Below are 67,147 nucleotides of genomic sequence, written 5' to 3' on the forward strand. Positions count from 1 at the left end.
CAGTTGCAACTCCTACTGCAGCAAAAGTACAAGACTCTCACAAAAAGGGCTCTAAAGCCAAGCTGAAAGAGAGATTTCTCAGTCAGGCACTTTCCTAAGGCACTTTCCATGATTTGTGACCTTATTGAATTGTCTGAACATGGATATTTCAGTCAAACTTAAGACCTGCAAGTCTGTCAGGCCTAAACTTAATACTGATACTGTGAGTAAATGTGAGGTGCCATTGAACAAAGATTCCATCACCAAAATTTGCAGAAGTACTTAACATTAGGAATTCCTGAACTTTAAAGGGGAGAAAATATTTTGATATCCTTAAGTGCAGTGTTACATACATATGATTCTTGACAGGCAGAATGAGGCCAAGGGACACATATCCAAAACCCAACACACAGAAAATCAGATTTTCTGATGCATGTCCATATTCACACTTTCATGCCATAATCAAAGAACAAAGACCCTTAAAAGAAGCCATGCAATTTCCGTTTATTGAAATTATAAATGAGGAGTCTTTCAAGGAGTCAAACATTCTGAGGGGTTGAAGAAATTTATTACAAGGTAACTCCTGCAGCAGCATTCTAAGGAATTTTAGGGTATCAAGGTACTATAGTTTTGGTAACTGGTAGAGGTTTCTCTGAGCCATAAGGAAACACACCTGTAAATTCCTATACACCTTCATTTCAATTGCCTTAGACTCTCTTAATGCTTGCCTGGATTTAAAAATAACAGAAAATGAAAAAAAAATGTGATCAGTGACAGCAGGAAACTTTTTACCAGGGAGTTCACATGTTTTATATCAACCCCAAACTTCATTACAGCCCTGCATCCATCACTGCTAAAACAAGGAGAAGCTGAACAGCCTAAATATTGACAGCAAAGCTGTTCTGATTGTGAGAACTTGCTCTGCAGGCTACAAAAGCACCCAGGGACAGGGAGGTAAAGAAGGCTGTCCGCACACGCGTGGAGCTCCAGCTCCACGTCCCTACAAACAGGATCGGTGGGAGCACTCTGCAGTGTCCTGCAGAGCAAATGAGTGTGTGGCTGACAGAAACTGCCAGTGGAACTTGGATCATAAAAAACCCCGAACTCCTGACAGGACATTCAGAAAAGGGGTCTCATTTCATTCATTCTTTACCTAAAAAGCTAATGATGCTTTTCTGAGAAGCAAACAAGGAGTTATAAAGCTCATACTCTTCAGTACCTACTGCAGCCCTGTTCCCTCTGTATCCAGCACCAGAGCATTTACCAAGCACAGTGAGAAACGTCCCCAACATTCCTGGTAACAAGTAGATCTTACTGCTGTAAAGTGGGTTTAGCTCTCGTTTGGACTACATGACTACATGACCACAATCCTCCTCCTAGTCCCCATCCAGCCCCACGGAATGATATCCTCCGCACAGCCAGATAATGCCGTCCATCCCCGTGGGTTTACTCCAGGCAGTCCCTCCCTTTCAGCCGAAGTGCTGGGCTGGACTCGGCTTTCCGGAGCCGCTATCCGCCTACAGCTCCTCATGCAGGCAGCGAATCCCCGCAGCAGCCCCGGCAGCGCCGCTCGCCGCTGCCGCAGGAGGGATGAGCGGCGGGGTCAGCCCCGGCATGTGCGGCCCCGGGCCCCCCCGCGCTGCCCCCGGCATGTGCGGCCCTGCCCGCGGGGCGGGGGTCACCCGCCCCCCTGCCCCCAGCCCGGGGCCGCCGGCTCCGGCCCGGCCCCGCTCCGGCCCCGCGCACGGCAGCAGGCGGCGGGGCCCCGCCGGCCCCCGGGGAGCCGCGGCGGGGGCGGATGGAGACAGCGGGCACGGCGGCGGGCTGGGGTAAGGCAGGGCAGGGCGGCATGGGGGAAGGTAGGGGCTGGAGCGGGCTGGGGGAAGACAGGGGCTGGAGCGGGCTGGGGGAAGACAGGGGCTGGAGCGGGCTGAGGAGAGGCAGGGACTGAGATGGGGTAGGGCAGAGGCTGGGGAAAGGCAGAGCCTCAGCCGGGATAAGACCGGCTGAACCGAGCCGCGGAAAGGCAAGAGCTGAGCCGAGCCGGGGTAAGGAAGGAATCAAGCTGGGGAAAGGAGCAAGCCGTGCCGGGGTACAAGGCAGGGGCCGAGCCGTGCCGCGTGGGGCAGGCTCTGAGGGACCATCCGTGCCGGCTGAGGCAGGCGGTGAGGAGCCGATCCCGGTCCGATGGGGCAGGTTCTGAGGGGCCGATCCCGGTCCGATGGGGCAGGTTCTGAGGGGCCGATCCCGGTCCGATGGGGCAGGTTCTGAGGGGCCGATCCCGGTCCGATGGGGCAGGTTCTGAGGGGCCGATCCCGGTCCTATGGGGCAGGTTCTGAGGGGCCGATCCCGGTCCGATGGGGCAGGCTGTGAGGGGCCGATCCCGCCCGGGTGGTGAGGGGGGCCGTGGGTTACCGCCCTGCCGCGGGTGCGAGGATCCCACAGCCCAAAGCACCGTGCCCGAAACTTTGTGTGGGCCGGGCCCCCTTCCGAAAAGGGAGCAGCCCGTTCCCGGCCGTGCCCGCGGTGGGAGCGCAGCGGGCCGGGCAGGGCAGCGCCAAGACCCCGAGCCCAAGTCTGTGACACAGCGAGCGACTCTCGGGGATCGGGCTTAAAATCCGTCTGCAGTCGCAAACGAGCTCATCTTTTAAGAAATCTAAAGATTTGGTTATTTAGGGCACGTTTTCCTCGTGTGCATTTTGTTGCCTGTAAATATAAATCTTTGAAGAGCAAGTTATAAATATTAATGCCTAAGTGCATAGGGGGAGTATGTGTATCAAATTTTAGACAAAATTTATTCCAACGCAGTTTGGCACACACACGCCTGATGTATTCAAGCTGCACTCACACAAATCAAGTTGTGTGGTTATTCGGTTTACAGTGGTAGGTGCCTATTTCAGAGACTGGTGAATGACTTAACAATAATTAGCATATTTATGTAACACATTGTTGTTTATACGTGGGGTTTGGAATCTGAGAGGCATTAATCTAATTTCCTGAACAGGAGGGATTCCTGGAAGTATGAAGCAATGGCTTGTTTGGTGTTTCCCCCCATTTAAGCTACATCTCTGTGTGCATTCAGGGTCTGAGATGTGCAATCCTGCCCAGAGAGAGGAGGTGAACCTTAACTCAGCGTGTTTTGAGCTCACATCTGGTACTAAACAAAACTAAACTGCTATTAAGACCTTTCTCTTCATTTTTCCCTTTTTAGTTATTTTCTTCTATCTTCCTCTCATCTCTGGAAGCTCCATCAATATTGGGATAGGCAGCAATTATTCCAATCTTCGTAAGTAATCTCTTTTTCTTTCTTTTTTTTTTTAAACTGCATTATTGGCATGCTTTGCAGTCATGTACAGCTGCAGGAATATTATATTTAAAGTTCTCTAGCAGATAAACATCAATCCAGTAAAAAGCAAATAGCTTCCTGACTGAGAAAAAACTGAGTTAAAAGAAATGTCTTTAACCTTGTCATCTTTAGGCAGACCAAACTCACAGAAATTACAGAGTTGTCTGAAATGAAGGACCATAAAATTTAGTGTCAGGTACAAATACTTAAGTATTTTGTTTTAAAAAAAAGAAAAAAATCCTCCTTTCCGCATTTTCTCCCACAACAACAAACTAGCAAATTGACAAATGGAGCACACTGACATCAGTCAAAATTTATATCATTTTGGCACTCACTAGTGAAACAAATGTGGCTAAAAATTACTTCCAGTCATTGAAATAAAACAATTCCTGACGTTTGACTTCCTTCTGCTCTCCTCTTTATGACTGCCTTTTGTAGTCATTACATGAAGGTTTTTTGGAAAGGAAATGCAGCATTATAGGAGCCAATTATCCTCGTGTCAGTGGTCCTATTTTGGCAGAAAACCACGTGCATGCAGAGAAGCAGGGCAGCATGTCCAGTGTCTTGTATGCAAGAGTGCCTAATGAGAAAAATATACTCACAACAATTAAACCCACCGAGAGTCCTCTTGGAGCAAGGGCTGCAGCTCAAGAAAAGCTGTGCTATAATGTTATAATTAATGAGACTGTGACTTTGTAACACTGTTCATTCCCATCATGGCTGAGAAATCATACAATTAAAGCGCAGTTTAAAGGAAGAGCAGACAAGAAGTTCCCCTAATTTACTTCGGAACATACATGGAAGAACTCAAAGTCAATCAGTCATTCACAGACCAGAAATCATACCCATTTTAATGTTTGCTGTCACAATAGGTTGTGACAGCAATACAGTCAGAACCCAGAAGCTGGCCACAGTAGGGATTTTTAGAATCTATCCCTAAGATAGCTTTGGTAACTGAGAGCAGAGTTTGGTCGGTAAAGGTGAAGACAGTGCAAAAACCAAGTCAATGCCAAGTGCTGTCTTTCAGATTGCCTAGAAATCCCTTACACTCCTCCAAAACACCACATTAAAGCTGGGCTGAAGAGCAACTGCAAAATTCTTAGCTGCTGCCTAATAGATGCCCAGTTGGCATCACCCAAGTCACAGAAAATACGTGATAGCAGTACGGAAATGTGGACATTGGTATTAGCTGCATTGGCAGTCTCCTCATTTGTTAGTGAACTGCCTGTGGGCTTGGCAAGAAAATCACTGTGTTGTGCTGGTGTTGTTACAGGTCAATATTGCAAAAAGAATGCTGAGATTATTTTCCCCTGGAAATGTTTGGTTTATATAATGCACAGAGTGATGTTTCCCAGCACTTCATTGCAGGACAGCTTTGTATTGCAATGGGTTTAGATAGCAGAGTTCTGTAGTAGCACAATTGCAGCAAACAGTTCGGAGGAGTCTGAGGACTGCTCTCACTTCCACTCAGGTGCCTACAAAATTAAGTGTTTAGACCATGGTTTTCCTTCAGCCTCAACTCAGGCAGGCCTGACACTCTGGCCCTCTCCACAAGGGCTCCCAGCTTTAATTCCTGTAATGCCTGGGCTCTGAAGTGTTCCATCAACAGGAACAGGTGATATTAACACAGTACCAGGTGGGCATTATCCAGAAACCAAACCGCTGCTCATGGGATGATTTTACAGCAAATGTGGACAACTGGAGTTACCCCAGGCTGTTTGGAGTGCCACAGGAAGGAGACTCCACAGTGGCCTCTACAGCTCTACAGCACTCATGTAGGCCAGGTACCAAAACTGTTTGCTCTCCAAACACTGAATTTCTTAAGCAAGGGCAAAGGCCCAGGAGCAGGACTGCTCTCTGCCCATACACAGTCAGCTGTGCCTGGGGAATCCTGCTCTTGTCCAGGACAAAGGGAAAAAGTCCCACGAGCAAAGTCCAGGAAAGAGAACACTCAGGGATGGAGCCCAGTGACTTCAACCACACAGAGCCAAGGTGGGCTGACAGGGTCAGCATTTAACAGAACTTCCTAGTCAGACGTAGAATTTGTTTCGACTTTCCTGCTTTATATGTTTCTTTCTGAGAGAAACATTGTCTTTTCTTTGCAAATTGTTTCTAGGTTTTTGTCAGCTGTTTTTGGATGGTTGGTTGGTTTTCAGAATAAAAAGTCAGATTTATCTGTAGAAAATAATTAATATAAATTATTAATCAGCAGTCATGAACCTCAGTCTGTGTTTCAAATGCTTAATTGAAGGGGTGCAAAAACTGTCAGAGAACTAAAAATGCAGAAAAATTATTCTATGCAAACTACCTTCCTTTTCTGCATGTGCCTGCCTCCTCCACCTCCTTCCCTGCACTTCAGAGATTTATCTGAGGAAAGTTGTTGTAGACACAAGTAAAACCAAACAAACCAACTCATCATTCAATCAATTACCCAGATCATACCAGTACATATGTATTATTGGAAAAAGATAGTTATTTCCAGCTCTTTAGTGACTCTATAGTTATGTATTCAAACTTTAAGTATTTATGATAGTCCCATTCAACTACATCCCTGCTTTTATATCTAAGAGCATAAGAAATGTCCAGAGATATGTAATATATTCATTTGCATGCATGAATGACAAAAAATAAAGCTTTAAAATATATAGACAGCATTTTAAAATCCAGCACTAAGATTCCTTTCTTAGAATCTTTAGAGAGTCTACAAACTTATTCTAACTAAACAAAATTCTCTCACCAAATCAAGGAGGAACAGAAGCATTCCTACTGGGGCTCTCTGCACACAAAACCCCACCTAAGACAGGCACAGGAACACCTCCCACAAGGGAAAAGGGCAAGAAAATCCTCGTGCTGGAATCCACAGAGCCACCTTGGAGGCTGTCCCTCAGTACCTTGCTTGGGGACAAGAAGAGCACAGCTGGCTGCCAGCTGTGCTGCCACAGACTCCAGCAATGAGAGCTGCACCCTAAGACCCCAGGACAGCAGTGAAAGGATGAATAAACTTCTACTTATTAACAAGGAGCTCTTTCTGCACACAGCAAGAATAAAATGCTCTCTCCACTGCTGAATACTGGGGACTCTGCAGCTCCTGATGGCAAATCCTGTCTTTTTCCCACTCCCAACTCAGCCAGTTTAGTGCAGTTGTCTGAGGCACAGACACAGTTCCCAATGACAGGGAGCACAACGTCAGCAGGGACATAACTTCATATTCCTTGGCATGGGTGGAGCCCAGTGCCTCAGTCCAAACTGGGGAAAGACTGGGTGATTTGGGGTCTGTGCAAGCACCTTCAGGAGTTCTTCTGGCTGTCCCAGACTTGAGATATGCAGAAAGACAGGAGACTGCTTCCAGCTTTGGTGGGTGCTGCTGGCCTGGAGAGGTACAGAATGCCAGGAGTTTCAGAGAAGGCCTGACAAATCTGCAGCAAGACTTGTGTGCAGCACAGCAGGACATCCCCTTGCACTTATGGGATGCCTTAAGAAGTGCCAGTGATCAAAGCACCAACATCCACCACCCATTATCAGTCTCTCTATCAAAAATGCCAGATACCACGTAGGTCTGCCGTGCCTGACAGTGAGGGACATGCACTGCAGTTGCCCCCCTCTTCTCTTAAGTGCACAGCAAAATTTAATCCCCAGAATAGTCTGCTCTTTTCTTCCCTCACTCTATTTCTTCTCCAAATGTGGATGTTTTTCTGAAGGTGCTGAAGAGGTTCCCATCTCCTTTTCCTTAAGGGCATACCCCATATCTCCCTACAGTTTTCCACATTGCACTTCATGTTTTAATGACTCCAGTTGTGCAGGAGGGAAGGATGCTTAAATACCTACAGAACCACACCTTGGAATCCTTTGTTCCTCTCTCCTACTAAGTAATAGCCACCTTTCTGACATCAGTTCATATTATGATGGCTTGAAATCATCTGTTAGATGAAGAATAATTTCTTCACCTTTTAATTTTTTATTAGGCTGGAATCTGCACTAGGAAGGGATCCATTTCTCTCCAAGCCTGACAGTTTCTCATCCTCCTGTATGAGGATGTAAGCTGACAAATCCCAAGTCATTAATTTACATTGTACCTACTGACTTAATGCTTTCATTTCAAGGAGCTTCTCCCAACTCACACTTCTCCACTTGAAATAATAGATTAGGAAATAATAGATGCATAGTCCCCATGCACCTGCATTGCAAACACACAGAGTCTAGTCCTAACCTGCTCCCTAGCAAATAAATAAAATGATGCTTCAGTTTTTGGAGGGGCTCTCATCAAGCTGCTACAAGCAGCCCAATAAAGAAACCTCTGAGAGGAGAGTAGGGGGAGGTTTGGTTTAGATCTTGTTTGAGCTATGTGTTCAGGCACACACCCAGATACCTTTATGCAGAGCATCTCTCCAGGAGAGGTGGACTCCTCTGTAAAGCTTCCCTACAGTTTGTCCTCAGATGCTTTGAAGTCTTGGCCTCCAGTTCAGAGCTAGCAGAAGCAATTGAGCTGACTTTGACAGCATTTATGCAAACAGGGATTTTAGCTCCAAGACTTAATACATTTCTTGCTGGAACTTCCTGAGATACCTCTGACTTTTTGTTTTTGAATGACATTATATGACATAGGGAAGCCTACAGTCCTCAAGAACCTGTGGAAATAATTCACTAAAGGACATTGCAGCCAAAGGCCCATGACCTCTACTCTTAATACAAATAGTTCTTTTATGACATTTTGTTTCTGTGGGCTCTTTAATTCTAAGTTTCTTATCTTTTAATTGCTCTTTTTAGTTGCAAGCATGTTAATCCCTCTGTTTCTGTCTTTAAAATGAGGATTTGTCTTTCACCAATTGTTTATCCCTTCATTGACAAGTAATCTTTATTAATTTTATGGTTTAAGAAAAGCAGCTCTATAAGGATCTGATCTTTACAGGTTTTCAGCATCCTAGCTTTATTTTGATTTAGCTGCAAAATTGCTACAAGATTACTTCTACTTAAAAGGCCCAACTAAAACTGAAACTCAATCACTCTAGGTTCTGCACTAAACAACTGGCCTTGTCCTTTCAGATAACAGGTATCTAGAAAACACAAAAGGTGAGCAGGGAAGGCTGGCAAAAAAAAAATTAATAGCTGGAAATTACACAGGAACTTAAGGAGAAAGTCAGGCTCTCCTGGCTGCTGGGTTGCTGTCTGTCTGTTACCTGGCACTGACTCTTGCTAACAAGAGAATAATTCTCTGAATTCAGTTTCCACTTACTGAGAACCTGTAATGGTTTTTTTATGGCTAGATGACAAATGCAGGCAGGTCTCCATTCCAGTGGGGAAGCTGTTTCTACAGCAAGGCCTCAGGATTTAAAAAGATGAGCTTTACACAAGAGATCCCAGATACTCTTAGGGAGAGAGTAATTGTGAGTTCTTAAGTCCCAGCTGGAAGACCAGTTCTTACTGGGACCCCCTCATATTGAATTTTGCTTCTAATCCACACTTTAACATTTCTTCTTATTAGCAGAGATCAGTATTTTTGTTTATTTCCAAGCTAAACTACTGAGGTATAGACTGGCTGCTTTCACTCTCTAAACACACAAGCCCTTGGCCCAAACAATTGGCAAGAAGTACCAGGCTTTTTTAAAGAAGTTGGTCACAGAAAGCCCAGCACAGAAGACCAGAGCTTCTAGAAATTTGCAAACCAGGTTTCCTTGTTGTCACCTCAATGTATTGCCCTGAAACTTGCTCCAAGGGCAATGGTTACACAGGGAACCATAGAATCCTCACTCCCTGGGCAGCAGAGAAAGGGTAAAGCCCTGCTGCCTTGGCAAGACAATAAAAGCTCTGACAGGTAGATTAACTGGGGGTTATATTTTATTTTATTTTATTACTAATTGCTGCTTTATTGCAGCAGCCATTTTGACAAGTAGCCTGACAATACCTAGTCACTGGATATTGTGATTCCAACTCTGCCTCAGAGACACATCCAGAGAGGAATGTGAATCCAAAGTGATTTCTGGTTTGGCCTGGAACTTGGGGCCAAGGGAAGAACACACACTCTGCAAAGAGGAGCAAAAAGGAGGAGCTATTTGGGGTGATTTTTGTACGTCATCTGAAGAGTACATCAAACTGCACTAATGATCACTCTCCTCACAGCAAACACATTTGTGGAATCAGATGTTCCTTTACAAAGAATGTGGGACATTCAGTAGTAGACTGAAAACAGTTCCAATGCATCCTGCTGAGTGCTGTGGCTGTACTGCACATCTCTGAACAGCAATCCCAACCAGAAATGCCCAGGTATTTATGGAGAGCACAGAATCAGAATATCACCAGTGCTTTTTAACTACATAGACAATTTTATAAAATCCTCTTAGAACAGCACAATCCTACATGGAAACACAAGTGGAAACTGCACTTTTGCCACTTGATCCTATTAATCAATCTGAAAGATATCTAAAAACCTGATAGATAGCTAAAAATAGAAAAAAAATCCCTACATTCAGAGCTTTAGTTCCATGCTTCTGATTAAAAAAAAATAATCAAACAAAACACCATGTTTCTACTGAATAAAGCAAGCTGTAAATTGGAAATTTTCCTAAATTGGAGACATAAGATCTCCAACTCTTCGGGAGAGCTGCAGCATCCGTAGAAGTTAAAACAAGAACTTTTCCTCAGATTTTCAAATTATGATTCCCAAATAGAGGCAAGGACAACATGGTAAAATGCAGGGATAAGAGTGATACCAAGGTACTGTAGTAGTACAGAAATGACATCCTGTGTCTGTCCTCTGGTTTAAGGGTATTGTACATTTCTTTAGTTGCCATCAGTACAAAAATACTGAGGAACTGGTGGGCACAGGAAGTCACCAGAGAGATAAGAATTGTGTTCCTTATTTTGTGTTTGGCACAGGTTTCTGTGTCATGCTCCTCTAGATCATAGATACAGAGCATTAAACTCAGCCTGGGCCATGAGTGGTTCATTCATTATCACTCAGTGGCTGAGGTGACAACTGTGTACCCACTTCAACAGAGACACAATTCAGGGGTCATATGGCTAAAAAAATGTTATTAATAACACGGGAAAATTAGCTGCAAAATATTACCTTTTATTACTGTATTTTAATATTGATGCTGATTAGTTTTCAACTTGTGGGTCAACTTTTTGCATCACATTTATATAATACTGCCTCTTAGCCGAAATTGGACATGTCCATTTTGATGTTCTTAAGTTTCCAGTTTCCACTTGATAAATCCATGAACATTTGCTGATTTAGAATCTAAACTCTGCACCCCATTGCTTGGCCCTCTCTGATGGGAACAGGTGAAGAAGCAGAAAGGGTTTCTCTGAGCGAGGCTCCTTACATCCCTATCATCCATAGGAAAAACGGGTTTCAAATCCATTTTAGTTTTAAAACATACTTTGAAGACAAAATATCCTGTGGCAGCATGTACTGGGACAGAAGGATCACCTTGGGAAGGAATGCACTTTTTCAGCAGTGAAACACTGTCTTGGTTTGAAAGACAGGTATCTGCTAGGAAGGGGGCAGGACCTCCCTAGAGATGGAGAATTCAAATCCCCTCCCTCCAAATCAGTCTCAAAAGAATTTTCATTGCAAAGAACTGAAAGCTCATTATTTGCTCAGTCAGTTTGTGATGCCTCTTTTCCTGCCTGCTGGCTGTGCCTCCCTCTCTTCCTCAAAAGAACACTGACGTATTTTTAGTCTTCATCGTTTTGGGGATAATTTTACAGCTCCCTTTGAGAACAGATGGGAGATTTGTATCATCTGGACTCACAAAACACATAATTTACACTTGCTACAGCTGGGATAGGTTTGCACATCCATTTTTTTAACCATCATTGTACCCACTGCTTCTCAGTCCAAAGGAAATTGGATCTGCCCATGTAATGTTTTACAGTTTACAATCTGAATGGTTCTCCCTGAGGATAACAAAACATCACTGTGTGTTTGTGGTGTTCTCATAAAGGCCAGATCCCAAAGTGACTTCCCCAGTTCCACAACAGCTGGCAGAACACAAAGCACAGCATTTCCTCATGGGAGATGGGGTATTTGGTCTTGGTTTGGAAACACAGGTATCTATCAGGGAAAACCGGAGTTTCTCTTGGAATGGAGAATGCAAAAAACCCCTCCCTCCAAATTATTACAATTTTTTGCAATTAGGAGCTTTCAGGCAAAAAAAATTAGGGGAATAGGAATAACATTATAAACAATAATAATGTTAATATTATATAATATAATGTTTATAATATTATAAACATTATTATTAAACAATAATAGTTGTTTACTAGGAATATTTAAAAAAATACAAATGCAGTAGTACAAAAAACAAACAAGCCAACAAACAAAAGTCCTAGAAAACCCTGCCAGAGTCAGAGATACGACCTGACACTCTGTTGTCAGGGTGTTGGAACCAGTCCAAATAAATCTTCCTGGAGTGACAGATGTGGTTCTGTGGAGTAGAGATGATCCTGTAGAAAAAGGGTCCAGTGCTGGCAAGATGGGTCCGGTCTTCCTCCAAGAATTCAGTAGAAAACAGGTTCCCTTGGTGTTTGGGATTGCTGGTTTTATGCCCGTGGAAAGGCTTTGGCTCCTCCCACTGGGTGGAGCATCTCACAATGGAATGAGGTGATGTTATCAGTCATGTGAGAGGCCTTCAATGGCCCATTCACAGGGGATGTCCCTCAGAGGAGGATGGGTGCAGGAGGAGAGAATAATATCTCCCAAGAGGTTTCAACAGATGAAAATAGAATACACTTTTTTGGTTACATTTTTCAACCCAAGACAAAAGTGGAGCCAGTAAAGTGGTGATAGGTAAAACAGGAATTTTGTGTTGCAGGAACTGTAGAGAACTTTCCTATGTCCAAAAAGTGGTGACATCACAGCCAGTGGTGGAGGAGAATTGTGTTGAACTGTTAAAAAAAGGCACACTGAACAAGATACAAAAGGGAGCAACAACTGGAGCAAGTTCATAGAGGTTTAAAATAATTAGGGCAACTTTGAACTAGATTAAGAATTAAACAGATTTATGGAAGATATGAGATATTACCAGGACCAATTACTCCAATAAGTTTCCTAATAAATTATTTTCCCTTTGCATCATTTTCCTCTTTGACATTTGCAATGACTGTGCAACCAGTCCACCACCGATAAAAGTTGTTCCCATTTACATAAGGACTACCCTTGGCACCAAGAAGTATTATTGCTTAGCTGCTGCTTCTCTCATTTTTTTAAACTGTAAAAAAAACCAAAACCCAACAAAACCACAATGCCCTTGTCACAGAGGACACAGAAAGAACCACACAAGGACACGCTGGTGAGTGAAGCAGGAAAAGGGACGAATTTATTTACAAAACTCAGTTTTATACATTTCCTATGGGGCCTGTGGATTGGAGGATGGAATTCCACCTCTCAATTCACATTGGTCAAGCCAACTGTCAATCACCTTTCTCCTCCCACCTAGAAATCTGTAAACAATGAAAGACAGCAAAACACGGCCATTGTTTATAGTAGAAAGTGTGATAAAGTAAAATTTGTCACTCCAATATGAAGAACATTACAGAAGGCTTAGAAAAGTCTTCAAAACCAGGGTGACATGCCCTCAAAAACCCCACAAATCAACAAACAAAACAACCCAGGGAAGTCCATGCCATTTTACCTGAAATTGCCTGAGATGCCTGCCAGAAATGCAGAGGCCATTTGGGAGGTCCCACAATGTTCTGAAGGTACACAATGATCCTGGGAGGTGGCAGAGCTGCCAGGTGCAAGGGCCCGTGCTGAGATGTGCTGTGGCAGTGTTTTGTCAGTGCTGGTTATGTTTATGAATTGGGGACACTGCCATCCTACCCTGGAGCAGCTGTGCAGGAGGGGAAATCAAGAGTAATTACCCTAACTGCAGGGTTTTGCAGCTGTAAAGGGTGACAAAAGGTTCCAAATTAAAAATACTGGAGAGCTAACAAACCTCGTGGCAGCAGTGCCTGTGCTCTGCTGGGTGCCAACGTGCACCTCTGACCCTGTGTGCCTGAGAGCTCAAGCTCTTCAAGCAGGGCCTGAACCTTTGTTTGCCTCTGGAATGTTTTAGATTGCCCATATAAAGTGGCCTGGATACAACCTGAATTCATAATACTCTGCTGAAAATTAAAGCTGATTTCCAAAGAATCTTTCGGCACAAACTTCTTCCTTGCCAAACTTAAAAATATTTAATTTGGCCATTAATGAACTATTTTCTGTCTATTTTACTTCTCTTTCTCTTTACTGGAAGACTCTGCAAGTGTCAGTGCACACTCAGATGCACTTTTCAGACGATTATTTGCTTTTATGTACCATCCAAACAAGGTCCATTTCAATAGCTCTTCTGGCGAAATGGGAAAAAATTATAAAACAATATAGTCTTTGAATAATGTAGGAAGTTCTTACCTCTCTTTTCTTGGTGAATTTTCTGACTTCCTGATGTCCATAATTTTGTTTGTTCCTTATAGTATGTTAATAGATTCATAACCTAAGAAGCTGACGTATATTTACATGACAAGTTCTGTGTTCAATTATTTACTCAGTGGCTCAGTGGTTTAGATGGTTCAGTTGCACACTGAAATTCCATGGGATATTTTGTATTGTGAAGTGTAAAACACACAAGAAAATCTCACATACTTCCTTTCGCAGAGATGGCCCGATTCCTTTTTAAACTTTGTGTCATGCAGCTGCTGTTTGAATGTTGATGGGCATGAAAAGCCAAACTGCTGCTGGCAAACCCTCAGAGCTTTTGCCTGGGAAGGGGTGGCCCTGCTCAGATGTGACAAGTGACACCAGTCCCTCCCACACTCCCATTTGTCATGCAAATATATTTTGTACAGGTGAATATTAGCATGACCTGAAACTGCTTTTCTGGCTGTTACCATCTTTCCTTTGAGACAAGGAAATGTCTGTTCATTGCTGTCTGTGTGTGTAAAAATAAAAGGAACCCCAGTGCCCTATCAAAGGACAAGAGAAAAATACTTCTTTCCACTCTCTAGGCAGAGAGGGGTGATTCAGTTTTCTGCTCAGCCCCCCCAGATGAACAGTAGCCCTGGGACACGTCTTCAGTCATTTAACTGAGGAGCCAGTAAAACATTTGGCTTCAGGCAGAGCTGCAGATCCTGAATGGGATTTCATGTCTCTGCAAACCAACCCAGAGTTTATGTCTCCATAAATTCACCCAAGGCTTTATTAAGAGTACTGAAAAAATCCTTCCCCATGCTGTCAGACTCAGTTCCTACCCTTAATTGTCAAACTGGAAAGAGACCATGACAGAGTTGTACTTACAGCTAAAGCAGTCTTAATCCAGTCCCTCAGGTTTATGCAAGATAACAGATCTCTTTTTTTTCCATTTAACCATTTTGTGTGTTCTACTGTGGCGAAGATGCATTGCTTTGGTTTGGATGTTCAAGCATGTCAGGCAGCCAGAAGGCTCAGAAACACCCCAGCCTTGGGATTTCCCTGGTGTGCTTCACCTAGAGCTCACCTGGCTCAATCCTAAGTGAAATGCCCGAACAGGACAGGATGTGTTTGTTTCAGTCTGAGACCCTTCTCAGGTCTGACAAAGCAGAGAGTGCTTTCATCCAGCCAGGCCTTTCAAAAGCAGCAAGGTTCACTTTCAGAAGGAATTGCTTGTTACACAATCATCTATTGTTTCTCCTTTCAGATGAACTGAGCCTGCTGCTGAGTAAAAAAGAACCACACTGTGGTGACAGACTCTGCCTCTTACACTGGCTGGGCTGTCACTAGAAGAAGGACTGTGGCAGTCTCCACATGTCCTTGAAACTCTGCTCAAGTGAGTTACCCTTCACTTTCCTGACTCATGCCCCCACATTCTGTGAATGTGAATCCATCTGCTCACCAATTCAGCATCTGCAGCAATAGGCTGCTCTGAACAATAGGTTTGATCTGGTTTTGCTGTTGCAAGGACATGGATATTTAGAGGCTTATTTATTCATCGTTCTAAATCATTTGTACTGGATGCTGAGTTCAAGGACCGTGTGTGGTTCAGGCAGCAGTGGGAGTGGAAGATGTGGTCAAGCTCAGAGTGCATTAAGCTAATGTATTATGAAAGCTACTGCTCTGAAATGCCAGTTGAGGAGGGAGAAGGAAGAAAAAAGGCCGAAGAAAGGCAGTTGCCATTGCCAGAAACAATTAGGCACTGGCAGCTCTGCAGAGCAGTGGCTGCTGGCTGGGCCTCTGAGTGGAATGTGAATAACCAAACCACCTCACAGCTGATTCAAGTAATGCTCGGCCAGAGGAGAGGGAAGAATTACTGCCAGGTCAGAAATATCCAGTGTATTTAAAGGAGTCCTGGGGTACATTTTATACAGAGTGCAGACAGTTTTAGCCATTTGTTTTAAAACCAGATTTGTTGCAAAGGAGTTGAAGGAGGTGTTGGCAGCTACGAACACAAGGGTGCTGCAGTCTCAGCAGCTGCTGTTTACAAGCAAATCTGGAGATGTAACCACTCAGCTTCTTCAGCTCCTGCCTTGTTATGTTTACATGTTAATGTCAAGCTACAGTTTTAACACTGAACCCTTCCTTTTGGCATACCCACTTTGTGACTAGCAACATCTAAAAGACAAACTACTTTTAGACCTCTATTCCACACTCTACAAATAGCATTGATCACATGCTGGCACTAATTAGAAGAAGTACTTGGAGACTTGTGGATTTCAGTTACCATGACATTTTACACAGAAGAACGTGGCCTTAATTGTGCAGGAGGACCAGATGCTACAATGGCAGAGTGGACTGTAAAGACACTTCAGATGAAAGTAATCCAAAAAATGAGATTCAGGAGTGAGCATAGTACACCCCATCCTCGAATGGGCATGAGATACATGGAGGAAAAATGCAAAGTAAAACTCTCTGGACATGCGGAGTGACCTCACCAGCATCCCTGCTCAGCACCACCCACTCCCAGGCTGCCCAGAGCAGTTCCAGCCCCACACCACACTCTGACAATAGAGCAGCATCCTGGTCAGATCCATGGAGCACAAAATATTATGACTTTGTATTGAAAATTCCTAAGGTTTACAGTTAATGTGCATGAGAGGCAGATAAGACCTGAATTTAGGTGAGATCTCAGGTTCTTACACTCTGAATTTGTAACCTAATCAGGAGAGATTACAGCTACACATGGGGTTGTGGTTTTTCCTCTGAGAAAACATATTGGGTGTGGCTGTGGAAGGTTTAATGGAACACACCAGTTTGGATGATCTTGCATTTTGCTGGGATCCCATGATAACCTTCAAACAATTTACACTGCACATAAGAATGTGTTATTTTCTGCCCTTCTATAAAGGTGTGCATAAAGTAGTGACTGGCAACAATCTTCTTAATATATGTAAATATATTTTTTTCTAAATGCAAAGCTGTCATTTCAGTGCTAATAAAAAACTACAGGACTGACAGCTGACAAAATACGAATCAAGTACTCCCAGGTTTGCTCTGAACACATTACAGTCATCAAGACTCCAAACCAACAGAGCATTTGCAATAGTTACAGATGTGCACAGAACTCAGAAACTGCCTGTAGGAAAATTCATTATTTGTTAGTGCAAGGATTGATGATCCTCAGTCTTCACACACTGTTCACAAGTGGCCCTGTGAGCAGTGTCACCACTGAGGCACCAACAGCTGTCACCCCACAGACACAAACACGCCAGACAAGGCGGCTGCCAAAGCAGCTGTGCAAGGCCTGTCAGCAGAGCAGCAGCCACAGCCAAGCTCCCCAGGAGGAGTGAATTGCCCCTGGTGCAGCATCCCCTCAGTGCTAGCCTGCCCAGAGCAGCACTGCTGCCCAGGAGTGCAGGACAGAGCCCAATGGAGCCCAAAGGCTGCCAGGCAGATTTCCATCGGAGCTGTGTCCCCATCAGGAAGTCATAATGAACATGTTGCTGAATCAGCACATGAAAAAGTCCTTGAGTATAAAACCCTCACCTTTGTGACTAGTGTATAGGTAACATTATGGAAGGTATATAATTATATAACTAACATCTCGGGGATGAGTATATATCTAAATATATATCATCTGTATGTATCATATTTATTACTTTTCCTCCTATCCATGTGCAGGACAGAGGCACTCCACTTAAATCATTCACTGTTCTTATTTCTAACTTTCTGGTTTTCTAATACTGACGTCTAAACATTTAGCCCATGGGGTAGAAAACACCTTGGTTCCTTCAATAGATTTGGTATTTGGTGTATTCAAATACACCTGTTTCATCCTAATATATTTTAGGACATTTAGGACTTCCTGGCATGATCCAAGACCCTTGTGTTGCCCTCTGAAGGCAACTGTAGCTTGTCATTTAAAAACTACATCCTTGAGCCATAAAGCATGAATGAAAACACCTGACTTTTACATGTTAGTTATCGTTATTCTTTCTCATCTTAGATTTGTTACATTTACTTTACAGTTAATGGTACCTCAATTCAGAAATTTAATTTTCTTTTTATTTTGGCCAACAAAAAATTCATCTACTTCATATGAAACCCAAAAATAATAAGAACCAGGTACCAAGAAGGGAGTATAATTCCCTTATAGCAGGTTTTCTGTTAAATCTTTCTATTAATAGATACCTTTAAAGCTTGTGTCAGTTATATCACTTACCCGTTATTTGTGTGTCCTTGGACAATTTTTCATGCTGATTAAACATGCAAACAGATCCATCACCTACGATTGTTGTGTATTTGTTTCGAGGTTTTCAGAGACATTGTCACCTTTCTTTGACAGAAAAGGATTTTATATTGATAAAAGCAGGAATAGATAGATAGATAGATAGATAGATAGATAGATAGATAGATAGATAGATAGATAGATAGATAGATAGACAGACAGATGAAATTTACTTTCATGTTATTACTTCAACAACCTAAATATCATTTGGTAAATGGCTTTAAGTGCCTTTAAACTTGTTTTTTCACAACATGCAAGTGCAGCACTCTATCAGGTTAGAGCTATCAGACTGTCAGTACTAAAACCCTATGGCCATCATCTCCCCACATTTGTTTAGAGGCCACATCTGCATCCCCCACACTCACGCACACAAATTCCCAGTGCAAACTGGAACTTTCTGCTAAATAGCTGTTTCTTCAAGGACAAAAAGTGACACAATATTTTCTGAATCCCAGTGCTAGTAGCCAGCAGAGCTCCCACTGCTCTGTGTGTTTCTGACTCACATTAGGAGGGTGCAGCAGGACCTCTTATTCGCTGAAGTTATGATGAATTAACTGCAAAGGAAGAGGACAAAAACAGCTGTTGTTTAGGCTTTTTTTAAACCCAAACCTGTAACCCAAATTTCTGCTATGCAATATGGTGTTCCTTGACTGCAAGTGCCTCAATGGATGCTAAGCAGGTGTTCTGAAATTAATTTCTGCTGGGCTGGAAGTTCGTAAATCTCATAATAAATCATAATGTAAAACTAGTGGATAGATAGGTTAACATTTCCATTTTCAGTGTGTAACAAATAAATAATTTCTACACTGTAAAATCTAGCAGAATAAAGCCATGTTCCACCTTTGGAGCTGTCTGTGAAAATAGCCCTTGTCAAAGTTCTTCTTCATCACCAGCCAGGAAGGACAGCTTTATATTTGAATGGGAGGCTGAATCAGCTCCTCAGATTTTCCCTGCAGCTTATCAGGAAGTTTTCTGTGAACCTCAAGAATTCCAGGTAGAGTAACCCCCAGCAAAAGGGGAAAAACTATCAGGTAGAAGATCTTCACCAGCATCTGTTCTTGCTAACAGTTTGACCCTAACTAAGTAGGTTTGAGATCACTTCCTCAGCCTAAAAATGTGTGAGCACAGGAAGCCCACACCTTTTCCTCTACAGAGAGGTATGTGTCCCTAAGTGACACTGGGATCACAATCCCTGCTTCTTATGGAAGGATTGGACACACAAATATTGCACAGCACTCACCAGGCCAGCGGATGAGCCCTCCAAGTACTACTACTAGACTGTGTTCCATCTAATTTGCAAAGCAATTTTGTGATAGAATTTGTTGATTACAGTGCCAGGCAGATGGTGATAGAGCCACACGGTGTGCAGAGCTCTGTCTCTTAAATTAATTATCTGGAATATTTATCAAAGTCACAAAGCCTTTCAGTGCTGATAACATGCTTTACTGTTTTATTTTCGTCTGCTCTAATTCAATTTTGTTCCAATTCTTTCCCCCACCTCTGGCTTTCCAGAAACCCAAATATCTTTCAGTAAGGTGGAAACAGCACTTTAAAAACTATTTGTGTTATGAACTGTAATGGCAACTGGTGGTTATGCAGCACCTTAAAGAATTACTTCATCTTTTCGAACCCTGTTGAAAACTCTGTACAATAATTTGACTTTCAAACATACATGAAACAGGAAAATGAGAACCATTTCAGGTTCTGGCAAACAGCTCAACCCACACTAAATGCCTACAAGCAGGACTTAGGTACTTTTTGTTTCTACTCGCAAGCAAATCTGTCATTAGCTTTTGAGATCATGGAATTTTTGGTGGACTACAGCTGTACAGGGATTCCCAGGGAAGCTGATCATGTGCAACTTTATTTGGAAAAAAACCCCAGCAATTCAGTCTCAGCTGTTGACTAACAGAAGAGACCAGTCACCCAGAAAACTGGGATACAATATACCCACCAAAGTATTGGGATATATTTCCTATTGCCCCAAGAAAATTCCCCCATCAGTCTGAAAACTGGTCAATCATTCCTGTCAGTGCTGGAGTCCTTAAAAATGAATCACAGAAGCATGGTGGAGTTTTGCTTTGGGCTGGACTAGATCACATCTGATGGTACTTAGGTTTAAACTGCAGCTGTGGTATGATAATTCAGGCCCTTAAAGAAAACCCCAAATTCAGATTCTAGAATTCCAAAGCACGGAAGGTTGTGCTTTGTGCAGGTTTGAAAACAAAAAGCTTTCCCAATGTATACCATTAGAAGTATATATATATCTATATATATATGTACTTATATATAATAAGTATATATAATATAATATTTATATATTATATATAAGTATATATTATTAGTATTATATTATATATAATAAGTATATATAATATAATAATATATATATTAGAAGTATATATACCATTAGAAGTATATATACTTCTAATATATATCTATATATTAGAAGTATAATGTATACCATTAGAAATACCATTCCTCGAGTTCTGCTTTTGGTCTGAGAAAAGCTTTTTTCTTTAAACAGATAAATAAATGCCCAAGTTCCTCAGTCTGTTACGTGTGCCCACCGTGCATTCACTGCAGAGACTTCTGGATTGGCCTGTCACTAAGGAATATTCATGACATCTGCTTCCTAAAACACTGGCAGCTCATCAGCCACGGAAGCAGATTAATGACAGAGGGAAAGGGAAATGACTTTCAAAAACCTCCTGCCCACTGTGCCATTAGTGCCTAATCCAATATCCTGGACTCCTGTTCTTGGGCCTCGGAGGCAATCAAACCCTTTGTTCTGGCGTTGATAAAATCAGATTCAGTGATGTCTACAGCAGTGACCAGGAAGCCTCAGCACTCATTAGATAAGAGATTGCTTTGTATCAGCCATGCAGGATCTCAGAAATGAGAAGGGCAAAGGAAAGAGAGATGCTAAGAAGGAGTTCAGAAATAAATACTAAGGAAACGGTAAACCCAAACCTGGCAGCTCTTTCTCAGCCATGTCTCACCAATTTTACTATCACAAAACTCATAGAAATCTCAGGCTGCAGCTGTGAGAGTGAAGCCACAGGGTTCTGAGGAGATCCACCAGTGCTGTGGGCAGGAATGAAGCTGTGGGGTTTTGAGACCCACCAGTGCTGTGGGCAGGAATGAAGCTGTGGGGTTTTGAGATCCCCACTGCTGTGGGCAGGAATGAAGCTGTGGGGGTTTGAGATCCACCAGTGCTGTGGGCAGGAATGAAGCTGTGGGGTTTTGAGATCCCCACTGCTATGGGCAGCCTGGTCACACTGGGGCTCTTGGCAGTGCTGTTTGAACAGTCACAAGATGGCAGAGACATCCCATGTGTTCTGTTTGAGACAGGGAGAGAGATTTCTCAGGGCTTGCACACAGAATGGTGCTTGTAAAACAAAGAGGATTCGTGGTATTTTACACATCCCTTCAGATAGAATGCGCAGAAAAAGCCATGGTGAAGTGAATTTTCAGGGAAGGAACAGAGGAAAACTTAGGTCCTCAAAATCAACATCCATAGTATCTACTGAGAGTAAGAGTGGACCTCCCAGGGAGGCTGTATTCCAGGACAGACTTCCATCCTATGTTCAGCATATTGCTGCAAGGTGGAAAACATCTGTGCTGTTGCCACAAACCAGCCTGGCAGGAAGAGCCTGGACAAGTGGTGGATCAAAGAAGAGGAATGTGGGAGGAGAGAATCTTTGTTCTTTTTGTAGCACCTCACACATGCCATTTCCTAACCATGGCTCCTGGGCATTATAGCTTTGTGAGAATATCAGTCCCAGTGTGCTGAGCCATGGCTCCAAAATTCCTGAAAGGCTCTTTAGGGCATCACAGTAACCAACAACAGCCTGAAAAGCCACGTGTGTGATTCATGGAGAGGATTCCAACACAGCCTTCAGTGCTGTGTGCTTCCCTGATGTGTGCACACACAAACACACACAGCTCTGCACAGGAGGGGCTTCGTGCAGAAAGAAAAAATCAAGTATAACTTGATACTTAATTACTTATTAGTAATTAAACACTGCATAGAAAAGCTTTAAATAATTCTGTTGTGAAGCTTTTGCTTAAAGTTCATGTTAGCAGCAGGTTTCTGTTTGTTCCAAGAGCAGCATCTCCACAGCCAAGCCCCCAGATTGCCTCTCTGGGCAGCACCTCAGGCCTTTGGGATTAATAATCTCCATCCCTCTTCAGCAGCTTTATAGAAAATCATGTATATAATCCTGCCTATGGAAAGTCCTCTCTATGTGAGAAAGATAAAGGAGGGGGGAAAGGGAAAATAAATCAGCATGCAATTCAGGGGCAGCTTAGGAAATAAATTCTTATAATCATGCTGATTAATTCAGAAAGAAAAAATACTGACAAAATAAAAAATAAAAATTTCATATTGCAGGGTAATTTCCCAGAATTTAGTTAAGCTTTACCCTCCATAGATGTCGTGGCTTTCAGAAACAGAATTGTTACTTCCTAGCTTACTCTGAGAGCTTAATTTTAGCATTTAGGAAGCAAAGCCCTGGCATAAAAGTACTGCATTTAATGTGCATCTAGCATGAAATTCAGCCTTATGGGAAAGACCATGAACTGCTTCAAGGGTATTGCAAGTATGAATATTTTTGCCTATTCCTTTCTGGCTCAGTCAACCAGAATCCCCAGATGAAAAAACACATTCTTGTATTTTTCCTCCTCTCCCTTTCTCTTTCCTGTGCTCTCTTTTCTGATTGAGGGTGGTTTTTGCTGTTAAATCCTCTTGGATGGGAAGTAGAACCACTTCTAGGACTTAACAAAAGCATTGTCCTGAGTACATTCAGGGGAAGCTGCCCTCAGAAGCAATGCATGGATTTGTTCCAGTTGAGAAAACAAACTAAATTTTCCTTGGCTGGAAGAGGAAATCAAATGTATGACCTTTGCTCAAGGGTTAGCCACACATTTCTCAGAAAATACTCTTGGAAAAGTGGTGCTGACCTGTAGCACTTAAGATGTTCTTGCCTTCATCCCCCCTTTGTCTCCCCCTCCACCACTCATTTAGCATGAAGCTAAAGCACACAAAGATTTGAGCTGCCTTTTAGTGTTTCAGTTTACCTATCTCCTCTTTTTTAGGCTGTATTTTCTATCTAGAAACTTTCTTGAAACCATGAGAAAGTAGATTGAAAGGGTAAAATTCTGCTTCAGGTTTAACCATACATTTTTGTGGGAACCAAAGAATTCACCCCACTGAAGCCAAAGGGAATCACAATCTGTGTAATCACTGCTCCCAGTCCCAAGGATTACATGAGTGAGGCTTTCATCTCAAAGAAATTCTATTTCATGTAACTTGACACTTCTCATTTTATTCATAGAGTAATTAAACACTGCACAAAAGCTTAAAATGATTCTGTCATGCAGATTTTACTTAAAGCTCACATTAACAGGAGGTTTCTGTTTATTCCAAGAGCAGCTTCTCCACAGCCAAGCCCCAAGATTGCCTCTCTGGGCAGCACCTCAGGCCTTGGGGATAGATAACCTCCATCCTCCATCCCTCTCCAGCAGCTTTATACAAAATCATATATAAAACCCTGCCCATGGAAAATCCCTTCTAGGTAATCCTGCCTGGAGTCCACCAGGATGGTGAACAGAATCAAAAAACAAACAGGAGACTGTTGAGGAAAATACGTTTGAATGTTGTCCAAACTCAGGTTTTGGACAGTTCTTGTCCTAAAAGCTGATTTCAAGAGAGGCATGGCACTGTTTTTAAACATCTATTGTCTAAACATAGTAAACATGAAATATTAAATATGGAAAACATTAAATGTTAACCTAATGACTGCATTCTTTGTTTCCATTCATTTCATTGCACGCCCTTTTAGAGCTGGCCCAGCTGAAGGAAAGGAATTTGTAATTTTACAGTTCTCTTCCAAATTTCTACCCAGGCATCTCCCAGTCCTTGCCAGCAGTTCCAGGGAAGGCACACAGACCTTCTCAAGATTGTCAGAGACAGGCAGAGACAGGAGAGGCATTTCAGGGAGGTTCAACCTCCCTGCAGGTGCATCCAGGCTCTGCTTACTGTCCAAATGGGAGAGCAAGAAATTCCTTGAAACGAGCTGCAGAGTGAAGTTCCAAAAGCAGGGGACTATTTGCTCTTAATCTGCGGGATACTGTCACACACCACTGAAAGAGGTGGGAAAACCCAGCTTTAAGGAACCACTGAAGGATACACAAATGGAAGGGTTATCAGAGGCACTGGCACGAAAGAATCCCAGCTCAAGACTGCCCCTTGCCTGCCCATTTCCTTCTGAGAAGTTATTTCAGCTTCCTTTAACTTCACTTCTTCACTCAGCAAATGCATGTAACTGTACTTGTCAGCTTGGCAAATTGTTGTATCATAATACCCTAGCACTTCTATGAAGCAACAAAATTATATTCCTTATATTCAGGAATACCTTTATTATACAATCTCCTCTATTAGGAAAAAAACTCGAACAACCCAAAGAAAAATATAAAGGGATAGGGGAAAGTAAAAAACAATCCAATTAGCATCCAGTTTGGGGACAACTTAATAAATCAGTTCTTGTAAACACACTAACTAGTTCAGGCTTCTTAGGGTATCACATTGTTTGCTGTCCTGATATTTTAAGCAGACTTTGTCAGGCAGTTAAGTTCTGAATTCACTGCTACTTGTAACTCTTATTTCTTCTTCTCTTGCATAGACACAGGCTGTGACCTCCAGACAGGTTTCAGTTCTTTGGAGCATTCACAAGATTTATCAGTGTTTAGTAGGAGAATTTAGATTGCTGTGGAAATCACCATCTACTGTTTCCCTGCCACAACAAAATGCAGCTTGCTGCCTAGAAGAAACCTGCTGCTGGGCTGGTTATAAATTTCATAGATTACCTTAGTCTGGATTATCAACACTAATGACAACAGTATCCTCTTTTGCAACTTTTATTTATCCTTTCAAGGATTCATTTGGAAGACTGCTCCTTACAGTAGTTATGCTTATTCAGCATATTCTTCTTCTTTTATTTGCTGGCACTGGGTTTTATTTAATAGCAGGCATTTTACTGCCTGCTGAGGGTCACTATTTGTTGATGTTGCCTGATAGAGGAAATCCCACTGACACACTACCAACTTCTGTAAGCAGAAATGAACAAAGCACATAATTGCAATAGCCCTCGAGTAACTGTTAATTAGAGCAGAACTTTTATCTGGTTTTGCATCTCTGATTTGACAGCTTATCTTTTCAGAGGCTAAAAGGAATAGAGGGCTTAGGAAATAACAACTGAGCACAGAGTTCTGGCCCACAGGAAACAAGAGAGACAAACCTGCAGGGCTGTGGCCCCTTTGCCTCCCCCCTGGAAGCACTGCCAAGGGCTGAGGGAAACCAGGAGCCTTAACACAGGAGGAGGAGCAGGGACAAGCAAAGACTGCAGTGCCAGCTCCTCCTGGCATGGGACAGGCACTGTGATGATGACTTCCCTTGTCCCATGAACTTAGAAAATGCTCAGTTCTGCTAAATAACAGCCATTTTCAAGATACATATAATGACAGTAAATGTCTGACAGGATATAAAGAATGACCAGTTCTGTTTGGTAGTGAGAAATGATCAGTAGTGTTGTTATACTTTGAAATAAATTAACACATTTCTCCGAATGGCTGCCCTTTTTCAGGGGAGAAACCACTGTTTAAAAGTTTATATCAAGGCAGCCTGCAAAGGCTGCTCCATAAACCCACAAACACAGCCAAGAAACTGTTCTTGTTAAAGGAGTTGCCTTGCTATGCCTTTTCCTTCATCTGTTATATGAATCTATGAATTTCAGCAAAAGCTCTTTCAAACATTCTGGTAATTTTGATTTTAACACTTCTATAATACAAACTTTGAAAACAAGACAAGCCCATCAGCAAGGCAAAACCCTCTCCCACAATCTAAAGGGGTGGAACAGTGACAGTTTTAGAACATGAATCTCAGTGCCTCCTGAATTGGAAAATTTTGTAGGAATAAAATGAAGGATGCATTTACAGAGCACAAACTATGCACATAAGCACCTTCCTCAACTGAGGCCCAGCTTCAGTATCAATATAAAAAATAGCAGACTCCAGTTTTTGGCACATTATCTTTATGAAATATGAGTTAGTGGAAAACACTGTATGCTGCAGAAGTGAGAATAAGATGAAAAATACAGAGTGAAGTGAACAGAAAACAGCCAGCAGGGCCAGGGCACATAACATCTCCCTGAAATCCTAAATTCAAATCTGCCTTGAGTCACAGCTGAAATAATGTGCTTGGTTTCATCTGAGTGGCTTCCAGAAGAGACTTGTTCCCATCACTGCATTGCAATAGAAGTTTTGCCAGGCTTTGTTTCCCAGAGGGGGTGACAAATAAACGCATATTACATATAAATACATAAACAGGGCAGGAGAAAAGTATTGGAGTGGGAGTCAAGAAAATATTCTGGTGTCTTTTACTAAGCATCACCGATGACTTCCATTAACAAGAGCAATTCACAGAACCTGTAAATGATGTTTATAAATGAAAAAAAAAACCCTGAGGATGCCCTCTCCGAGGGGAGAAGTGGAAATAACTGCCTCAGTCCCTTGTGTGGGACAGCCAGGGAAATGCACAAAGCAGGGATGTTGGAAAGGAAGACCACAGAGGTGAGGATCTCACTCAGATAATGCTCCCAGCAAACTCCTTCCGCCTTTGTAACACACACTTGTTGGGAGTTAGCCTGGAAAAAGAGTCTGGGAATTAAGCATCCTTTCAGTGCAGCTACAGGGATAATAACAACCTTTCTTTTCCATGGATTCAGTTGTCTGGCCCCTGGAGCTGGAGTTGTCTGGGGTTGGAGCTGCTTGCTGCCGTAGGGAGCTCTGCCACCCCATCGTGTTTGTGCCTCTGCCCAGAAAAAGGCCTGGGACCTGCCCGTGTCTGCTCCAGGAGCCAGCTCCGGGTGCCGGTCCTGCTTCCAGAGGAAAAGGGCTTTGGGAAAGGCTTCTGCTCCCACCCTGGCCATGGAGGGCTACGGAGGCGGAACTCGGGAGTGGAGCTCGGCGGGATGCGGGCGCGGCTGGGGCTGGCACCGCTCCCTGTGCGAGTCCCCGTCTGCCACCAGGAACAAACAGAGCCGTTCTGGGGATTCTCCAGCAAAGAGAAATGTCAGAACTGACACAATGTTTGCAGTAATAAGCTGTGTTGGCAAAATTCTTGTAGATGTCACCCGAATGTAAATGAACCCCGGTGACTCAGGGAAGCAAGCTCCCGAAGAAGGAGACGATGAAGTTATTTGCATTTAGCAGTGGATTACAAATATCACTGTTCTCTCTCTTCCTCCCAGACTGAAACTGCTGGCTCAGTGTCAGCAGTGCACAGATGCATTTCTCCTTCTTGTTTTATAACTCGTTTAGTACCAAGAGGATGAAGTGTGGGTCCCTGAGCTTCTCAGGTGGCTCTTTTGCACACATTCTTTGCTGAAGGACTCCTGATTCTCAGTACTGGGAATATTTTATACAGCACAGCAGAAACATGTAGAAGTGAATAATTGGTGCAGAAACACAGAGATCAGTCAATGAAAATACAAGACAGATTAATCACTTCAATAAAATACAGAGAGGTCAATCCACAAGCTTCTGTTGGGTTTTAAAAGTTTTCTTGCTCTAAATACCACACTGGAGACAGCAGGGCTTTGCAAAGTTCTGCAGAACCCCCATTCTGAAAATGCTCTGTGGAATATGAGCTTACAAGAAGGACAGACAGTTCACCCGAAAAAATGCATGAACAAGATGGGCATAACGCAACTTCTTAATTTTTGTTGCCTGGAGAAAGGAGACATCATAATAAAAACAAAATACCCAGACATACAGAAATGTCATTTACATTTCTCTTTTTTTAAGGACTATAAAGAAAAATATGAAAAATCTAACAGACATAACTGCCATATTATCACCACAAAGAATAAATAGCACAGTAATCCCCACTGCAGAAGAGATGAAAGCATCAAAAAAAGAAAAGTAAAAAAAAAAAACCCTGTTTCCATAGCAAGTCTCTTTATTCCCACTTTCTATCTTCATATTATCCATGTAATATTCATTCAAAGTAATTGCTCAGCTTAAGGAAACAGCGTGCTGGTAATTCATCCCTCTTCACAGGTCACAGCAAGTGCAGGAAAAAAGTGCAGAAATAGGATGTGACTGAACACAGAGTGTGACAGAGATCATGTGCCACAGAAAGGGCCATTGGGGTTTAAATTAAATCACAAGGGAATCCAGGGAGGGGCAGAGTTAAGTCACCAGCCAAAAGGACAATCCCTCCGAAGTGCCTCCAGTAAGAGCCCACTGACACAAGTGGGGCTGTCATTCATGGTGCCCCCAGTGTCCCACTGCAGCCCTGCCTGTGCCTGCACAGCAGCCTGTCCCCACCACTCTGCATCCTAACAGAGGCCACCGTGGGATTTCAGGAGAGAACAAGCCAAAAAAAGTCTCCATGTGCTAAAATCCTGCACATTTAGGTTATTGTTTGGTGCTTGAGCAACTGCCTTGTGTCACGAGCTAAACATCCTCATGGATCCAGTGTGGGTTGGTGCTGGGCTGCTCCTGGGCACTGATCTCATCCCTTCCTTCTGAAAAGGCAGAGAGCACTTGGATGCCAAGTTCCTGGTGCATCCTCTGTTCTGCTGGGACAGAAAAAGCCCTGCTGGCTCTGCAGGTGATAAATTCCTTTGGTGTAGTGCAGCAAAGCCCACCTGCTCCCACTGTGTGGGGAGCTGTTGACCAGGGGAGCTGGCACAATGCAAAATCAGCCCACAGGTTTTCCTCCTGGAAGCCAGCAAAAGCCATTTGACTGGTTATACAGGACACCACAGTGCTCTGTTCCATGCTCCCGCTCCTCAGGAGAAGGGGCACCTGCAGCCCCAGAGTCTGTGGGGACACTTCTGCTCCCAGCACACTCCCCCAGGAGGTTTTGTCCTGGCAGAGGGAAGGGCTGGGCCAGCAGCCTCCTCCCTCTCCCACAGGTAAACCGGCACCCAACAAATGCAAATAAAACAAGCCTTAAAGTCAGCATCTCCTACCACGTTATGGAAACTTGAAAATCCTGCTGCATTCTGCTAAGTCACAGTGGGAAAAAGCCCTTAATTTTATCAGTAGAAACTGCCAACAAGAATTAGAAGAGCTCTTCATTAAAGACAAAATAAGGCTGACATTACGCAAACTGATTTTGTACTAGTCTTGATTTGGGATCATAGCACAGCAACTATTTGTGATAATATAAATCTATACACATTTGTAGGAGACACAGATGGGTTTGATGTGCTCATATTGAGTTATCTTGAGTCAGAACCCAAAGGACAATGTTTATAGAGTAAATAAAACCTTTAAATTAGATTTCTCTGCTTAAAGTTTCTGCACCTACATTGCCTGTCCCAGGAGCAGCATTCCCCCAGCTAATCCTGGGGACATCCTGCACCCTTGGATTCCTTCCTGGGTGAAGTGGCTGCTGCTTTGTAATTTCATCTCTGGGAGTAATTGGGACATGAGCAGATAACTGAGCCCACGCAGGTAATTTGACCAGACACTGTATTGATTCCTCCTGCAATGACTCAGGAGCTGCTGGTGAGGAGGACTTGTTCACAGAGAGGAGCAATAGCAAAAAACATTCCAGGGAACCTGTGCTTCATCACGGATATCCACCCCATGGGCAGGGAAAGAATAAAAGAAGGAATCTTGTGCTAAATTCATCAGAGGAAATAAAATCATTCAGTCAGTAATCACCTTGACAGATGTAAATTAATGCATCAGTCATTGTTCATTCCTTTCTTTCTCAGTCACAGTGATTTTCTACGGGTGACATGTTCACGGCTCTCTTTGCAGAGCTTTTGGGTAATTGAACACTGAGAAAGGGCAACATGGGGAATGCACACACACCTTGGGCTGTCTCCAGCCTCTCTCCAGGCAGGGTTTATCTCCAAGGGACACAGGAGGGGAGCAGGAGAAGTGAGTTTCCTTTCTGAACCACAGAGCTCACTGAACACTCTCAGCACTGCCTGAATCACCAAGGCTGCCCACACCTTCTCAAGGCTGCGGGTTCAGGTATTGCTAGCTCATATTGTTGCAACCAGGCATCTGTTTGTATCCTCAGTCCTGCCTTCCTTGGCCCAGCCTGAAAATCTGGGGTTTCAGGAAACTCTGCAGCAGCTGCTACTTAGAAAAACCAGTGATCTCATTCCCAGAAGGATTTAACAGGATAGTATTAGCAAATGACACAGTACATATGAATCCATCAATTATTGTAATAATCCAAACAGGAGGGTATTTCTTGTCTCATAAGCTGTCAGCACAAGGGACAGTCCCTGCTTTAGGTGCTATTCAGAACAAATTGGAACAGGTCAGCATGCACTGGCTGAACATTTTAAAGCTGTAAATGTAGCCCCATGAAATACAGTGATCACCCTTGTTAACTGTTCTAGCACATTTCTCCAATTAATACCTATGCAGTAGCCATCCAGAAGGCAGGAGGAGTTCAAACAGGATTTTGTTGTTGCAGAGAGTTCATACCTTCCTTGGCCAAGCATTGCAGTCTGTCCTTCATCTTCAGCAACTAAAAGAGCCTTAAAAGAAACTAACCCTGTCAAACAGAAACCAAAACCATATACAAACAACAAAAACAGACCCAGAGAAGCCACCAAAACATAAACACTTGACTCCAAATCCCGTTCCATTTCCAGCTTGCAGTGGAAGGCAGGACCCTCCCTTCCCCAGGGCAGGAACCCACATCTCTGTAGCACAGCTTAAAGACACCACCACCATCCTCACTGGGAGCCCTCAAAAGAACCTTGTGTTCCACAAGCCAAGAATGAGGAGTTTGATACGTCCAGAGATTTGAAGCCTTTCCCATTTCCATGGTTTTCCTTAAGCTTCAGGACAGCGGGCACTTTGGATTTTTTAAAAAACATAGGTAATTAAAACAATCAAAACAGTATCCACTTCCCACTGGCATTTTAACAGGGGATTTGGCCAGTACAATTCTATTTAGGATATATTGTGAAGTTCGTGGATTTATAACTTTGAAGGAGCAGGTGAAGAGCTACTTCTCAGATGTAACACAGATTTAAACATTGCTTTGAGGCAACAGGTCATCCTAAATTCACACCTCCACAGCAGATCCACACTGACTGCCAGCTTTTTAATAATCAATGAGGCTCATCTCAGCTCTTTTACTCTTGCACTTTCCAGTTCTGATACCCACAAGGAGTCCATGCTGACATTGAAGCACAGGAGCTCTGAAGAGAAAGCAGCCACCTTTTCTACACTGGTATTTGTACCAGTCTCAGGAAGCTGTCATGGCACTGCTCGTGCTTCAGGCAGCTGAGGGTCAAGGCTCCCACAATGTCTCAGCATTCCTTGGCTCTCTCATTCAGCCAACCCTCCCTCACTGCTGACCTGCAGGAGTTCAGCCACTCCTGCCAGCCTCTGCTCAGGGGACCTCTGAGATGGCTGGGCTGAAGTGAATTTCTGCTCTGGGAGTTGTTCTTAGTCCCCTCCAGGAGCCACAAACAGGGCCAGGGCCAGGGCCAGGTCCTTGCTGCTGTTCAGAGTCCTGGACAGGATTTTGCCCGAGTCTTTCCCTGTAAGGTCATTCAGACAGTGTCCAGCACAGGCCACATATCCCACTGTGCTATGCAGGGGTTTGATAGGGCACTAGTAACCCTGGAGCACCATTTTCCCTCTTTTATTCCTTTCAGTGCTCCATCACTTCCATGAACAAGCCTTTTTCAGAATAGCACTCACTTTTCTGCAGCTCACACACCTGTATTTCTACAGTGTCTTATAAAATAGGAGCTATTTTCATGCTGTCAGTTTCTTCACAAAAACCCTCTTTGTCTACTAATGCAAAGAATAGAAAATTTCAGCTTGTTTTTAATCTGAATGTCTCTTAATCTGATTGTTCATGCACCAGAAATTAAAGAGGTTGATGCATTCCCACCAGAACTGAAGAGCAGCATATCCAGCAACTCAGAGTCCTCCTAAGACAATACAATTTACAAATCTAAGTTTATCAATCTCTTTGAGATGGAGTTTATCAATCTCCTGATGCAAACTCTTTGATTGCCCTCATATTGAAGGACATTCTGATTCTCCTGTAGTGCAAGATTGCCTTCAGATAGGGAAGAAGAATGTTTAGGTAATTTGGATAGAACTCCTCAGCTGGCCACACCCTGCGGGTCCTCTCAGCCTCATTAAGCACCTAACAAGGTAACCCTGATCTGCAGCATGGAGTTAAAATGAATAATTAAGGCAGGTGAGAGGAAACTCAAGCAGGGGTTCCAATTTTGGGGGGGGGATTTTTTTCAAATTTGTTACTCTACAAGGTAAAAGTCCTTGCTGTTAGCAAGCATGGGGATTAAAATCCTTTTGCAATCGTGTGTGATCAGGACAACTGGGACAGAAATTATTTCCTTTTCTATTACAAAGTTGTTTCTTTCTTTCTCCATGTGCCTACTCATGCACTTTAAAGGGGATAGAAAATTACATCAGCCTAGATACCAATTTCTCTACCAAGAATCCCATAGCTTTGTTCAAAAAATCTTTTTTTTTCCTAATGGGTAAATGGGAACAATTTAACAGACACATTTCTACTGTGGGTATTAATAGAAAGCAGCAATAGTTAGTGACCTTCAACATAGACTGAACTTCATCTCAGGAAGTAGGAGCTTGATGGTATCCCTGGATACTTCCAGGCAGTATCCCTACAAGAGCTTTTATTTAGATAATTTTATTAGAACCACCCCTGCTGGGCACACTTATTTTCTAGGACTGAACCATTTTCTGGTCCCTTTTGTTCAAAAGGCCACAAAACCCAGCCAGCCTTAAATCCAGCCAGTGTTCCAGGTTAAGGCATTGTCCAGGTGCTCTGAGGGCATCATAGGGGTTCTCATCCATGTGCAGCACCATTCATTACAAAGGGATTTATAAATCCTTTGGATTCAAAATTTAATCAACTTTCCCATAAGGTATAATTATTTAAATTGAGTATAATCTCCAGAACAGCGTGCTCACAGAAAAAGCCCAAGCTCTTGCTCCAGCCTGACTCTGCATCCCTCAATTATGACTCTCTCTCAATCTCACTGGGTGGCAATGCAGAACAATGCACGCTGCAATTCCTGTTCCTTTAGAAATAGTCCCTTGTTTAAATCATCTTGGAAAACGGTAACAGCTTCCTTTTAAGAAAACTTTGGAATACCTACAGCCTAGACTGTCAACTGCCTGGGGAGGAAAAGGTGCAGCAAGCACAGCTGATTCTGGGGGTATCTGTAAATTCCAGTCTTCCTCTGCATGCCTCCTGTCCAGGGACAGCTCAGAGCCCTTTGGACTTCCCAGCACACACAGAGCTGCTGGAGCTGCTGCAGATGTTTGTGGTAGCTCTCTGCTGAAACAGTGAGAACTGCAATTTCTATTTTAAATATTCACATATACACACTGCAGTCTATATTGAAGTGAATAAATGTCATTTCCTAAAGGCTGCACTTGGCTTTGGGGGAGGTTTTTCGTTGGTTTTAAAGTCTTTCCCCTCCCACCTCAAATGAAAAGCAACCATCATTACATTATTTAGAGGAAGGAACTGTGTGGAGCCTGTAACAGGAGCTCTGGGTTAGCCCCACAGCCTGGCAGCTTTCCCTGGCAGCTTTCCCAGCCCTTCAGGGTGAGCCTCCCCTGCTCTGCCAGCCTGGCTCAGCCCTGCTGGACACACACAGGGCACGGGGGACACACAGCCCCAGACACTGCAGAGATCCAGGGAATGGTCCTGGGCCAGTCCTGCACTCCCAGTGACCAGTCCTTTCACCAGAGGGGTGTCCTACAGTAGCAATAGGGATTCCCCCCAGGCTTTTGAATAGTAATGTTTGAGTGCTTCATTTCCACAGATCTTTCAGTGTCCTTGTATTTCCATAGGTCCTTTAGCAACAAAGAACCCAGGTGATTGAAATTGTCTCCAGAATCAGTATCTGACTTCCATTATTGACATCCCAGCATCTGTCTATGCAGACATCCTAGTCCTGTTCAGATGAAATCTGAAGGAATTAAATCCTTTCTTAATGGTATGAGAAACCCCCTTAATTTATGCAGGCAGATACTGCTGGAGCTTTCACAGATACAAATGATGATGTAAATCACACTACAGGCTTTGTGTACTCTGCAACACCATCACCATAACTCATGTGGGAGTGCAGAACTCAGCTGTAAACCATTTTAATTATTTTTAAAATTCATGTCACCTTGAAAGAAAGGCGAAGATAGATCATACGTGATACCACCTCCTAAAGGAAGATATGGGGATCCCAACATTTGTTATCAGGTTTCTATCTCAGCACCCCATTCCTCACACAACTCCCTGGATTAGTATTTCAGTCATCATTATTTTCTAAGCAGGAAAAATCAGTCATTACTCTATGTGCTTTTTCAGTAGGTTACTCCTACTGAAGACTGGCAAGTGAGCTGGAAAAAGAAATGGGATTAATTTTGATAAGAGGCAGCACAAGGGCACAAGCACTGTAGGAGGGGTGTTTGGGGGTGTGTACAGAAGGTGGATCTGGTCCCTGAAACTCAACATTTAGTTGCAGATGGATCTTCATTATAGAGCTTTGAACCCTGTGGGCAGGGTAAGGATTGCTAAAGATGATGACTGATAGAGCCAGTGGAACAATTCATTGCAGCACCAGGAAAATACAAAACTCCATCATTTAAAAAGTCACAAATATGAGCCAGTTTAATAGTGATCTGAGGTGGAGAACTGATTTGGAGATTCATAAATGCATATAGTGCACAAGTCAGGTGCTCACCAGTTGTGACTATTTGAGCTGGAAGGAATTTCATCATCCCTTCCCATTTCCTCTGTGGAGGCTGAGAGGAAAGTTTGTGAGGAAAGGAACTTGTCTGTGGAAGGGTTTGGATTTTTGGTTTGGAGGTGTTTTTTTTGTTGCCCCAATACAGATTATTTTTCCTACCTGGGCCCCATGTCCCACGAGCTGCCACCTGCTCTCTTTAGGTTACAACAAATACAGTTCAGACAGAGCTCAGCCTCCTAAAGACAAGACATGAGACATTCAGAGAACAGTTCAAGCAGACTGATACGGTAAAATATAAAATAATTTGTCCATTATCCTTTTTTAAACCTTTGGAAATATTACTATGTTGCAACATTTTTTCCAAAGTTTTATATGAGACATTTGTGTGCCAAAAAACTAGAGTTTCTCACAAAGAAACCCCCCAAAATTATATGGTTTGCCCTATTCAAGTCATTACCAAGCCAGGCTGGATCTAAGCTTATGAAGGTAACTTTAATGGATAAAAGAGAATTCTCATCGTACTTATTTCCAAGCCCTAATACAGAGTTTCTGAGAAAAGTAATAGCTTTGGGTCCTGCTTATAAGACTGTATTAGTTCCAAGTTGTTTGAATATGAGAAAATAGGGAAAAAATATTCCTTGCCCATCAGAAAGTGGGCTGTTATACTTGCAGAGTGATTTGTTTCCCTGCAGTGGTATTTATCATGTTGATAAAAGAGACCATGGATCTGAAAATGGGAAGATTTTTCCTGTTAATTTGAAACAACACCTATACAAGCTGCTGTGACATCAACATAATACCCTAAAGCCACAGCAGCTGAAAAGATTTATTTCCTGAGCCCTTCTGCAGCCACATTCTCTTTGCTTCTGACATTCTCAATTTGCAGGCTGCTGGTGATCCAATCTTCCTCATTCTGGCTCTATAATAAGGGTGTCAATGCAAGAAGAGAGAAAGTCATTATCTGATAGGCAGCAGACAAGATGAAAAGGCAGAATTTGCTGTCTTGGGGTAAAGGCCACCCTCTCTGCCTTGGAGGAGCTCCTCAAGGTCATGGGCAGCTTTTGTACCTGGGAGGATGTCCCACAGTCACTTTCAGCTGTGGGCATCAGATAAAACTGAGCCACAGTCAGGTCTGAAGCACACAGTCCCAGGTCTGAATAAGGTTTTAATTTTTTACTATAAATCAGTGAAAATTTTTAATTCTGATTGGAACATATATATGCAGTAATAAAGTTCAAGGAGTCTTTGAACTGCAGAAAGCTGCAGAGAAACTGAGTCTGAATTCACAGGTCCTGCCTGGTTAATGGCATTCGTGTGGGTTTGGATTATGCTGAGGTATCTCCCACAGCAGCAATGAACAGGCAAATTAGTTAAGTTTGTATAGGAAGATTTACCTCAAATTTAGAAATAATAACGAATATAATCTGTTTTGGGAACAGATGTCATTGGTTAAAATGTCATTGGTGCAGCAACTGACATGAAAAATTTATTTATTCATTATTTTTGTCAAATAACTATAAGTGTCAGTTCCAGAAGATAAGAAGATAAGAGGTAAAAGTTTGAAGCACTCGCTATAGAATTATTACTGAACATCCATTGTAGCTTAAGAGGCAGCCTAATTGTCTGTGTGGAAAGCAGAAAAGCCTAAAGAAAGGAGAACTCTATTTGAGAGAACCAAACATGCTCCTGGGCCTCCTGAACTGCAAATTCCTTTTCCCATACTATTTCTCTGGCTTTATAGAGGGGAATTTCCCAGACTGTTCTGGTCACTCATTTCTCAACTTCTCTACAAGAGAATAAGAGAAATACAAAAGGACAAATGACCTGCCCTGTTCTGAACATCCTCATCACTTCCTTTTAGTCCCACAATGAGATGACACCCTGGTATTTATCAAGCCCAAGTGAAGTTTCAGCCTTTCTCAGGATCCAATGGAATAGCTTTGAATCCAACAGAGACATTTCTTTTTAGTTAATTTTAAGGTTCATCTCCTGTGGGCCTTGTATTCAATGCGAGTAACATCCCTCTCCCCCTGACTGCAGGGATGCTCCTGTGATCCAAACCCTTTCCCAGCTTGTTTTTGTGCTACACCTCCCTTACTCCTTTCCTGTGCCACAGCAGTGCCATTTCTGCTGATTTCCAGAGATTTATTTCCCAGGGCAGCAGCAAGGGCAGAGTCCAACTGGTCACTTTTGGCCAGACTAAACCATCTGCAAACAGGAACTGTTCATAAAGACAGAATCAACAACATCTTGGATCATTCCACTGATTTAGTGTATCTGGGTGTTCTCAGCTCCTTCCTGACATCTATCACTCACTTTCCCTGGATAAAGAGACTGCATAATCCAAACGACTGAGAATGTAAGGATATCAGAAAAGTGCTTTAAATTGATTTGGTGTTTGAGATGCTTTGCTGCAATTATTTGAAGACCAAAGGGTTACAAAGGGTGCTATGCACCATCCTAAAGTGGCCTTCCCACTCTTCCTTCCCAGGCCTGTACCCTGTGCTAATGCAGTGCCTTTAAGGGTGCTGGGAGGTGCTGGATCCCCATCCCAAACAGTTTTACTGACCCAGGGGATACAAGGAATACTCTGTTCTGTCCATGTGCTTCAGCTCTAGTTCAGCACCAAGCCCACCCTGCCCTCAGGAAGGAGAATCCCAGGCTGCCAGGGATGAAGAGATGGATAATTCTAGACACAAAATCTTTCCAGAACTACACATCAGCACTCCTTGAGGAGCTGGTCATGTACTTTTCAGGCTGAGAAACAAAACCACTCCATGTCTCATCCTCTTCACCAATCATAAACATGAATTATCCTCTTTCTTAAGATGATACATTGGAAACAAGGGGAAGAGATTTGGTTATCTTAGCAGGATCCAGCTCTAAAATCATCTCAGAGCCCATCAATTCCAGAGGCTGTTGCAGCCTCACTAAAGCTGATTGTGCCTTCAGGACAAAAGGAAACAGAACAAGACCTCACCACCACCACCAAATTCAACTCAGTGTGGAGAGAAGAGACTCAGTCATGTGTAGGTGCTTCCCTTCTCTCTCATCTGAGGAACAAACAGGTGAAAGGCACTGAGGAGGAGAGAAGCCACTCCCAATAAAGGGTTCAATGTTGGGTGAGCCAAGCTCCCAGGACATGTCTGCAGGACATTTCACCCTGCCAGGGTCTGACCCAGCTGAAACTTCCCCATTACTTATGGCCAGGTTAGAAAGGGGTAGCTGTCCTTCAAAGACAGACTAGCAGGAGTGAGAAAGAATAATATGCACCCAAAAAGTCAGGCTCTTCTATACCCCCTCAGTTACTTTCCAGTTGGTTTGTTGAGATGCAGGAGCACTAAGATAATACAGTTTGATATTTAAGGGATTTTTCAAAGTGCTACTTTATTGTCTGACACTGAATGGACACTCCAGGCAATCTTGCACTGGTGCTCACTCTAAGGTCAGTGTTCTGCCAGCCCTGTGCCAGTTTTGCTGTTTCTTGTTACTTACACAGCTTCCATCGTGGATAAAAGCTGGGGTGTGTACACCCAACATAATTCCTATTTAGAGGATTAGATATAAAATATTCATATTTATGTATGTATTGTTTTTAATTTGCAATTTCATGGGAAAGGATACAATTTACCTCAAAACAAAAGCGTTAGCACTCTGTTAGTGGTGTTGTATTTAAGGGTTTCACCTACATTTGTAGATACTTCTATTTTGAAGGGAAACCCACTGCATTTTTATATGGAAAAATGTGCAGTTTATCAAAAGAAGATGGTTTTGGATAAGAAGAGAAAATTTATAATGTGTTTCTTTGCCACAAGTAATATAAACACATCTTTTGTCCCCCCTCAACATTCAAACCCAAAGAATTTATATCAACACAGCATCTCATTCTGCTGTTGTTTGTCACAGTAGTAAGTCAGTAGTAAAATCTGGAGGATCACACTCACAGTGTCAAACTGAAATGATGCCACAAGAGCAGTTTATCAAGTACATTTTGTGTTAAGAGCTGGGCTAAGGGGATTCATTCATTCCCTCTAATAAAAGCAATATTGCATTATAACTTGTCTATATGAGGGAATGGGTTCAGTTAGATTAAAAGCATAAAAACCCATAAGAAAAATGCTGGTGAGAAACAATAAAACAGACAAGGCTTGGGACAGCCAAGGAAGCCCTGAGAATGTGGTGGATAAATGGGGTGTCTTGAACTAAACCACACGACCTCAATACCAGTGCAGGAGAGGATTGTCTGTAAGAAGTCACTCGAAGCTGTTGAACTTCTATAAACCAAAACAGGTTAAAATGTCAATGTTCACACTGGGTAGCACCACAGGGATCTCCCAAATGGTCAAAGTGTGGCTATTCCAGCTGGCTTCCACAACTAGGAAAAAAAAAAAAAAAAAAGAGACAAATATCCTTAGCCAGGCCCTTCCTGTTTAGAGGATCATTCCAATTCTATCCCTAGTTTTTAAAGATCTGAAAGCATTCAGTGCAGTCTCCTTCCTCCCCACCTGACAGCAGTTTATCACCAATTCCATTTCAGTGCTGTTTGACATTAAATTGATGACCACAAGCCTGGCAGCGTTTGGGGCAACATCACCCCCCAGGCCCATGTTCTCATCATGCTGAAAACAAAGTTGATTCTTCTTTTACCTTTGCAAGTCAGCCAAATTACCAACAAATTACCTGCCACTACTTCCACTTCTGGTAAAAGAGGTGTTAATCCCAGGGTGTTAATCCCTGCAGCCAGGATTTATACTGCCACTGCTGTGATATTTGCATCTCTCAAAGGAAGAACTTGCAAAAATTTGAAAAAACAAGGGCTTGGAAAGCCAGTGAGGGTGTTGGACACATTACCAACAGAGATAGCTTAAAAATGTACAAATGAGAAACACAATTAAAATTTTGTAAAGTTTTGGGAATTTGAGTTCTGTCACAAGGGCCTTACCCTCCAAACATATCCCATACCTAAAACTTCTTTGCATTGAGTATTAAGTAGGACACTTGTCCATAACCTTTGATTTAATGCTACAGCATCAGTTTAATGCTCAGGAAATTCAGTCTTGGTTTTTGGCACAAGATACTTGGTAAAAGCTCAGCACATTTCTTGGCTGTCTGTCCTAAATGCCTATAAAGATCCTCAGCCAACAGTAAAGTGCTTCCAGAAAATTAACAAAACTCCACTATATGCTAATTGCCCTGGTTTCATGTGTATGTTTCTAGTTGGTTGTCTCAATCTCAAGCATCAGCCAATGATAACAAACACTGGCTTGGAGTCATTGTCTTTTTCTAAACTTATTGTGACTGCAAAACATCCAGTGGTGTCTCCCAAAGGAAAAGAGCAAACATAGCTGACAACTCTGTGATAAGATCTATCTTTGTAAACAGCACACCGCACTTCCTAAAACATACTCCACAGAATACTCAAAAAAGAAAATTTTGTTAGCCCTGATTTCAGCAGGAAATAAATTCTGTTTATGTTCAGCTGGCATATAGCCATATATAAAAATATACCCAGGCCAGAGTCGACAGCCAGACTTGGTATATGACATCTCCAGCAATTTTTTTGCATCAATAAAATTTTGGTTCACCGATGCTGAGCAGCTAATGGGAGGTTTTGTTTTAATTTGAGGTGAGAGGGGGATTCTATCTGCTAAAATCCCGAATGCTTTTTCCCGTAATTTCTTCTATTTACCTTCCCTCCATTAGCAATGCAATCTCCCATAAATACATCTCTGGGCAATTAATTCCCATGTCTAATCATGCTATCAATTGATTCTCTAAGGGAATATTATTGTTTAACTTTTGATACTGTCACTGTGGCTTGTCTCAAAAGGATGTTTGACTTGGCAATAAATTACTGGAGTTATTTTCCTTTAAGAAGATTTATTATTGAATTCAAATAATACATTTATAGATCTTCATTTCTTTTACCAGAGTAAAGCAATTGGGACCAAACAATCCCACTGTGGATGAGTCTCTTCCTGCACTACAAATCAGTTTTTTGGGATGCTGACTCTCCTCACAAACCAAAACAAGCCCTTGCCACAAAAGCAGGCTCCTGTGGTTCATTTTTGCCCAAAACATTCTCTGCAAAATCTTGGAGCCTTCTTTCACCCCTAACAACAGGAAGTCCCCTGTTCCTTTTGGAGTTCACCTTTTTGAATTTCCACTTTCCTCTTGGCCACTTCAGTTCTTTCAGCATCAGTCAGTTCATGGTACAAAGACCCTCGGTGGGAAGAAGCCACGGGAGTTATCGGTCACACAGCTCTGGCTCCAGCAGGATATTCCCAATAAACAGGGAAGCTACAGGCAGTGTTCCCTGGAGTCAGCTCCCGGCAGCCCCAGCAGCCGGGCTAATGAGGGGCTTTCCCAGGAGCAGGAGCTGGTGGCTTGTGTCTGAGGCTCTGTGGAGCCCCTGTGACAAGTGACACTTTTCTCTCTCTCTCTCTGCACAGCGATTGCCTCGAACCACAGCAGCACGTCCAGCGCCTTCCCCAGCCCCCGAGAGTACGGTGGTGACAGCAGCCTGCTGGTGTCGCCGCTGCTGGTGGCAGGGGTGGTCATTGGGCTGGTGCTCTTCCTGAGCTGTGCCACCATCGTGGTGGGCAGCCTGCGCAGGGACAGTCGGCTCGGGCACCCGCGCCGGGGAGCGGAGGCTGCGGACGGTAAGGGAGGGGGAATGCCTGGCTGCCAACGGGGCAGCAAGAGCGCCGGGATGGGATGGGATGGGATGGGATGGGATGGGATGGGATGGGATGGGATGGGATGGGATGGGATGGGATGGGATGGGATGGGATGGGATGGGATGGGATGGGATGGGATGGGATGGGATGGGATGGGATGGGATGGGATGGGATGGGATGGGATGGGATGGGATGGGATGGGATGGGATGGGATGGGATGGGATGGGATGGGATGGGATGGTGCACAGGCTGTGTAATGGCAGCTCTCTGCTGGGACTGGCTGCCCACAGTGCAGCCCACAGGTAATGGTGAACAGAACCAGCCAGTGCTGACAGCAGCTCCCAAACAGCTTATTTCCCTTGGTATGACATGAGATTTATTCTCTGTTGCATTTTCACATCCCCCTATAGCCTTGGTGCAGCATTTGCTGTAATTTCTATTTCTTGGAAAGGCAGAGCTGTTCTCATTTCAGCCGAGTGCATCAACCTACAACAATCACCGGGCAAGCACTGTCTGAGTGCAATAGTGAAACAGAACAACAGGGCACCCAAGTATCATTAAACTGTCACCATCATCAACAATGGCAGAAAAGAAGGAGATGTGGTGGTGGATTTTTGTTCCTTTATAGTTTGCTCCTGTTACACCCCGCCCACCCCCCACCCCCCCCCGCAGTGTCTGGTTTATTTAGGGTTTTATCCCAAGGTTTCCCCTCCCCAGTGCCTTTGTCCCTCTCTTCTGACCCTGCCCTGTATTAACCTGAGCCAATCCCTTTTCTGTGTCACCCCCTCTGCCCCCCAGATAAAAGTCAAGCAGGACCCTGCCCCCTCTCTCTCCAGTACCATCTGGAAGAATAAACACGCAAGAGAGCCTTCTCTAATTCGTCGTTCCGAGCCTCGTAGCCATAAAGACCACGGCCGCAGACACTGCTGGCATTCCGAGAGCGGTACTCCTGGCACTAGGGCTGGAGCTTTGAGCTCGCTGAGTCTCACCCAGTGTCATTACAACAGTCATCATCAGTAGAGAGGCAAAAAGGTGCCAAATCCTCCCCCTTAACCAAAATAAAACCCATAAAACAAGACCTACACGTAACAAAAAACCTTAAAGATAACTCAGGAATACCAAGGAGTTCATTTTAGAGTAGTGTTTTCAGCCCTTTGGGTTTTGCTGACAAGAAGCCACTTTGTCAAGGAAATGACAGAAGATTATTTCTATTTAGGGGAAAAAACAGTTTTAAAAGCTACTGTGTAATTCTTCAGACAGTAAAAATTCAAATGATAAATGGTGGAGCATCAACAACCACATCCTCTGTGAGCAAGCTCCTCTACCTGCAGTTTGTTATGGGTGCAGTTCTGTGCACATCATTGAGGGGTTTTTATTTATATAGAAAAGCCAAAAATAGTGAGCCACATAAAAATGCATTGGCTTAAATCTTGTTTTCACTGAGGTAAATTACATATCCATTAAAGTCAACTGAACTTCATTTAGTTATTTGGACCAAGAATTTTTCTGTCTAAGCTAAACAAATCTCCTAGGATCAGCTTGTCCCCATGGAGCAAGTAATAATTTCTTTTTTGGCTTTTCCAGAAATATTTATCCAGTTAAGTGAATAACATGTATATTTTGGTAATAAAATTTAGAGTCCAAAAGAATTGAAATGCAAACTCCCATGGCAACCTACAGAGGGAAAATAAAAACAAAATCCAGAAAACTAATGTCTACTATTACAGTATTATCAATTTTCCTAATTTTCAGCAGCTACACTGAGGATTAAATAGTTAAATCCAAACTGGAGTTGCCATTTGACCCAATATTTTGGCATGATAAAATACTGACCATTAAGCTTTAATCACTGTGTTTAAATCTACTACTCTGGGAATTTCATCTCATTGAAAAAGCCTAGAGCAGGCAAAAACAGAAAGGAAAATTTTCAAACTCCTAGTTAGAAATAACAATGCTAGAGAAATGGAAAAGAAAAGCATATTTGGGGAGATATTCAAAAGAATAATCCTAAACTAAATTGGGCTGCAAAACGTTACATGGACACACACACACAATTTATCCTCTAGCACAGAAAATAGCACTAAACTCTTAATATTTGTGGAGCTGGGGAGTTCTTGCATGGAAGCATTAAGAAATCCCTGGAGCAGGTAGCAGGATGATTTTTCCTTGCTGTTTTCCAGCTTTTCCCATTTTTGTCAGTGTTCACTGAGAACAGCATTTTCTCAGCAATCAAACACCTGCCCCTCCTTTTACTCTCTTCCCAGAACAGATAAATTTTCCAGGGCTGCAACTGCTGGGAAGTTCTGTTACCTCACAAAGATCCGAAGCTGCACACGGTAGAACCCACCCTCCTTTTCAGCCTTTGAGGCACAAGAAAAGCTTTGGAATTTCCATCTGCCTTGTAGGGCAGCACTAAAGGTACAGTCCCTGTGCCACAGCCTGAAACACCACAGTTCATCTACAGATGGTGTTCATTCACTCTTAAGGAAATAAGAATATCCTGCAAAACCTGATTGATCCAAAACTCCTCTGCCTCAGGAAGGGTTTGTTTTCTGATTTATGGCAGTGTTATAAAGAGTGACAGAGAATCCAGCCCAGAGGGGAAGTGCAGCCAATATAAATTCTTGTTTTGCAGCTCCAGATGGTTTCTCTCCCGGCGGCTCCTCTGCGGAGCTGAGATCCACCTGCACCGAGGAGTTTCCCCCAGCCTGTGATTTTGACTCCTATCTGGACATACTTTCTCAGGTGAACATCATGTATCCTGATCCACCTCCATGGTAAGTACTTGCCTGAGATTCTCAGGTTACAGTCCTGCTCTGGCAAAGCCCACTACAAAAATTCAGCTCACACAAACTCTGAATACAGACAGAACTTGTTCAGCTTGAGTGTAAGTTCAAGATTTCCTTAGCAGAATAAATAAATAAAGATGTGGACAGGAATTCTTGTTTGGTGATATTCACCTTAAAATTTATCATAGTGATGACACTAATGAAACACACAAGTAGAATTACTTAAAATCATCTTTCTTTGAAAGAAATGCATTTGCAAGTCAAAGTTTCAAAGTCAAAAGTACACACTTTTTCCGAGAACTTCCAAGTCACATTTATTACTGACCTTGAGAGTGTTCAGAGCAGAGGAAAGAGAAAAACAAAATTCCAGATATTATACAGCAGCTCCTAAATTGTGTGTCCACATTCACAGGGTACAGGAACAGCCTTGTGAGCCACAGGAGCTGCACTTTGGGCATCTCCTTCATGTGCCTCAGGCACCTTGAGGTTCAGAAATTAAGGAATTCAGTTACTCCGTCCAATGAACCAACAGAAATCATTTTAAGCAGACTATCATTTCAAGCTTTCTGTAGTGCTGTCTCTTACAAACAACAAAACCCTTTCTTTTTCTTTTTTTTCTTCCTTTTAAGGAGACTCTGTTTTGAGTTAAACCCCTGTAAGACCAGCCCTTTCCTGACTGTGATATAGAGAGACTGTGAGCACACCAGACATGGATCTTTGCTTTGTTTATTCTATGCATGTTCTACAAGCAGCCCATTATGTATTACCAGCTCATCCCATATAACAAATGGGCTTTTAGGGATTGTGTAAATATTTTAGCAGAAAGCTCACATGTGAAAAATTACTCTGAGCCTGGCATCTAAATGGGTAGAACTTCATATAAATCCACTCAGGAATTTAGACTGGATTTTGGGCCCACACCCACGAGTCTTTACTAATAAAAGGCAGCCAGCTGACACCCAAGCAAAACTCTGAGGGGGCAGTTGGCCAGATTCCTGAGAACAAACTGACAATATATTTCTTTAGCAGACAGACCATCAAAGACTATACCAAAGGATGCTTTCATTTCCATTTTGAAACAGGCACAGAGAAGATTTTTCCATCTCTGTGGAGTTGTGTTTGAAGGAGATATGAGTGACACAGGATAGCACAGATTATCCACGTTTTGCAGTAAATTCTGCAGTGGCCTCTGTAACAAGCCTAGCAAGGGTTGATTATCTTTTGTCCTATCTTTATGTGTCCCGCCACTGCCTCCTCCTGAGCAGTGACTCCCTGCTGGGCCGTGTCCCTGAGGATCCACTCTGCACACACTGGAAAACACTGCTCATCTCAGTAATTACAGCCCTGCATCACAAGTCCAGAGTAAAGATTATTGTTAATGGTTTGGCTGTTTTCTCACTGCTACTGCAGTTAAATATTTTAGAAAAATTAGCTTTGGAAAATCATCAAAATCTTAGCAAATTTTATGTCTTAGAAACACAACTTGGAGGGAAACTTCAGGGAAAGCAGATGGCTGAAAGCAAAGCTACATGGAGACTTTGAAACTTGCTATTAATGCATTCTCCAGACCACTGTAACTGTTCAGAAAAGCACTGGGTGAGAGGCACTGTCTGAATTACTACATTATGTAAAGCCTGAAAAATTCCTGTACATCTCCCTTTATATTCTCCTGCATGGCATAACACTGCAGTGTCTATTTTTAATTAGTAGAGCATGGAGATTATTTGAAAGCTGACTGTCAGACGTAGCCTGGAAGCAGAAACAAGACATGCCTGACCTTGTGCATTTAAAATACTAACTCCCTGGGATCAATCTCATTGCATATGATAGTATTTTGAAGAGTGGGTTTACTGGAACATAGCACTGCCTAAATGAATGTAATTCCTCTCCTAATTCCTGGAGGGCAAGATGTAATTTAAAGCTAAACTAGCATGGCCAAAAGCTAGTAATGCAGCTGTGGCATCAGCAGAACAGAAGTGAAGAGCAGCAAGGAAAGCAACTGCACTGGTAAATAACTCTTAACAATCTTTGAAGTGAGAGAAAGCACTGGGTGCTGCCAGGATAATTTCCTTTATCCACCTGGTGCTGGCAGAGCCTGCAAGGCCACCTGCATTCCAGCAGCCAGCCAGGAGTGTGCAGCCCAGGGCTCCTCACACAATCCTGCCAGTCCACACTCCAGAAATGGTTTCAGTAGAAAGCACAACACCTTTATCTGGCCAAGGGGTGGTCAAGAATGTTTTAGTTAGATTTTATAGCTGAGCTTTAAACCCCAAAATGAATGGAAAAGGGATTTAAGGGGAAAGCTGATGAAACACAGAGTCCCCCGGCTGAAGGAGAGCTCCTTGTTCAGGCCTGCCTACTCCCAACTCTCCAGCTGGAAGTCAAATAATGCTGTTTATATAAAACACTATTTACAGAAAAAAAAATTGGTTAATTAATCTATGAAAAATGCCTTGGAATATTAATATTTGCTCTGATCTCTAAATCACAAGTTTCGTTGGAGACTCAGTCTGATTAGCCCCACAGACACTTCCACTACCTCCTTTCTTGCATTAGATTTAGAGGGGTGCCAGGCATGGAATTTTGTCATTAGCCTGCTCTAGTTGCAGGGTGGTTACCCAGAAAAGCCATTTGGTCAATTTGTTTTGACAGCCCAAAATATACAGTGCTGCTACCCATAAACATCCCTTTAGGACAGTTAATGGCTTTTTAATGAATCTCAGATCTGTGCTAGCATCTGTCACATTGATTTTATATGAGGTGTAGATGGGAAATATAAAAACAAAATACAGAGGGTATGAACCAAACAGTTTCAGAATATGAGAGGTTTGTATTTCAGAGCTATTTCTGATGTATAAAGATACTTGCAGCAGGGCTGGAAGTTAATGTTTCACGGTCTGTGTCACCAGACATGGCAAGGCCTTTGTTTCTAAGAAATTCAGTCTGAGAAAGGTGATCCATGTGATCTCCCAACAATTCTAAACCACAGAACTCTAATCCCTCCAAATGAGCAAACTGAACACATCCAACCAGGACAGAATACAAGCACTATCCCCTGCCACACCTTACCTATCGTCATGGTCAACATGACATGGAAAGGAACACTGGAAAGCCTGGAAATCCAATATTTTCCATTTTGTTCAACATTCACTGTGCTGGTGTGAGTAAAATCACGCTGTTGACACTGTGGGGATGAAACCTTTAGAGACAGAAATCATGAACTCATGTTCACTGTGCTGAGTTCTTTGTAACACACACTTCTAGTGAGCATCGCTAATTATCTTCTTACAAATATGTAGGAAGAAAGCTGGTTAAAAATAAGTTGAGCTCACATGTTTGAAATTGTTTGAATTACAGTACCAACCAAAGTCCAAGTAAATTAAAAACTATTACATTTTCTTTAGGAGAGTCAATAAAATCCAAGCAAGGAGATGTCACAGCAGGAAAGGAATTTTATCAGCTTCTCACCTTGTGGCCAGGGAAAATGCATCTCACCCCACTGCATAAGTGTTTTTTCATCCTTAGTGATTGGATATTAATGGTATGTACAGAGCTTTAGGCAACCAAGATTATTGCCTTTTACATCTGAGACTCGTGAGTGTGCAACACAGAACATCCCTGAGGAACGACTGCCAGGAGGATGCAGGGATTTACCTTCAGGAATGGTTTTAATGGAGGCCACAGAAGCCCTCTCCATGCTTCACACAGAATGTTCCCCACAGGGCACATGAAGATAAAAAACATTCAGGCCCCTCTACCCCAGTATTCATATAAAATCACGTTGTGTGAGGGTTTGTTTGTGGGCTCGCTCTTCCTCAGCTGCTCACCCTGCCTAATCTACATAGGATCTGTTCCAGGGAAAATTGTCTTGTTTAGGCTTGATAAGTCCCAGCATTCTCAATAACCATGTTCAGGTCACATTATTTAAATGGGCAAATCAATTTAAAAATTACTTTAAAATGGTAAAAAAAAATGCTCCTGTCTTAAAGTCAGGCACTAATTTCCCTTTAAATATATATTTTTTAAAGCCTACTTAAAGAACCTTCCTTTTTAAAACATTCTTTTCCATCCCCCACTTCTGAAGATGCAAGTTAGCCAAGCCAGCCTCCTGGATTTTCTTGAAAGGCAGAATTAGGCTTGCAGGGAACAGACATGAAATCTTGCTATATCTGCTGCATTCCTTTCCAGGCTGTTTTCCTGAGAGCAAACCAGGTGAGGAGCTTTTGCCACATTACAATGACAGCTGGCAAAGCATGAGATGGACATTTGGGGTTAGGTTCAGCTCTTCTTTCAATATCCCCACTGAGATTTTCAGTTAGTAAGGTAAAAAATGTCACTGGAAATATGACAGGCTTATAATCCATTAGATATCATGACATGAGTTAAAACTCTCAGTTCCTTTAACTCCAAATTCCAAACAATCTAAAGCCCTTCCTTCACATCCCAGTGCTATTCCTCATCAGTATTAGGGATAGAAACAAGTAAAATCTTAATTATTCTGGCAACTTTCTTATTTCAAGCTTAACTTTGTTTACAGCCATTTTATGAGAGTTTCTTTCTGCAGCATTTCCATTCCTCTTAAATATCCACACCTTCCTCTTTTTTTCTTGTCTTTGTAGCCAAAAATGGTCTCACACCTCATGCTGCATGTTGGGAGGCTGAGGCACAAAATTTCCTTGGCTTTCAGTCATCAAAAATATCTGTGGGGAGGTTGCACCTTCTGCCCAGCCTCTCTTTTCACCTGCCCCAGTTCCACCCTGGAGGTGCAAATTATTGCTGCATGAAAACCCTGCAGCAGTGAAAGCAGCAACACCTGATGGAAGGGCAGCACCAAGGATTTCTGACCAGAAGTCTACAGGGCCATGCAGAGCAACCACAACTGAAAGCTGTCAAATCTTTGATGAGTGTGCTTAAAAAACAAAGAGTATTTATCTCTGATTTCCCAGTTGTCAGACTTTCTGTTGCATATTGCAGCCAGTATTTCCTTCACCTGCTCAGAGTTCATTCCTGGAATAATTAAAGCAAAGTCCTTTCTAGGAATATGATCCTAACACTTGTCAAATGGAAAACTTCCTCAAACATCAGCAGGTTCTGGTGACATGCAAGAATTGGTGGTGTTGTTTAGAGTCCTGTGTGTGGATTAACTCCATGGCTTGAGAAGATATAAATTTTTATTTATCTTAACAGATGCTTGTTACTCAATCAGTGCTGTATAATTGTTACAGAAATCCAGAGGTCAAACACTGATGATGATCAAGTAGTTCTTACTATGTATAAAATCAATGCCAGGCTGTATTATATGAAATCTTCATCCTACAATGACTTGTTTTATTTAAAACATTTATTTCAATCATTTAAAGCTGCACAATTACAATGAAACTGCATTCTATTGGTTTCAAATGTTATCTACGTTCTCATGAAAACAGTTTACACTGAATTTCATTTTTCCTCTGGAATATTTATCCATTCAAGTCAAAACTTCCTCAAGATTATCTTGACATAGAGTGGAGAACAAAGATGCAGCCTTTTAGTGCTCAATAACTCAAATAGTTCTGTTGTAGTTGTGAGGAATTGGAAATTCCAGAAATAACTATGAACAGAAAAAAAGACAGAAAAAAACCTATATTCCACCTTTCCTGTCTCTTCAATAGTTAACTTACCTAAGCCCCAGATGTTTTCTTAAACAATACCTTGGGTTACATTTTTTACTATTTAAAAATATGTATATAATTAGAATCTCAAGTGGAAAGTGTCAGGATCAAAAATAAACCTAGGAAAACATCCTGACTCATGATATATGTCATAAGAGGAGCGGTTCTGTCAAAACTTATACATTTCCTCATGGCAATAATTAATCACCAAAGAAAATATGTACTCTAGGAAAACACACCACAAAGGAAACATGGAGAGATTTCCAGGCTGCTCTCCTGCAAACTTGGCTGTGAGCAAATTGTGCCATCACAGAGGGCAGAGTTCAGCATCATCAGCTCAACTGCCTACACGGGCATCAAACATCATTATTTTTTTTTCATCTGAACCTTCTTATGGAGAGTTACAGCACAAATGTGCCAATTTCAGCTTTTCTGTTAGGTAAGAACATTATCTAAACATCCCTTGTGCTGTTTCATCACAGCTCTAACCTGTCAGCACGTGGATGTCCAGATTCAGGGGTTCTGTTTGCCATTATCAAAAGAACACAGCAGGTCAGCAGCAAAATGGAAACAGTGCCACAGGAGCAATTTTAGCAGAGTCAGAACACATAACAAATGAACAAAGTGAACCACGAAACATCTACTGCACAAAGAATTCTCCATTCCCAGCTCTGCCTTTTTTCACTTGTTTTCATCTTCAAAAGCTCTGTCAGCAGAACCTTCTTCCTGCCCCAGAGAGGGGCTCTTGATTTATGAATGACAGCCAGTTAAAGAAGCTCTTTGGGGGTTCTCTGGCAACAAACCCATCCCAATACTTACTGCAACAAGACCCAACAAATTCACAAAGTTATTGCCACTCCTGCCACGCTCTGAGTCAACAAGGTCATCTAGAAGAGCTGCTGCCATTTTTGAGTACCATTCCCCTCTCTGCAGATTATATTTACCTGCAGTAGGATGCTCACAGCCATCAGCCTTCCTTGCTTTTTCCAGGGAAATTATTCTTTTAAAACTCAATCGTGTGTCTTCAACAGCAGTGCAGGTATTATATTTAAAAACAAGGCCCAAACCCATGCAGACAGGAGCACATTTCATGATCAGTAACCCCTTCCTTCTCATCATTGCCTGCTCATACTGAACCTCCAGATAATAGAAGTTTTGGAAAGCAGTGGATTAAAGTGGATTCACCTCAAGTACTGCAGCCAAGGATGTTTTCAGGGCTGGTATCCACAAGATGCAGTGTAATGAGTTCCTGCGCTCCATTATTCATGTTATGGTAACACAACACTTTCCAAAAGCATTTGCTTTCCTATCTAAAAGGATTTTCCTGTAACTGCTGTAGTGAACTTCAAGCCTGAGCTACTTTTTACATGTCCAATATCTGCATAGAAGTGAATCTGACAGATAAAATATAACTATTGTGCTGGGTTTTGTAAAAGATGAACAAGTATCTTTGTTTTTCCACTTCATGGTCCTGCATTGTCAGTTGCAAAACATATGTATATGTAAATATATATACAAACATATAAATATACCTATACACACATGTGTATAGGTACACAAATGTGTGTGTGTACACACACACACATTACACCCCTCTTTGTGGGTATCACTGCCTTAGCAGCTCCTGAGGTTGCAATTTGATAATTTCTGCCTGTGAGCTGCAGTCTCAGACCTCCTCTCTTCCTCTAGCTCTTCCATTTCCACTTCTCTGGTATTCCTGGTGCCTCCCCCACAAAACTGGGAGCTTCTGACTGAGGCAGCCAAACCAGGAGAAATCTGGCCCAGAGAAAACTCACACATAAAATACAAAATAAAAAACCAAAACAAAACAAACCTCCCAACCTCCCCCCGCCACCACCACCCCCAAATCCTTTTGCCTATTTAGCTCTAGATTGGGGATCAAGGTTTGCCTTTATTTTAAAATGACAGGAAGGTTTTAGTCCAGCATCATTCACATCAATACTTTCTAATCAATACTTTCTAATCACCTGCAATAAATTATTGCTATTGCTTTTTTTTCTAAGTAATCCTTCAAATCTTTTGAGGAATGGTTTTTTAACCACCACCATACATGGACAGTGAATGCCTGTCCAACTGGGTATTATTTCTTACAATACTTGTTTAGATTCCCTAATAAAAAAGACCTTGTAAAGTCATATAAGTTTACATATTAAAGTCACCTTGAAGGAGAGACTGCAAAATAAAATTCATGCTTGTAGAGTTAATATGGATTGTTTATCCTACAGGAATGCCTCCATAGCAGCAGTTAGAAAGCACAGCCAAAGTACTAAAGCTGTTAAACAGGGGGGAGAAAAATACACATCACAAAACAAACAAAGAAAAACAAATCCCCCAAACATAAACAACAACAAAAATACATTTAAAAACCCCCACAAAACACTCGCCAATGAAGGAAAAAATACAAAGTTGAAGTCTCTTTTATGACCTTAATTCATGTCCATTCTGCCCTCACCACAGAGTGCTAGGAACCTTATCTGCAGAAACAGAGCAGGAGCTGTTTGCAATGTCAGCTCTGCAAGTAAAGGTCCCCGATATCCTGATGCATAGAAAAGAACACAGGAAATGAACATCAAGATCATAAATTGATAACAAAATACAAGTTGTTAAAAAAAAACGCAAAACAACCCACAACAACTTGAATTATTTGGAATTCTCTCCACGGCCACAACAATCTGTAGGCACAGCTGTGAAGCTGCCAAAAAGCTGTTTAATTCAAAGTCTGGCATGTATTTTTCACTACCTCACTCAATTTTTAAAATGTGCTCTTAATTGCCAAAAGTGAGGGGGAAGAATGTTACTTGCTTTTGGTGAAAAAGAGATAATTATTTTTATCCATCATGTGTATGAAGGATAAAGTGCTCTAACACAAATATATTAATATTTGGAACTAAACACTAAAATGCCAACTCTTCAATACCATAATTCACACCCATTTACTGGACCCTTAAAAGTCTGCTTCCCAAGGGACCATTTCCCTGTTTATCCCAGCCAGCAATTCAGTTCTACAAAGCTGAGCTGTGGTCCAGGAAAGGCATTAAATTAAAGCCAAGGCAGAGGAATCATCTGCAGATGATCAGGTAACAGCAGCAAGAAACAGTTCCCACCGTGCTCATTTCTCCTTTAGGTCAGTGGCAGATTTCCCAGAAGCAGGAGACAGAGAAGCTTCTTCCCTTTTGTGTCTTGGCAGAAGGATTCCAAATTTTCCATCTTGAAACTCACATTACTGTGGGCTTTTCTGAATGGAAACTTTTCCCCTGTGCTTACAGACCCAGTAAGTGCTCTCTGTTAGCCTGATTAAGTCAGTCAAAACCTGAGGAGAGATTTTAAATAAATTCACTGGGCTTTAGGTCAGCAAAATGTAAATTAAGTAAAGATGCAGCTCATAGGTATCCTGCAAGAAGTGGCTGTTCCTTTACCCCTATGGAGCTCAACAAGAGTTGAGGACATCAGGTCCTCAATATCTGACTGAGGTCTAAGAACTTTTCAAAGACTACCACGTACGTTTGAAAGCTTCAGTGTATTCAGTGGAGGCTGGAGTGACACCTTTTCCACATGCTGTAAAAAAACCAATTCTACTTCCTAACATGCTGGGACTTTTCTGAAATATCTACCAGCCCTATTCAGGGTTTCCAGAACAGACTTGCATTCTTAAATATTATTTTCTGATGGGGAAATCAAACTTTTCTTGTCTGAATTTAAAGCCATTGTCCTGATGAATATACAAGTAAGGTGAAATGGAAGTAAAAATAAAAACACCCATGGATATTTGAGTTTAGTTATGTAGCGCTCTGATTTCACTTTCCTACCTCTCCCTTCCCCACAAGAACCATTTCCATCACCCAGACTGGGCTTTGGGAGCTTGGTTTAGCCTGGCAGTAACAGGTACAGGGGCACAACGTGTGCCTGCAGTCTGCTGAGATGACACATGCTCAATATCCCAATTTGCAGGAAATATCCCAGATCTTAATGGCTTGGCAGTCAGTGTGGCTGAGGAAATAGGTTCTTAGTTTGTCTGGCTCCAGCAGAAATGTTTTTCAGGTTAAGTCAGTAGGGAAAGGGTTTTGGTGTTTTTTAGCAGGAAACATTCCCTTCATCGGGACTGGATTTAAAATTACCCTGGAATGGTTAAAGAGCAGCCACAAAGCAGGTCTAGTATTTAAGATCATGATGTTGTGACTCTTTCATGGCTCTTGCCTGCTGCCAGGGAGCACAGAGCAGAGTGAGGAGGGAACAGTTTCCCTGGCACCAGCCCAGTGGCACAGGCAGAACCACAAAGCCTGGGTGCACCTGAGCTGGCTCCCCATGGAAACCCCACCAACCCAGCTGCCCTGCATTCCTGCTCTCAGCAGTCCCAGAGTGACCAGCACGACTCTGTGCAGCTTATCCAGCACAGCTCTGCAGCTCAGCAAGGAATCCTGCAGCCCCTGGCAGCACACACCTTCCCCCAGCCTGCCCACCCAGGCAGTGCTGGTGGAGCCCCAGACCTGCAGCAGGACAGCACAGAGGAATATCTGCTAGAGACCATCACCAGCCCTCCATACCTCATTTCACAACTGAAGCAGCAACACCACCTCCCTTCCCGCAGGTTTCTCTAACCTGGCTCTTACAGGCAGGTGAGAGCAGGAATGAGCCCTAGCTGCACTGCACTTATGGTGAGCACCTCTGGGATTATCTCTGGGTGGTTTTAAGTGTTATATTCTTGAGTGTCTGACATGGCAGGGTCAGCAAGGATGTGGGCTGAGGAACGAATAACCAGACACTTATTTTCTTCTCACTTCACTTGCCTCTGTTATGCTGAAATAATGTACTGTGGCATTTTTCCCAGGAATCTAATGAATATTTCTTTTTTTCTTTCAGCTACGATGAATGTGTGGGACCAGGAGCAACACAAATATATATTCCCACAGATGATCCCCCCCCATATTCCCTTACGGACCCTTGCCAAAGAAATGAAATGCCTACAAATATCTGTATCAGCCAGGAAGAGGAAGCAGCATCTGGGACTGCAGGATGGGCTGCACACTCTGCAGTGAGGCTGCAGGACTTGCAGCAGCCCAGCTCGGCCATCGCGGTGATCTCCCAGTGCTGCTCCCCCGTGCGGGACAGCGGCGTGTGAGCACAGCCTGCTCCAGCAGAGACACGGAACACGCTCCCACAGCCACCGGATCCCAAATCACACCACTGAAAGTGGCTCTTTCCTTCGACTCTTCCCAAGAACTCACACCAGTGGAAGAATCAAACCTCTGGAAGTTTTATCAATTTTATATCGTTAAACAGGGATACAATGGGATTTTTTTTTACAGTGGATTTTGCAAGTATACCTAAAATTCCCTGTTTGTTTCAAAGTGTTCCATGGCATCACACAGCATCGAAGAGCAGCAGAGACAAGCAGTGCATCTGACCTTATAGAAGCACTGCAAAACCCATTGAAATCAGCCACTCATAATGAAGATAAATGTTATCCAGTCAAGGTTACTTGTTGGTTTTATGATACTTTGCATGGTTTAGAACAGAAGGAAAAAGAAGACCATTTTGTTGTCATTGTGGGTGTCACTAGTACGTCTTGTTCAGTGTATTGAAAACAAAGCATTTTTAAATAACTCTTTGTCTATCTATCTATGTGTTTCAGTAGGCAAAGCACTGCCTAAAAAAATTATCAGTACCATGTAGAAGCAAAAGAAAAAAAAAATTTAAATATTCACATTATTCATTGTTCCCAGGCTTTCCTGGCCATTGCAAAGCCTGCTGCAAGTCTTCCTCAAAAGAAACCATCCCCAAATGGTGGAGGGGTGGCAGTGGGTCCCCAAAGTGCAGCTGGCTTTACCTGCAGAAGCCGCAGCACAGCGGTGTAGGCTGCAGCTGTACATCCTTCACGGGCCTTGCTGCAGCCAAGGGAAGGGCACAGGAATCCTAGAGGATGCTTCAGGCCAATTCCCACACACGGCTGCATTTCCAGGCACAAAGCAGTTTCTCCATGAGGAGCCTGGGTGTTACCGTGTGACCCCCGTTGAAAAGAACAGGGCATATGCCTTTATTAATATTCAGCTCTTTATTAAAGTGATCAGCTCATTATTAAAATCATCAGCAGGATTGCAAAGTCCGATCGGAGTTTTCCACACTACTGCAGCCATCTGAAGGAGCAGGTGCTGTCCCAGTGGATGCTGAGTCCTTGTTCCCATAGAAACAGCTGGCAGTTCTCTCTGGTCAACCATCAGAAGGCAGAGCACTGGCAGTCAGCTCTTTGCCCTCAGGGAAAAGTTTCAAGAGTTTCCCATTCTCTGCATCAGTCAGCTCAGCTGGCCGGTTCCCATTCCATTCAGGCTCCTCACAGGTCATGGCCAATCTTCAAACCAGGCCAGGAGGTGCACCCACTCCCCGCTCAGCCAGGGCACTATCCCATTCTCTTCTGACGAATCCAGCTTCCTGTCCCGGGGTGCAGTATCCCCCAAAAAAACCTCCCAGGATCCACGGGGGCGGCCCTGCCCTATCTGCATATCCAAATGCATATGCATTTGTCCTGGTCATAGCCGAAGTTACTCTTGCTAAATGAGGTAGTTACAAAGGACAATAGGGCTATCTAGGTGTGGGCAGCTTCTTTTCACATTTCAATTAGGTAGGGAAAAGTTGCCAGGCAACTTTCCTTCAGGGCAGCTCTCCCTGCTCAGATTGTCTGGGGTGTGGGGGGTGTTACTCTAGCCAGGAGAGGGTCAGTTGTGGGGTGGTTGTTTTGGTTTGTTTTTTTTTTTTTTTTTTTTCCGTTCATAACAAATCCCTCCTCTATTTCTTTGATCGGGCTGTAGCCCGCATCAACTTGCAGCTTCCTACTGTGTATCCTCTCAGTAGACACTGCTCAAAGAAATTTAGGAGTTCTCTAGGGGAATTGCCCAGCGGGAGACTGAGCAGATGTGGGAGGGGTGCCTTTAAACTTGGGTTTTTTATCAGGAATTAAGACACACTCGATAACAATTTAACTAGGGATAGGTCTCTTGGTCTCTCAATTGTTATCTACGTAGAAGAGGTGGCAGGTGGTCCTGTTGGGTCTGGTTCGGCATCAGGGGCGGTACTGGTCCTGTGACTCCGGTAACGTGGGTCTGACTTCTCTCTGGAGTTCACACTGCGGTATGTGTGGTGAGCAGCACCTGGAAGACACTTTCATAATTTTCCTCTTTTTAGTTACAGAATTACAGAATCACTAGGCTGGAAGAGACTTCTAGGATTAAGTCTAACTCTAATTACACGATGTCACTAAGTGCTACATCTACTCTCTTCTTACACACATCTAGGAATGGTGACTTCAGCTCTTCCAGCTAGTATTTATAGGGCTAGTGTTCTAAGCTTCTCACTAGCTTTGTTGCTTTCTTTTGACACGCTCAAGCATCTTAATGTCTTTTTTAAACTGAGGGGCTCAGAACTGGGCACAGTACTCAAGGAGTGGCCTCACCAATGCTAAGTGGCCTCACCAATGCTATGTGTAAGGAAAGGATGACCTTTCTGCTTCTGCTGGCCACATTATTCTCAATACAGCCTACGATATTGTTAGCTTTGGCCATCAGGGCATACTGCTGGCTCATATTTAGTTGGTTATCAACTAGCACTTTCAGGTCTTTTTCTGCTTGGGTACTGTCTAGCTACACTACCTTCAACTTGTAAGGTTGCAGGGGGTTATTGTGGCTAAAATGCAACACCTGGGATTTGGACTTATTAAACGTTATCTTCTTGGATTTTGCTTATCTATCTAATCATTTTAGGTTTCTCTACAGAGTCTTCTTACTCTCTAACAGATGGACACGTGCTCTCAGCTTAGTGTCATCTGTAAATTTACTAATGAAGGACTCAATATTTTCATCTGTGTTATTAATAAATATAATAAATAGAACTGGCTTCAGCACAGACTTTTGAGGGACACCACTGGTGGCTGGTTGCCTGCTGGATGCAGCACTATTCGTTACTACCCTCTGGGCTTGGGTATCTAGCCAGTTCTTAACTTAGCAAAGAGTGTTCTTGTATAAGCTGTGGGAAACAGTGTCAAAGACTTTGCTGAAGTCTGAATAGACAACATAAACAACTTTTCATGTATCTACCAGGCAGGTCACCTGGTCAGAGAAGGAGGCTAGTGGGGTCGAACACTACTTACTTCTCTTAAGCTCATGCTGGCTGGGTCTGATACTCTGTTTATCTCATCAGTGCTGCACAATAGCTCTCAGTATAAACTGCTTTATCATCTTACTCGGTACTTTGGTCAGGCTAACTGGCATATAATTACTAGGCTCTTCTCTACTCTTTATGAATGGGAATTACATTGGCTAGCTCTCAGTCATCTAGAACTTCACTAGTGAGTTGAGACTGTTGGTAGATGATAGAGTGGCTTTGCAAATTTATCAGTTAGCTCTCTTATCTCTTTGGGATGGATTTCATGTGAGTGGGCATTCAAGCAAATTACTACTTCTCTGACTACTTTGTTTTTGATAACAGGAGGACTATTCTGTTCTTTAAAAATATCTACTGACTCAGTATGACCACTGTCTTGAAGACAAGCTGTCTTCTCACTAAAGACAGCAGCAAAACAAAGCATAAAGTACTTCTGCTTTCTCTTTGTCTGCAATTACTAATTTTCTTCTTACTTTGAATCATGTTCTAGATTGGCTAGGGGTTCTCTAGCGAGAAACTGCATAGGGTGATTAATTCTAAGTCACTTGTGTTCATTATTTTAGAGTCAGTCAACTAGTGTAAAGTCTTCTGGCTTAGCAATTTTTCTTTTGCAGGATCAACCTTTTAGACTTCTTTTATTAGGGTAGCTGTTACTGCAACTGTTTGCAGGCAAGTTGGTTATCTCTTAACTACTGGGTCTAGTAGTTTTGAGAGATAGACCGTAGACTTTGATTCTCACTATCAGGGATCTATAGTCTCTCATGCTTTGCCTTTTTTTTTTTTTTTTCTTGGTCTGAATTTTAGCTGGTGTCTATTAAGGGCATCTTATGGTCTCTTGGGTGTCACAGTCTATTTTTTTATTTTTGCTATCTGGACTATCCGGGCTTCTTCTGGAGTGAACAGAACTATTAGAATAGAGTTTAACTCTCTCTAGAAATAACTATTTGGCCTCAGAAGCTGGTCTAGCTGGTTAGACATTCCAATGGGGGCTTCTACTAAACCCTCTCTCTTTCTTAGAGTCTTGGGCTTCAGGGGTTGTCAAAGGTGCATTTATAAATTTTAATCTTTTTAATTAATCTATAGGAACTTTTCTAAGGGGAAAGACCTCCTCTGTTCTTGGTGCTTTGGATTTGGTGTTGTAATCTGTCTCTTCCTCTAAAACACCAGGTACAGGGAGCAGTAGTGGAGACAGGCCAAGAGAAACACTGGGCAGGGGTGGTTCCCACTCCCAAGTGGGGAAGTGAGGGTATCACAATTGGTGAAGGGGAACTGTTGGAGAGGTTAAGGAAGAGACTGGAGGTACAGCTGGGGTAGGAGGGAGAGTTTGCATCTTTTCACATTTTCATTACTTATAGTTTTCTAGCCAGCAGGCTGCATAAGATAGTGGTTTTACATCAGGGTCTTCTTGGGCTTAGAGATGTTGGTTTAACTGGTTACACATTTACTGAATTCAGGTCTTACACTATGACTACTCTCTTTGTAATTTTACTCTTTGTGGTCTTTTAAGGATATTATTGGTCTGACAATTGTTCCAGGGGGATGTTAGGGAGAATCTTCTTTACTGTCCTTTTGGAAGGGTCTGCTTGTTTACTATAACATCATCTCAGTTTTTAGGCCATAAAATAAAAGGAAAAATGAAGTACTTTAACAATGCTTCAATCTAAACTGGAATATTCTGATTGGCAATCTAAACTTTAAGATAACTAAAGGTTGTCTGATCTCTCACAACTAAACATTCTGAATCTCTTTGCTGAACTTTAAAGGGTCAGAATATAATTTCTTGGCAACCCACTTTTGACACTTTTTCGTCTGTCTCTTTTTAAAACTCTCTCTTGGCTATGACACGTACTACTATGAATCACACCCATTGTTTTCTGCTAAGGGTATCTCTCTTAACTTTTCGAATTAAGTCTGAACTTCTTTCTAGGCTTTCTAGGCTTGGACCCCTGCTGAGTCTTGTTTGAACTCTCTAACTTCACAAGGCTTAGGAGGCTTGAACTCCCTGCCAGGCTGAGGTCGAACGTCCTGCCGAGCCTCACACCTGAACTCCGGCCAAGCCCCCCTTGCCCCCTAGGCTTAGGAGACTCGAACTCCCTGCCGGGGTGAGGTCGAACGTCCTGCCGAGCCTCACACCCGAACTCCGGCCGAGTCCCCTTCGCCTCCCTTTCCTACAAGGCTTAGGAGGCTTGAACTCCCTGCCAGGCTGAGGTCGAACGTCCTGCCGAGCCTCACACCTGAACTCCGGCCAAGCCCCCCTTGCCCCCTAGGCTTAGGAGACTCGAACTCCCTGCCGGGGTGAGGTCGAACGTCCTGCCGAGCCTCACTCCCGAACTCCGGCCGAGTCCCCTTCGCCTCCCTTTCCTACAAGGCTTAGGAGGCTTGAACTCCCTGCCAGGCTGAGGTCGAACGTCCTGCCGAGCCTCACACCTGAACTCCGGCCAAGCCCCCCTTGCCCCCTAGGCTTAGGAGACTCGAACTCCCTGCCGGGGTGAGGTCGAACGTCCTGCCGAGCCTCACACCCGAACTCCGGCCGAGTCCCCTTCGCCTCCCTTTCCTACAAGGCTTAGGAGGCTTGAACTCCCTGCCAGGCTGAGGTCGAACGTCCTGCCGAGCCTCACACCTGAACTCCGGCCAAGCCCCCCTTGCCCCCTAGGCTTAGGAGACTCGAACTCCCTGCCGGGGTGAGGTCGAACGTCCTGCCGAGCCTCACTCCCGAACTCCGGCCGAGTCCCCTTCGCCTCCCTTTCCTACAAGGCTTAGGAGGCTTGAACTCCCTGCCAGGCTGAGGTCGAACGTCCTGCCGAGCCTCACACCTGAACTCCGGCCAAGCCCCCCTTGCCCCCTAGGCTTAGGAGACTCGAACTCCCTGCCGGGGTGAGGTCGAACGTCCTGCCGAGCCTCACTCCCGAACTCCGGCCGAGTCCCCTTCGCCTCCCTTTCCTACAAGGCTTAGGAGGCTTGAACTCCCTGCCAGGCTGAGGTCGAACGTCCTGCCGAGCCTCACACCTGAACTCCGGCCAAGCCCCCCTTGCCCCCTAGGCTTAGGAGACTCGAACTCCCTGCCGGGGTGAGGTCGAACGTCCTGCCGAGCCTCACACCCGAACTCCGGCCGAGTCCCCTTCGCCTCCCTTTCCTACAAGGCTTAGGAGGCTTGAACTCCCTGCCAGGCTGAGGTCGAACGTCCTGCCGAGCCTCACACCTGAACTCCGGCCAAGCCCCCCTTGCCCCCTAGGCTTAGGAGACTCGAACTCCCTGCCGGGGTGAGGTCGAACGTCCTGCCGAGCCTCACTCCCGAACTCCGGCCGAGTCCCCTTCGCCTCCCTTTCCTACAAGGCTTAGGAGGCTTGAACTCCCTGCCAGGCTGAGGTCGAACGTCCTGCCGAGCCTCACACCTGAACTCCGGCCAAGCCCCCCTTGCCCCCTAGGCTTAGGAGACTCGAACTCCCTGCCGGGGTGAGGTCGAACGTCCTGCCGAGCCTCACACCCGAACTCCGGCCGAGTCCCCTTCGCCTCCCTTTCCTACAAGGCTTAGGAGGCTTGAACTCCCTGCCAGGCTGAGGTCGAACGTCCTGCCGAGCCTCACACCTGAACTCCGGCCAAGCCCCCCTTGCCCCCTAGGCTTAGGAGACTCGAACTCCCTGCCGGGGTGAGGTCGAACGTCCTGCCGAGCCTCACTCCCGAACTCCGGCCGAGTCCCCTTCGCCTCCCTTTCCTACAAGGCTTAGGAGGCTTGAACTCCCTGCCAGGCTGAGGTCGAACGTCCTGCCGAGCCTCACACCTGAACTCCGGCCAAGCCCCCCTTGCCCCCTAGGCTTAGGAGACTCGAACTCCCTGCCGGGGTGAGGTCGAACGTCCTGCCGAGCCTCACACCCGAACTCCGGCCGAGTCCCCTTCGCCTCCCTTTTTGTTTATCTGGCTGCTCTTTTTGTTTGCCTTTTTTTTTTTTTTCATAAATCTTGCTTGCCTTCTTGCTTGCCTGTCTGCTTTCTTGTCTGTTTCCTCACCTTTATGCCTGCTTTCCTGCTTGCTAATGATATCTTACTTGCTTGCCCGGATATGCTTAAACTCTCTTGGGGACAGCCCACCTGCCTCCTGGGACATCATGCCCTATCCTGCCAGGGACTTCCCACTTGCCCTATTAGGGATCTTCCTTGCCTGCCTGTCAGGGCATCCTGCCCTGCCCGAGACTTTCTACCTGCCCTGCCAGGGACTTTTTCTCACCTGCCTACTGGGGCATCTTGTTTTGCCATGCCGGGGACGTTACCTTGCACCTGCTCTGCCGGGGATCTTTCCTCGTCTGCCTGATGGGGCATCTTGCCGTGCCAGGGATCCTCTTTCAATTCCCTTCTGGAGCAGCCCTGCCAGGGACCTCTCGCCTGCCCTGCTGAGGATCTTCTCTCATCTGCCTTCTGGAGTAACCCTGCCAGGGGCCTCTCACTTGCCCTGCTGGGGATCTTCTCTCGCCTGCCTACTGGAGCATCTTGTCTTGTTATGCCAGGGACATTACCTTGCACCTGCTCTGCCGGGGATCATCCCTCGCCTGCCTGATGGGGCATCCTGCTGTGCCAGGGATCTTCTTTCACTTGCTTTCTGGAGCAGCCCTGCCAGAGACCTCTCACCTGCCCTGCTGGGGTCTCCTCTCACCTGCCTTCTGGGGCAGCCCTGCCAGGGACATTACCTTCCCTGTTGGGGATCTCTCATCTGCCTTCTGGGGCAGCCCTGCCAGGGACCTCTCACCTGCCCTGCCGAGGATCTTACCTCACACCTCAAGAGCCTTTGCACCCTCGATGGGGCCCTCCCCCAAGGAGGCGCCTCAGTCACTCTTCTATGCCATTCGCTTCCCGCCCGTTCTCGGCCGGCACCCTCTCGGGAGACCGGAAACGCGATACTAGGGGGTCCACTCTCGCTCTGGGGGTCCGAGCTGCCGGCCCCCATCTCACTCAAGCACTCATTCACTCGCCTCCCATTTCCGCCACGGATTTATCTCACCCATCTGGCGTTCTCCTTTGCTTGGTCTCACGATGATCCCAGGGCCGATCCAGCGCTGATCCCAGGGCCGATCCTGCGTTCTTCTGTGCTGCTTGGTCCCACGCTGATGCCAAGGTCCGGGGGTAGCCAGCAATTCCCGAGGATCCCTCGAAGCCGATGATCGTCTTCTTCGCGGGTGGTCCTTTATGGGCGTGGCTATCCCGGACGAGTCCCCAATTGAAAAGAACAGGGCATATGCCTTTATTAATATTCAGCTCTTTATTAAAGTGATCAGCTCATTATTAAAATCATCAGCAGGATTGCAAAGTCCGATCGGAGTTTTCCACACTACTGCAGCCATCTGAAGGAGCAGGTGCTGTCCCAGTGGATGCTGAGTCCTTGTTCCCATAGAAACAGCTGGCAGTTCTCTCTGGTCAACCATCAGAAGGCAGAGCACTGGCAGTCAGCTCTTTGCCCTCAGGGAAAAGTTTCAAGAGTTTCCCATTCTCTGCATCAGTCAGCTCAGCTGGCCGGTTCCCATTCCATTCAGGCTCCTCACAGGTCATGGCCAATCTTCAAACCAGGCCAGGAGGTGCACCCACTCCCCGCTCAGCCAGGGCACTATCCCATTCTCTTCTGACGAATCCAGCTTCCTGTCCCGGGGTGCAGTATCCCCCAAAAAAACCTCCCAGGATCCACGGGGGCGGCCCTGCCCTATCTGCATATCCAAATGCATATGCATTTGTCCTGGTCATAGCCGAAGTTACTCTTGCTAAATGAGGTAGTTACAAAGGACAATAGGGCTATCTAGGTGTGGGCAGCTTCTTTTCACATTTCAATTAGGTAGGGAAAAGTTGCCAGGCAACTTTCCTTCAGGGCAGCTCTCCCTGCTCAGATTGTCTGGGGTGTGGGGGGTGTTACTCTAGCCAGGAGAGGGTCAGTTGTGGGGTGGTTGTTTTGGTTTGTTTTTTTTTTTTTTTTTTTTCCGTTCATAACACCGTGACCTGTGGGAACTGTGCCAGTGCGGTGCAGACGAGGGGCGCTGGGCCGGGCTCAGTAACAGAACCTGAGCTCTGAACCTCAGGAGCTTTGAGAGGAGGGACCAGGCAAAGGAACCCAACGAGTGCGCCCAGGACACTCACATGGCAGTCCATGGGCTCCCGGCTGTGGTTCCTGGTGTGCCAGGGCAGTGGAGCTGGGCTGGGAGTTCAGCTCAGGCACGGCGGGGTCAGGGCACAGCAGCACCATGTCCCCGGGCCGGCCGGGGCTGCACCCACTGCTCCCACCGAGCCCCCCTGCAGCCACCGAGCCCCCCTGCAGCAGCCCGGCCACAGGAGACAGTGGCACCGAGAGCTCCCAGAACGGGCACTGCCTCTGGGGCGGGCAGGGCACCGGGGACCCAGACACTCACGGTCACCCCCTGCTCCTTGTCCCCTCCCGGGAGCCGCTGGCCCGGCCCCAGGCACCTGCTGGGCACAGCTCCCAGGCTGGATACGCATTTGAAAGACAGCACATCCCTGAGCTTCTGTCTGTTCACCCCGAGCTGGGGAAGATCCACGTGTGGGACAGGCAGATCTGCTTCCCCACTCCCTTTTTATGGCCCAGCAAAAAAACACCTGCAAGATTCAGACTAGAGGCGAGCCCTGAAATCCCAACAGTAGGCAGCCAAGGAGGTTTCCATCTATTGCCTTAAATAAAACAAAGTTTGGATCCTGTTGTTCACTTCTGCCTGGAAAGTCCCATTCCTCATCTGAAATAGTCCCATTCCTCATCTGGAGCTTCTCTGTGTCTGACTGAGGACACACAACCTACAAGGCAGCAAGGAGAGCTCAACCCTGTGCTTTCCTTGGACTTTCCCTTGGAGAACTTCTTGACTGTGTTGTTTTGAAATGTGTTGCTGCCAGCAAGTCAAGCTCTTAATTTGCATTCTACATTTTAAAGTCATTTTAAAGTTCTGTGTGTAATGGAAAACCCCTGGGTGAGTCTGGGTGCTAGCAGGAAGCAGAACTGACTGCCAGCACATCAACAGCAGGGATGGAGCTCCAGCCAGCCCTTAGGGCATTCACAAGCCTGGGCTCCCTCTGGGACCAGGGACAGGAGCCAAGGAGCTGTGGCAGGGGAACAGTTATCACAGGCTCATCTGCAGGAAATTTCTTAGATGCATTTTCACTAAAAAAAAAGTTTCTTACACTGAGAAAATGGACTTCATTTTCTATCCCCACTAAAGGATATGCAAAGCTGAGTATAGTAAATATATAATGGTGTTTAAAAGGAAGCAGCATCCAAATTATTAAAATCACACTTGGATTTTCTATAAGTACTGAATAATTTTCAACTGTAATCATCATTTAACACTCCAAAGATTGACACAATTATAATTAATACTTAGATGGGAAGTAATTATATGGTTCTTACTGCTATATAAATGATACCATAACTGAGTCATATGCACAAGATATAAGGTAAGCATGTATTTTTTGCTAAGCAGATGCCAGTAAATATGTATTTTGCTAAAAAGAGACAATTCTTTTGCAGTTCACTAAGATTTTCAATATTCTCAGTATTCTTTACCCAAAATACGAGAAATTCACCCTTTTGCATTGCTGAATTGCTGACAAGCATTGCTAAAAGGTAGGCTCTATTTCACATTTGTGTTTTTGAAAGAGAGAACTGTTCCTGCCATAAAGTATTCATTTGAACAGTTTTGTGGTATGCAAAGTACCCTGCAATGAGAGAAACAAAACTCTACCCCACCTCTGAGGGGCTGGAGATGCACAGAAGTGCCCCAGTCAGATTTACTGGCAGGAGAATCAGAGGAGAGGGGAAGCACAGGGAGGTTGTGCAGAGTGGGATTTGCTTTCAGGGCTGTGTGTGCCTGCAGCTCCTGCAGGGCTGCCTGGAGCAGGGAAGGCTCTGGGACCTGCTTCCCTTAGGCTCTGCTGGGAGGGCCAGAGGGAATCTAATGAATCCAGATTAGGAGGGAAATGTGATTCTTTTCCCCTGATAGTGAGGCTCTTCCAAGTAACATGACCAAGCTGAAGGCTCTTCTGCAGCCAGGCACAGAGGGATTTTCATGCCTGTAGACAAGCCCCTGCTCCTTTACTGATGCTCAGCTTTCTCTGCATGGTGGGAAACCCTTTGGTTTGGCTTTTAACCTTTTTAACAGCGATTTCCTGCCCTTCCACCAACTCTGTATCCGTGGCTTACAAAACAAGCTTTTAGTAAACTTCTGATAAGAATGGGAGATTTACATATTACCTCATGTCAGCAATGCATTGGTAAAATTGTAGAAAAAGAATCCAAGTCTTTCTTTCTTCCTTCAGTAACAGTGAAGTGTCCCTGGCGCTGTGCTCTGGGTTTGGCAGCATTTCTTACACACGTCTGCCTGCTCCCTCTTGTGGAGTGGACCACTCCATTAAAATCCTGTTATCCTGTTATCACAGAATAATCCAAATGATCCCAGCTGCTCTGTCACACGGATACGGGAGCCAACCAAAACATCCGCATCCACACTGTATTTCTACATTTTTCCAAGTTACCACTGAATAGCTGAGTTATGTGATTCATTACCAACATATATAATTAAAAAACAAACTGTGAATTGAAGGCAGAGTGTGCTGCCTTCTGTGGTGTCTTACCACTATCACTTGCAGGAGTGGTTTAGCATTTTCTGCTCTTGTTAATCTTTTTAACTGAGTGATAACCAGTTAAAAAGATGTGGAGGGGGAAAAGCTTATAATTCCAAATAGACATCACTAGAAAGAAAAAAAAATAGCTGTAAAACACTACAGAGAGAAGTTTGCAGCTCTGAAGCTGCTCCAACAGCTTCCAATGCTACTACTGCAAGTGTTGAAATCCTTATAATGATGCAATAAAAATATGCTTTCATTTCTTGAAAATATTGCAGATCTTGGATAAATCTCAGCAAAGTTGGCAAAGTGATGTCGCTCTTAAGAAATTAATCTCCTGCTATCAGATATTATCCTAAACCTTTGCATAATTCTAATACCAGTGCTAAAACCCAGGCTTAACACAGACCTTTGCTTTATTACATGAGTAAAATCAGAAAGAAAACT

The 67,147-nt window shown here is 43.9% G+C and overlaps 1 protein-coding gene across 1 annotated transcript; it reads left to right on the forward strand.

Annotated features, from left to right (window-relative positions):
• The first annotated feature begins 1,095 nt into the window (after positions 1 to 1,095).
• On the forward strand, positions 1,096 to 55,954 carry BEAN1 (brain expressed associated with NEDD4 1). Its single transcript, XM_063410705.1, has 5 exons — positions 1,096 to 1,808; positions 3,191 to 3,265; positions 41,267 to 41,476; positions 44,130 to 44,271; positions 54,813 to 55,954. The coding sequence occupies exons 1-5, from the start codon at positions 1,778 to 1,780 to the stop codon at positions 55,069 to 55,071; spliced, it is 717 nt and encodes a 238-aa protein (XP_063266775.1). The 5' UTR covers positions 1,096 to 1,777; the 3' UTR covers positions 55,072 to 55,954.
• Positions 55,955 to 67,147: the final 11,193 nt, after the last annotated feature.

This window comes from Prinia subflava, chromosome 13 (genome assembly GCF_021018805.1).
Source record: "Prinia subflava isolate CZ2003 ecotype Zambia chromosome 13, Cam_Psub_1.2, whole genome shotgun sequence".
Lineage (NCBI taxonomy): Eukaryota > Metazoa > Chordata > Aves > Passeriformes > Cisticolidae > Prinia > Prinia subflava.

Coding starts and splice junctions, on each gene's coding strand:
- BEAN1 (XM_063410705.1), top strand. CDS start 1,778: ATGGAGACAGCGGGCACGGCGGCGGGCTGGG. Junction 41,477..44,129: donor GGGAGCGGAGGCTGCGGACG/GTAAGGGAGGGG, acceptor CTTGTTTTGCAG/CTCCAGATGGTTTCTCTCCC. Junction 44,272..54,812: donor TATCCTGATCCACCTCCATG/GTAAGTACTTGC, acceptor TTTTTCTTTCAG/CTACGATGAATGTGTGGGAC.